The 72,089-nt window shown below is 39.0% G+C and overlaps 2 protein-coding genes across 3 annotated transcripts; both read right to left on the bottom strand.

Moving 5' to 3' along the window:
* Positions 1-22,675: 22,675 nt before the first annotated feature.
* On the bottom strand, positions 22,676-50,540 carry LOC115751280 (calcium-transporting ATPase 10, plasma membrane-type). 2 transcript variants are annotated; one of them, XM_030689111.2, is made up of 34 exons: positions 50,207-50,540; positions 49,183-49,299; positions 49,052-49,091; positions 46,307-46,413; positions 46,091-46,222; positions 45,860-45,949; positions 45,083-45,152; positions 43,121-43,191; positions 42,954-43,037; positions 42,796-42,873; positions 42,644-42,715; positions 41,746-41,829; positions 39,310-39,392; positions 39,073-39,181; positions 38,940-38,995; positions 37,083-37,125; positions 36,914-36,997; positions 35,474-35,611; positions 35,325-35,390; positions 35,102-35,200; positions 34,172-34,282; positions 28,699-28,869; positions 27,964-28,023; positions 26,894-27,058; positions 26,700-26,816; positions 26,267-26,365; positions 25,415-25,552; positions 25,213-25,313; positions 24,990-25,035; positions 24,778-24,912; positions 24,094-24,201; positions 23,922-24,013; positions 23,394-23,491; positions 22,676-23,308 (listed from the first exon to the last, which is right to left on the bottom strand). In XM_030689111.2, exons 1-33 carry the CDS (start codon positions 50,360-50,362, stop codon positions 23,395-23,397), a joined length of 3,219 nt encoding a protein of 1,072 aa, XP_030544971.1. In that variant the 5' UTR covers positions 50,363-50,540; the 3' UTR covers positions 22,676-23,308; position 23,394. The 2 variants fall into 2 exon arrangements, with proteins under 2 accessions (XP_030544971.1, XP_030544973.1); XM_030689113.2 differs by having other exon boundaries at positions 22,676-23,303.
* An 11,993-nt stretch (positions 50,541-62,533) lies between these two features.
* LOC115751279 (lisH domain-containing protein C1711.05) lies at positions 62,534-69,459 on the bottom strand. Its single transcript, XM_030689109.2, has 7 exons — positions 69,194-69,459; positions 68,012-68,076; positions 67,326-67,360; positions 66,277-67,136; positions 64,853-64,942; positions 64,653-64,714; positions 62,534-62,840 (listed from the first exon to the last, which is right to left on the bottom strand). Exons 1-7 carry the CDS (start codon positions 69,413-69,415, stop codon positions 62,735-62,737), a joined length of 1,440 nt encoding a protein of 479 aa, XP_030544969.1. The 5' UTR covers positions 69,416-69,459; the 3' UTR covers positions 62,534-62,734.
* Between the last annotated feature and the right edge of the window lie 2,630 nt (positions 69,460-72,089).

Here is a 72,089-nt window from a genome sequence, read left to right as displayed (position 1 = left end):
CATCGAGGCTTTGTAGGGTTAACGGTGGAAGTTCGTAGGGGTCTTAGGATCATAATGGTGGTCGTTGATAGCTAAGAGAGGCGGCGGAGGGCGTCGAAAATAGATCCCATTGTGAAACAGGGTACTAAGCCCGAAATAGGGGTATTGGGGACTCCGGGCTTCTTCAAAGCTTCTCGAATGGCGGCGGTGGGACTAAGGTGGCGAGACGACTTGGCAGCAACAGAGGGGGTTAGGACAAGGCTGAGGTACAGCAACTCACAAGCGGAGGCGGCACAATAGCTCGAATCGGCCGGCTTGAGAAGAATTGGCAAAAGACAGAGCGTCCGAGAGATAGAAAGAGAACTGGTAGCTTCCGAGGCTATTACGGCGACCAACGATGGCTGGTGACGACGGAGGGAGGTCGGAGAAGACGGCTGGAGGTCGAGGTGGTGTTGGTATGGCGGCAGCAACTTAGAAACAGCTGCAATAATGATCCTAGCCCATAGCAGAGCAAGGCTGCTCGGAGTTGTCTTGGCCAATTTTTCGGCGGCTCCGGTAGCACGACGGTGGTTCGGCGTTGACGGTGGAGTTCTATGGTGATGGTAGAATGGTGTGGTGGCTCGGTTGTGGGCATTTCTGCAAGAAAACGAAGAAGAAAGAAGAAGAAAAGAGGGGGAAGAGTCCGCAGAGAATGGGGCTTACGTGGGAGAGAGAGAGAGAGAGAGAGAGAGAGAGAGAGAGAGAAGAATTAGGCTGTCAACTTTGACTATTGAGAGCTTAGAGATGAGGTGGGACCCATGGCCATGATTATCCTTGTCATGTACTCATAAAAATTCTAGGGGCAAAATCGTCGACTCGGTCAGAATGAGGTTCGGGCATGAGAATTTTCAATTTCTAAAACAAAGTGACTAATCGATCGACAATTCAGGAAATTTCCAATTTCCGTCACTTAATTCCTAGGGGTCCAATTTTGAGCAACAATTGGAATTTATAGTCATTCCATAACTAAATTCTATTGTCCTATAGATGTCAAATTTTCGAGCGTCACAACTCTCCCCATCTTAGGAAATTTCGTCCCCAAAATTTATATTGTTATACCAACTCATATGAAGGGGTCATTGACGCCCTACAACATCCTTTCTGCTCATCATACCACACTTGCCTCAATTTGACCCTCATTTCTATTCAGTATACTAAGTCTACAATTTGACCATTAATATCCCAAATCGGGTTCAAGTGCACTTTCCAAGCTCCAACTTGTTCTTCTGCATCTACATCTCGTTTCAACCATTTGGGTTGTCCAACTCCAATGATTTTCACCTAAATTGTCACTATTTGTACTTGCTATCCATTTCAAGGATCCAATATCATACTATAACCACGGTCAATCCTAACATTAGCTATGCTCACGTGTCGTTCGACTACTTTCAAACCGCCATTGTACAGGACTTGTCAATGCTTCCCTTCTCGTTCTATAGATGCCGATTACGACCAATACTAATGGCAATTTGAGCATTCTACTTAAATGGGCAAGGTCAATTGGTAATTGGTTCCTTTCCCAATGCTCCAAGATTGAAGCTATCACTTAGCAACCCATGGGATATTCATGTAATCATTTACTTTAGGTACCCATTTAAACCGAGAGTTGGACCACTCATTCCGTCGAGACAGCTCAACTCACGAACAATTGACAAGTCGAGGGCCACCTTGATTATCTCGGTTTAGGATTGGAATCACCCGTTCCTAAATCTATGGTATAGTTGAGCACTATCGAGATCACCTGTCATGACCAATTCAAATTGATACAGAATTGGTTCGTCTCGACCTGTATTCTTCTAACAACGCGTCACTCGATCCAGGGTGATCAATCCTCGACTAGTGCACGGCTAGTATGGGGTTCTAGTACAATTCGTCCCTCACTGAATCCATGGCCAACTTGTTTATCACTCAACATTAGCTCGTAGCTCACGCCATAGATCAATCCCTAGTCGACTTCGGGGTGACCCTATGGGTGACTTACGCCTAAACAAGATTAACTCAAATTGATCCATGCCCGATTCAAGGTCGTCACACAGTCGAACCTTAATCAACAGTACAGATGACTAGCGCATTAATTAATGATCCATGTCGAATGCGACTTCTAATCTCTCGGTGGCCTCCCTCAACTCTTGGCTGTCACTCGTGAATGGTCCGAATCCATAGCAAAACTCTTGTAATCATCATCTCATTCAGCTCCATGTTCTCACCCGACTTTCGTTGTGTATTCTAATCATTTGTCTTTCCTAATTGCCACATCTCACAATCTCAACCTTTTATCGGGTTGGCACCGATCCTAACGACTTACAGAGCCAACTAGCGAGCCTCATTATATCGTCAACTCATAGCTTGCCATTACAAACCTTTCCCGTTCGTTTCTACAATTTCTCATTCCTCATATTTGTTTGAGGCTCCATTATTTAAGCCCGTCGGTAAAGCAATTTGCAACATCCGTAAAGCACAATAATATTTCCCGAACATCATCTTTAGCGACAATAGGAAGTCGCTAGCTGCGGATTCAGATTCTCACTATGTGAGCTCAAGAATCACATTTCTATCGAAAGAGTTCTATTATCTCGGTCTTTGCAGGTGCCGACTTGGAATAGAACAAGCTAATACAATCCATCGAAGTCAATACTAAGAGGTCCACAAATCAAGGGATTTATCTTTATAGTGTGATTATCGTGTACATAAATCGATAGTACTTGTAGAGTGTGCTTATGTGTGGTCGGCGACCCATTGATGAATACGATACCCCATCCATATTCCTACGATGAAGAACTTAGCCGGACCTCAAGGTGGTATGTTCTTTGGGACCATCTCTAAGTTGATACATGGCTAAACCATCATTGTATGCCAGATATAACTCCTTATCGACCATACCTTGCATATAACTCATGTTATAAAAGTTGACCTTCTCCTCAAAGGTCATTTTCTGCACACCCTCGGTATGAATGCCTATTTTATTAACCTTCTTAATGACGTCGCCAGCGATCACACTACGAGAGGAGAATTCCGAACCTTTTCAAATAATTGACATCCTCAATTGTCGGGTCATGCTTCAATAGCAATAGTTGATGGCCCTTTACCAATCCCATAGCATGTATCGATATTTTGAGATGCCTCTGCAACACTTGCTTTCTCAATCGAGGTCATCAACAAAATTAAATCCAATAACTTAAACTTATTAAGGTGCCGCACAAATTCAATTCATGCTCTACAAGTATCGGTGACCCCAATTCCATATCCACAATCCCTTCAAATGGGCTACTCATTGATTCCTACGACTCAAGTAGAGTCTTCGCCTTACGACGCTTGGGTTATAATAACCCAAAATTTCAATCATACTGTCTCACTATTCTCCATTCTTAAGAAAATCGTTCAACCAAAATGCTTCTACCCATTCAAATCTAAGTTTAAGACTTCCTGATTCTTGCTAACTTCTTGCGTAGCTTAGTCATTTCACTAGTCGGGAGCATTAACAACGTCAATAACTAAAATCGTCAAAGCATAACACCACTTCAAGCTTGCATAATCCACAGAGTACCAATCACCTTATTACGACCCATATTCATAAACCGAGTTTAACAAAAGTCTTTCTTATCTCGACAAGTTATGGCCAACCTATAGCCAGGATATTCTACCACAAAATGTCATCCTATTCTCATGCTTGAGAACGGTTCTGGAAATTTTATGATGTATTTCCTCCTAGCTATTCTTCCTGTGGCCTGTTCAATTGCCTCTGCGTGCGATCTCTCACCTGATGATCCAGCTGGCCACATCCAAGACAAGATCCCTCATGGAACGGACACAGAGCGGGTCTATGCTTTAGGCGACACAAATGACACCCTTCATTCTAACAGTACGTCGACTTATTGATCGACCCCTGTCCTATTAGGCGGGATGTAGGACCTGTCGCCGGGCGTCAATCTCTTTCTTTGCTGATTATTCTTTTCGGACGAGGTTACTAACCGCGATCCTAGTGTGATAGCCCCTTCCAATAGATCTCGCTCTACAATTTGAGCTATCTTATGTAGATCATCATAATTCTTGAGATTTAACGACGCTAGTTGGTTCTTGATCTCGGGTTTCAGTCCTTCTCGAAATCTTTTGGCCCTATCCACGGGATCTTTAGTCATTTTTGGAGCATACTTCGACAATTCAACGAACTTTGCCTCATACTAATCCACTATCATATGATTTTGTCGAAGCTGCAAGAATTCAATCATCTTCTACTTTCGTACGCAATCCAAGACATATTTACCATAAAAGGCTTTGACGAAGGCATCTTACATCGAGACCGTACCTTCAAGAAAAATATTTCCTCGCATGACCTCCCACCATGAGCTAGCAACACCTTGCGATTCTTGAGTGGCCAGTATTACTTTGTCTACTTCTGATCATTCAGGGAGGCAAATGTCTTTTTCGTTTCCCTAATTCATGTGATTGCAGCCTCTAGATCTCCAACTTCCATAAACTTCGGTGGTTCAAGCCTCAAAAACTGCTTCACCAACTCGGGCATTGACGGCCCACCGCTCCCATTCCCAACCGACGGGCCTTTACAAGAAGCAACGGTGGCAATAGCAACTTGATTTCTCCGTTGGTGTCCATCTATAATTTCAAAAGTTTCCAACGTCGGTGGGGTCCCATCCACTCTGGGATTCTCTTGAACCGGCCTCTCTCGAGGCACTATGTAATTACGATTGCTCATTATACGGGTGGTTTACGGAGCCATGTTCACCTCACGTAACACGTAATGAAAACTCATGCACACAACCCTAAATCTTAAGTAACAAACACATGCATAAAACTCACAATCCTACTAATTATCCCAAATCCCAATGCTCATTATCACTCCAGGCCAATGACTAGATGGATGAGGCAAACCTGGCTCTAATACCACCTTGGGCGGGAATGTCACGCCCCGATCTTCGAGCATGTGGCATCCTTGCCTACTCATCCCTCGAGTTAAAAGGATAGCGTCCCAAGCACACTACCAACCCTTGAGATTAACTAGGTATGCAGAAATGTATAATTCTCTCAGACAATAATATGGGAAAGGGATAAGCAAATAGGAAAACGCATCAATTCAAAAACATAATTTCATTTACGTACACTTCATAGACAACCGAGATGATATGCTAATCGGCCCTATACTTCGGGGTAGGGTAGGATCAACTTTGTGTCTACTCCAAATAAGGTATATACCACCCTCGCTTTAACCGCTCCATAAGGGCTACTAGTTCCATCAACTTGGACCTAAAAGGTTTGTCACCGACGGAGTGCGATATAAATCCCCGTGAGTCAATGCTTAAGCCCGGCTGGGGCATTAATTCGTCCATAGGGTCCTATCAATCAATGACATATCAAAATGTGAATATCCCAATCACATGCAGCTCACTTCTTGAAATCACACAAGATACGATACTTGACTTAATATGCCAAACAGACAATTAATGGTTGTCGTGTCGACTACATACACAGAACACCACACATGATCTAATTATTAACGACCATCCGGCCCAATTGCACACATCCGGTGTAACTTCACACTACGACCGATAGTGTTTATCGGCAAGACCCGACTTCGTCCCTTACTTTTGGCAACGGCATCCGATAGTCCGTGTGACTTTGATCGACATGGCACGGAACTACGATGAATCCCTATAAGGGCTTCGGTCCATCACAAGCTGCGAACGGCATCCGCTCAATCTGATAACACGGAAAGGCGTGTATCTGACAAGTCGTGGAATTTGGATAGACACAGCACGACATTGTCGGGAAAGATCCACTATATGACCACTCGAACACACTTGGCAATCCATCGCTTTATAATTCTATTTTTAACCATATTCTCACACGATATGCTCATGACTCGGCCCAAGGTCGTTTTCATGCCAATACATGCAATTGATACCATATGTGGTCATACAAATGCACAGGATTATCCACTCAACTCGACATTCATAGTATGGCGATTAACCCCCAAATCGAACATCCAATCAATCCATAGATAATCAATCCATTCAATCGGACAATCGATATAGACGATCGATTCAAACAAGGCTAAATATCTTAGTATAAGAATTCAACCCAATCTCGCTTATTTAGGCTCAATTTATACATCAATTCATTATTAACCAATTCGATTTGTCAATCGAATGTACGGTCATCGCTAACCTATTGCTCGCTCGCAATTAGGCGGTAATAATCATTCAATCAATCAATTAAATTCAATTAGCCACAGAATCCTAGCTAATCAAGCTAACCTAACCAATTAGGGCCATTGAACTTAAACCAAGTTTCTAACCTAAACTGGCCCTAATCGAACTACCTAAATACATAATAATCTAAATAAACTAATCTAAATGTAATTAATGACCTAACCAAGGATTAGAGGTCGACTCACAGTTAATTGGGCGAGGTTAGGCCAATGACGATCCTAGAAAAATCATCGGTACGAACTTTGGGTTCGAATGGACCGCGAAGCAAAATCCTCTAACTATAGCCCAAACTTTCGGTTTAATGAGTCCACGGACCCAATAGAAGGTCCAATTACATGGCCCAAAATAGGTTGGACCTTGGCCCAACTCACCGGCCCACAAAACAGGCCCAATTAGGCCTAAATAGAATCTGGCCGGACCTAAAAATAGGGGAAGTATTGGCTAGCCGGAGCTGTTGTGGCCCTTTCTCGCGGTCTACAGGCGTTGGCCGACTTCGGGACTGAAGGTAGAAGTGTGTGGCAATATCAGAAGAAAGTAGATGGCCGGGAGTGGCTCGTGGTGGCCGGAGCAGGCACCGGCAATCGCGAACAACTGCTGGAATTGCTAAAAACAGGGCATCGGGTGAAATAGGGGAGTCTAGACGGCTTGGGTCTAGAGCTTGTTCAGACTTCCACCGGCATCGTGGCTTTGTAGGGTTGACGGTGGAAGTTTGTGGGGGTCTTGGGATCACAGTGGTGGTCGTTGATAGCCGAGGGAAGCAGCGAAGGGCGTCGAAAACAAATCCCAATGTGAAACATGGCACCGAGCCCAGAACAAGGGTGTCGGGGACTCCGGGCTTCTTCAGGCTTCTTCGAACGGCGGCAGAGGGACTAAGGTAGTGGGACGACTTGGCAGCAATACGAGGGAGTTAGGACAAGGCCGAGGAACGGCGACTTAGTAGGCAGAGGCGGCATAACAGCTCAAATGGGTCGGCTTGAGCAAAACCAGTAGAAAACAGAGCGTCCGAGAGACAAAAAGAGACTTGGCGGCTTCCGAGGCTATTCCGGCGCTCGACGATGGCTGGTGATGGTAAATGGAGGTCAGAGACGATGGCTGGAGGTCGAGGTGGTGTTGGTATGGCGATAGCAACTCAAAAACAGCTGGAATAACGATCCCGGCCCAAAACGGGGTATGGATGCTCGGGGTTGTCTTGGCCGATTTTCCGGGGGATCTAACAGCGCGACGGTGGTTCGACGGTAATGGTGGAGTTCTATGGTGATGGTAGTATGGTGTGGTGGCTCGGTTGGGGGCGTTTCCGCAAGAAAAACGAAGAAGAAAGAAGAAGAAGAAAAGAGGGGCAAGAGTTGGCGAGTAAGGGGGGCTTACATGAGAGAGAGAGAGAGAGAGAGAGAGAGAGAGAGAGAGAGAGAGAGAGAGAGAGAGAAGAATTGGGCTGCCAACTTTGACTATTGAGAGCTTAGAGATGAGGTGGGACCCTTGGCCATGATTATCCTTGTCTTGTACTCATAAAAATTCTAGGGGTAAAATCGTAATTTCACATTTTGATCGAGGTTATTTTTGTCATTCGGTCACTAAGGGTAATTCAGACATTTAACAATTCAACGGAGGGTATTCTAGTCTAATCTCATGTCGACTCGGTTAGAACGAGGCTCGGGCGTAAGAATTTTCAATTTCTAAAACAAAGCAACAAATCAATCGACGATTCGGGAAATTTCCAATTTCCGTTGCTTAATTCCTAGGAGTCCAATTTTGAGCAACAACTGGAATTTACAGTCATTCCATAACTAGATTCTATTGTCCTATAGATATCAAATTTTCAAGGTGTCACAGACTTAGTATGGAAAACTATTCTATCAATTAACCACCAAGATAGGGAATTTAGTACGTGATCACCAAATTGGGAAGGACCTTATTTAGTTACCGAGGTGCTTAGTGGAAATGCATACAGGCTGATGGACATAAGTGGAAAAGAGTTATCTCATTCCATTAATGGAAGATTTTTAAAAAAGTATCATCCATCGGTATGGGAAACACAATGAGGTTGAATTCATGATAAGATCAAATTCATTACAAAAAGCGAAAGTACATGCCAATCTTGGCTACCAAAACTCTCAAGTTGTTGGATAGCTCAGAATTCTTTGCTACAAGACTAGAATGATAGCTAACCTAATCGGGAGATCGATAGAAGTGAGTACTACTTGCCAAAAATCAATTCTATCATCTTGAAAGACAGGAAGGTAAAGCGTGAAAGCATAGCAAAGAAAAGAAGAAAATGAGATTTGTTCTTCCTCAAAGGAAAAGAGATGAGACAAAAAAAAAGTGAAGAGATGAAGGAAATTCTTCCGGAATGGGAACCAACTCTCTGCGCAGAGTTTGGCAAACGTGATGGTTCGGTATGTGGGTAGAGAGGGATTGAACAACCTAACTTTCCGTGAGCTAGGATGGGAAGTAAAAAGCCACCCAAGCTTGCGGGATCCAGAGTGGGCCACCAAAGGTACCACCTCCACCTAAAGAGGTAACGAAAGCAGCATGGGATAAGCTTCGGTAAAGAAGAGCAAGAGTGAGTTTTTCAAGAGTCAACTTAACTCCTGAAATTAAAGCAAAGGCAATGTCAAGGAAGTCCTTAGACACGCGAATGACAGGGTGATAGAATAGAAACCTAGACAACTAATAGATCAGGAAAACAATATGCTCTTCACTAGTAACCTCACCTTCTACCTTAAAATATTTCTTCAAAAAGATATCGTAAGATAAGTCGGAATCAAAAAGCTCACGGAACCCAAGGCGGGTCCCAATACGAATCAAAGATGGGTCTATATCGAGGGGGCTAAGGCCGGTAATATAGTGAATCTCAAGTAAAGTTACCAACATTGGTGAAAAAGGAAAAAAGAAATAGTTGGTAGAAGAAGACCAAAACCAAGACAAAGTACAGAGTAGGTCCCGATTCAGGTGGTACTCAAATAACAAAGACTCAAGGCGTCATGAATCAGAAGATCGTCTCATAAAGCACCTTTGGAAGGCAAGAGACGAAGGTACCATTGGTGGAAGGAGAGGTCAAAATCAAAGAGGGCCTTACGACGCAAGACATTAACATGCCAGTGGTAGGCCTGAATAAATGGGTGATAAAGTGGAAGTACCTCGGCTTGCGACCGGGAAAAAAGACCGGAAAGGTTAGTAGGGACAGAATAATGATTGTAGACTACCGGGCCGAGAACGTAAGAGTCCTCGAGGGAGTTGAAAATGTCCAATTGGTGACAATCCTTGTTGAAATGCTTTGAGAAAATGAACTCGGAATAGCAAGCCAAGGCCTTGGAAGCGGAAAAGGTGGAAGCTTTGAGGCTATAGAGGTTGTATAGATATAGTACGGCCACAAAGAGTCGACAAGGCGAAAGGCCATTAGAGCGATGAAGAAAGTGAGACTCAAAAGTTAGTTTAGAGGCGAGAAGTCTGATTGCATAGGGACAGATGGATATATATATTGATGTGGAAAGGGTTGAAAAGGCAAGTGCTCTAAATGAGGAAGCAAAATGGCGGTTGAAGCAAAAAGTAAGTGACTTTTCCTCTTTGGTAACGTGTGAAAGCAGAGCAAAGAAAAGGAGAAAATGAAATTTGTTCTTCCTCAAAGGAAAAGAGTTGAGATAAAAAAAAGTGAAGAGATGGAGGAAATTCTTCTGGAATGGGAACCAACTCTCTGCACGGAGTTTGGCAAACGTGATGGTTCGGTATGTGGGTAGAGAGGGGTTGAACAACCCGGCTTTCCGTGAGCCAGGATGGGAAGTAAAAAGCCGCCCAAGCTTGCAGGATCCAGAGTGGGCCACCAAAGGCACCACCTCCACCTAAAGAGGTAACAGAAGCAACATGGAGAAGCTTCGGTAAAGAAGAGCAAGAGTGAGTTTTTCAAGAGTCAACTTAACTCCCGAAGTTAAAGCAAAGGCGATGTCAAGGAAGTCCTTAGACACGCGAATGATAAGGTGGTAGAATAGAAACCTAGACAACTAATAGACTAGGAAACCAATATGCTCTTCATTGGTAACCTCTCCTTCTTCCTTAAAATATTTCTTCAAAAAGGTACGGTAAGCTCGGTCGGAATCAGAAAGCTCATGGAACCCGAGGCGGGTCCCGATACGAATCAAAGATGGGTCTATGCTGAGAGGGCTAAGGCCAGTAATACAATGAATGTCGAGTAAAGTTACCGACATTGGTGAAAAAGGGAAAAAGAAAAAGTTGGTAGAAGAAGACCAAAAACAAGACAAAGTACAGAGTAGGTTCCAATTCAGGTGGTACTCAAATAACAAAGATGCAGGGCGTTGTGAATCAGAAGATCATCTCATAAAGCACCTTTGGAAGGCAAGAGACGAAGATACCATTAGTGGAAGGAGAGGTCAAAATCAAAGAGGGCCTTACGACGCAAGACATTAACTTGCCAGTGGTAGGCCTGAATAAATGGGTGATGAAGTGGAAGTACCTCGGCTTGCGACCGTGAAAAAAGACCGAAAAGGTTAGCGGGGACCGAATAATGATTGTAAACCACCGGGCCGAGAACGTAAGAGTCCTCGAAGGAGTTGAAAATGTCTAGTTTGTGACAATCCTTGTTGAAATCCTTTGAGAAAATGAACATGGAATAGCGAGCCAAGGCCTTGGAAGCGGAAAAGGTGGAAGCTTTGGAGGCTATGGAGGTTGTATAGATATGGTAAGGTCACAAAGAGTTGAGAAGGCGAAAGGACATGAGAGCGATGAAGAAGGTGAGACTCAAAAGTTAGTCCGGAGGCGAGAAGTCTAATTGCCTAAGGACAGATGGATATATTTATTGATGTGGAAAGGGTTGAAAAGGCAAGTGCTCTAAACGAGGAAGCAAAATGGCAGTTGAAGCAAAAAGTAAGTGACTTTTCCTCTTTGGTAACGCGTGAAAGCATAGCAAAGAAAAGGAGAAAATGAGATTTGTTCTTCCTCAAAAGAAAAGAGCTTAGACAAAAAAAAGTGAATAGATGAAGGAAATTCTTCTGGAATGGGAACCAACTCTCTGCACAGAGTTTGGCAAACGTGATGGTTCGGTATGTGGGTAGAGAGGGGTTGAGCAACCTGGCTTTCCGTGAGCCGGGATGGGAAGTAAAAAGCCGCCCAATTTTGCAGGATCCAGAGTGGGCCACCGAATGCACCACCTCCACCTAAAGAGGTAACGAAAGCAGCATGGGATAAGCTTCGGTAAAGAAGAGCAAGAGTGAGTTTTTCAAGAGGCAACTTAACTCCCGAAGTTAAAGCAAATACAATGTCAAGGAAGTCCTTAGACACGCGAATGACAGGGTGGTAGAATAGAAACCTAGACAACTAATAGACCAGGAAAGTAATATGCTCTTCATTGGTAACCTCACCTTCTTCCTTAAAATATTTCTTCAAAAAGATACCGTAAACTAAGTCGGAGTCAGAAAGCTCACGGAACCCGAGGCAGGTCCCGATACAAATCAAAGATGGGTCTATGCCGAGAGGGCTAAGGCCGATAATACAGTGAATGTCAAGTAAAGTTACCGACATTGGTGAAAAAGGGAAAAAGAAAAAGTTGGTAGAAGAAGACCAAAAACAAGACAAAGTACAGAGTAGGTCCCGATTCAGGTGGTACTCAAATAACAAAGACACAGGGCGTCGTGAATCAAAAGATCGTCTCATAAAGCACCTTTGGAAGGCAAGAGAAGAAGATACCATTGGTGGAAGGAGAGGTCAAAATCAAAGAGAGTCTTACGACACAAGACATTAACATGCCGGTAGTAGGCCTAAATAAATGGGTGATGAAGTGGAAGTACCTCGGCTTGCGACCGTGAAAAAAGACCGGAAAGGTTAGTAGGGACCGAATAATGATTGTAGACCACCGGGCCGAGAACGTAAGAGTCCTCGAAGAAGTTGAAAATGTCCAGTTGGTGACAATCCATGTTGAAATCCTTTGAGAAAATGAACTCAAAATAGCGAGCCAAGGCCTTGGAAGCGGAAAAGGTGGAAGCTTTGGAGGCTATAGAAGTTGTATAGATATGGTAAGGTCACAAAGAGTCGAGAAGGCAAAAGGGCATGAGAGCAATGAAGAAGGTGAGACTCAAAAGTTAGTCCGGAGGCGAGAAATCCGATTGCGTAGGGACATATGGATATATATATATTGATTTGGAAAGGGTTGAAAAGGCAAGCGCTCTAAACAAGGAAGCAAAATGGCGGTTGGAGCAAAAAGTAAGTGACTTTTCCTCTTTGGCATTTAAGGAATTAAAGCTTCTTTAATTCTTTTAAAAGGGGGCATTTTTTGACACCAAAATAATATCAAGTACAAATACTGAATGGGCGTTAATGTTACCATGTCCCAAGGTCGGTAAATCGGGAGCAATAAACCACTTCCCCCGAAGTTCGGTAAGTTGATCACGACATACCGAAAATGGCAAGAAGGTTAAAATTGATATTCGGGAAGTGGGAGATAAGGTCATCGAATCCCGAGATTTGGCGGGATTTGGGAATATACCGAAAATCGCATAAAGCCAGCAATAGGGGGATAGAAGCGTAAAGAGGACCATGAGTTAGCCAAGTTAGTCACGTCGGCGTGGAAGTTATAAGCAAAAAACAAAGGTAATGGACACAAGCAGATCGTGGAAAGTTATTTAGCGGGACAAAGGTAATGGACACAAGCGGATCGTAGGAAATTACTTGGAAGGATTCAAATTCAAAGCCATTGTCTCATTTGAAGATCAAATTTTGGCGGAAGACGTGGGCGAAAAGGAAGTTATTGAAGGCACTAAGATTCAAGATTTGAAAACATGAAGATAACCGACTGAGCGATTCTGACACAAGAAGATACAAAGATACGGGGACGAAAGAGAGGAAGACAAATCAACAACACATCCAAAAACACTCGATTTCCTCTGCAGTTTAAATTTTGTCGCACTTTCAATTCCAGCAACCAAGTTTATTTCCCAGTTATTTACTGCTTTCCTAGGAGTATTGTAACGCAACTCGGATATTTGTTGATCTCAAATCCATATTCGATCCATCTATATCAAATCCATTTCCTTACATTCGCCTTACAACTTGTTTTTCGCCAGAAACCTCCTCGATAGTTGAGCCATAGAACCCTCTTAATAAAAACCGAAGAACGAATTTCGGTGAAGATTTTCCTTGTTGAGAAATGAGCGAACAGTAATACATGCTCACTAAGTATGTAACAAATTCATTTAAGTCCATATACTCTGTCTCTAATAACTAATTTTTGTGGTTACTTCACATGGATCTATTCGGATCCACTCGAAGCTTAAGTCTTAGTGAGAAGAGATATCGATTGGTTATTATAAGTGACTATTCTAAATTTACTTGGATTCAATTTTCGGAACACAAACATGAAGCATTTCAAACTTTTGTTAAATTTGCGAAAAAAATTCCAAATGAAAATGGATACCATATTTTGTCTATTAAAATCAATCACAAGGGGAATTTGAGAACCAATTTTTTTTTTAATTATGAAAATGATTTTGAACATAATTTTTTCTCTCCTTACTCTTCACAACAAATTGGAGTTGTTAAAAGGAAAACTTATCTTTGTAGGACATGGAAGAACCATATTAATTGAAAGTGGTATTCCCTTGTATTTCTAGATACAGGCAATATCAGTTACTTGTTGGCTACTAGTTTGAAGCTTTAACAGACTCACGAATTGCTGATTGAAGTAGCACTGTATATCTAGTTATATCTAGTGTAAAGAACGTGTTTTTACGTGTCTACGCAATTTCGAAGACCCGTACATTCCTTTGACTATTATTCTAAGTCTGAAGGAATTTGATGGCTAACCACATCTGTGGAACTTCGAAAAGAATATTTGAAGAAGAATTGTATCGTCTTTCATTTGGAGAAATGGATTACTTCCAAGCACGGCCAACTCTCTTCGCGGAAACTACACCATTACCAAGAAGATATTATTATAAAGGCCACTTGATATCTGGTAGTTGTGTCAAGTATCTTCAAAGGCAAAATTAATCCTCTTAAAGATTATCTAGCTGCTAGTTTAGAGATTGAAGACTATATGAGAAGATCAACACATGCAGAACAAAGTACTTATTGCCGATGGTAATATGATTTGATGAGTATACTAGTGTTGTAATGGTGCTTCAGTTTTGATAGTGTGATCCATCAACTTCGGGAAAAAGCAACACCTGCTACCTTGTACCTAGTCAAGAGATTACCAGTTAATTCTAGCATGTTGGTGGTTAATAGTCTAGTACAATTAACGTAGGCTTATTCGCAAGCTAAGTAGCACCGATACCGATACGAATAAGTGACACGCAATACGGCATACCGATACATCATTTCTCAAAAATAGAGAATTTCGACACATTTAGACATGTTGTGTATTAAATATATATTTTAATATATGAGTCAACGAAAATTTATTTTTTTGGGCATTTTTGCAAAGACTAGATGTCAATAATTTTCGAAATATTTATGTAGGAAGCACAACAAAATGTAATAAGAAATATTATGCCCCTCCCTTCCTTTTCCCCCTCCCCCGCGACACACTCTCTCTCTCTCGCTCTCTCTCTCTCTCTCTCTCTTCAAAAAGGTCTTGTCTCTCCAAGTCTTGTGAACCAACCCCCTCCTCCTCTCTCACCACCCACTGGGACTCCACCGGCGGGCGACAATCGAGCTCGCGACTTTCAAGTTCGTCTGCCGTTTCGTTCTCTGGCCGGCTCCACGCGTCGTCACTCGTGTTGTTAGAAGCCTCCGCTCCGGCTTTTCTCATTTCTTAGGCTGATGAACCTTTGGCTCTGACCCAGATCTGTTTTGTCTCTCTTTGCGGGTTCGTCTCCCGTTTCACCGCCCTCCTCTCCACCACCATCACCTTGGATCTGGCCCAGTACTTCCCCGTCACCATCCTCGCCGTCCCCAATGCCTACCTTGCCTCCTCCAACCTCACGTGCCGCCTCTCTCCCACCTCCCTCACCGACGTCCTCCGCTATCATGTGCTCCTCCAGTTCCTCTCCTCCTATGAGCTCCATACTCGAGTGTCGCTGGCGTGTCTAGCTTGTTGACCGCGTGTCCGGACGTGTCCAAGCATGTCGAACGCGTGTCGCATGTCTGACGCGTCCAACACCGACACAGTGGCTTCCGAATAGTGTCGGTGCATCTTTATTGGTAAAAAAGGAATGGTATTTGCGGAGAACCCCCGAATAATTTTTCCGCTAGTATATCTGTAACAATTAAATAGGATAAAATATTGAAAGAAAGAGGTAAAGATGATTAGTAAATAATACCAGAATTTTAACGTGAAAAATACTCTAAGGTGAAGGGAAAAACCACGAGTCCGTAGTCCACTTGAAACTTCCACTATGATAAATAACGGAATACAATTTCACCTTGAAGTGGATCTCTTAGTGAGTACACTAATGTAGTGTCTTCAATTTGTGGACCTAAATCTCTCAAAAACCGGATAACTCACTCAAAGAAGAACACTTTTGGAAGAAGACAAACTATTTCTTTCGCTAGCTCCGATCTTCTTGTACCTCTCTTCTCATCTTTTTCTTCCGTCGAGAAGGACTCCTATTTGTAGGAGAAAATGCAATCCCAATTTGAATTGTACGATATGAGAAGATCACATTATCTTATCTCCCGATCTCTCTTGATTTTCTTTCCCCAACGATTAGAGAAAATCACGTTACTTTATGTCCCGATCTCTCTTGATTTTCTTTCATCTTTTTTTTTCTTTCACACACTCACGTCACCTACTACACATGTTCTACCACAGATATACATTACTGCCTTGGCCTCTCCAATTGGGAGGGACCTACTCAACAATCCTAGATCGCAAGTCAAATCACTAGAATCTCTACCTGCAATGTTTTCTATCCCTTTACTTAATTCGTTTTGTATTTGATATAAGCATAGTGCACTTGATATTGTCAATTTATTCCTGCATTTATCAAACACCTTTTGCACATATTAAATTAATTTGATCTTATTTCGCGATATTTGTTAAGTTTTTATAGGGCAACCTATTCACAACCTACTACGTTTTTAGGTTGTATTGTTAGCCCCCAACACAGTGTAACTACTATCATAATCTGAAACTTTTAGAGCATGAGGTGACTGTGGACGTAGATTTAACCTTAATGGGGGACGACCATGAATGTTGGGCAAAAAGCTTAAGCCCATTGTTGAATAAAATACTGTAGTAACATAGATATGTCTCAATAAGAGTTGTCATTTCAATTTTCAAAGTCAATTTTCTAGAGGAAAAGTGTCAAAAAAGTCTTAAATCTATTATATTAGTGCTAATTTAGTTCTAAACCTTTTAATGGTGCTAATTTAGTCTTCAACCTTTTAATCTAAAGCCAATTCAATCCTTCCGGCTAATTTTCGCTAGATATTACTAACATGGAAGCCGCCGATCTACGTGACATAATCATCGCCGACATGGACAGTGTTTACAAGTATTTCAATCATTTTTAATTTTTTTTATTATTTTATTATTTATTTCTTTTTTCCTTTCTTTTTTTCTTTCATTTTTTTCCCTCTTTTCTATTGGCCGTTGGCCATGGCCGGCGTTCAACCTTGCCCTAGCAAGGCCGATCATCTCTCGTGGCGGCGAGGCCGGCGCTTGTTGACCATCGAGAAAGTGGAGAAAAAAACAGAAGAAAGTGAAAAGAAAAACAGAAGCAAAACGAAAGGAAAAAAAAGAAATAGAAAATTAAAAATTAAAAAATATTAAAATATAAATAAACATTGTCCGCGTTAGTGACTGGCCGGCGTCCACATGAGCAATATAGGAAGGATTGAATTAGTTTTAGATCAAAAGGTTTAAGACTAAATTGACACCATAAAAAAGGTTTATGATAAATTGGCACTAATGCTATAGATTTAGGACTTTGCTAACACATTTCGCATGTTCTAGAGATATCAACAAGTGTGAAATATACACTCATTGCAAAATTTTACGAAAACATATATTTGTTGACAAGTGTCATCATGTCAATTCTAAAAGTCAATTTCAAGGAAAAAATTATTCAAAAAATCCTAAACCTATTGTATGACACCAATTCAATCTTAAAATTTTCAATTATACCAAATCAACCCTAAACCTATAGACAATTTGCTAAAAATCTTTCATTGTGCCAATTTAGTCCTAAACATTATGAAGATTTATCAATTTAATTCTAAATCTTTTAATGAAATTATCAATACAGTATTTTTGGCTAATGGCCCAAAATCACTAACGTGGTGGTACAGTCAATGTTAGCCATCCTACATGGCGTGGTTGGCGTTGACAAGGAATTTTTTGAATTTTTTAAAAATATTTTATTTTTCTTTTCTTTTTTTCTTCATAGGGCGGGCGAGGTCGCCGATCACCGGCAAAGGGTCGGCGACCCCCGTCGATCCTAGGGCGAGGACTACAATGCCCTTGCTAGATCTAACGAGGGCTCATGGGCCATAGTTATGGCATCCCAGGCCCTCGCGGTGACCAACGAGGGCCGGGTGAGGACTTTGTTGCCTTCGTCCTAAGGGCGATGGGGGTTGTCGGCTCTTGCCTGATGGTCGGTGGAGGTCATCGGCTCTCGGCTAGTGGTCACCTGCCTCGCCTACCCCATAAAGAAAAGAAAAAAGAAAAATTAAAAAAATTAAAAATTTTTCAAGTCGATGTCGGCCATGTCACATAGAACGATTGACCACGACTAGACCACTACATCATCTATCTCCAATCGAAATTAACTAGAATGACTATATTGGTAATTCATTAAAAGGGTTAGAACTAAGCTAACAAATTTTGAAAAAATTTAGGATTGATTTGGAAAATTGTCAAAAAGCTTAGGACTGATTGACAAATTTTCAAAAGGTTTAACAATGAATTGGAACATTTATTTTGATAAAAAAAAATAAAGAATTGGTATAATTGAACAATTTTAGGATTAAATTGGCCACCATACTATAGATTTAGGAATTTCACCACTATCCATTTTTTTGAGGTTTGTTATACTGGAACTTCCTAAGGTGCCTTTTCTTCTTGTTGCGCCATTGAAAGCAGATTCCTTGTGAGAACACTTGATACCAGGCCAATTTTTCAGCAAGCTTTCTCAAAGTTTCTGTTATCATGCAAGTAGTCTTTGATTGCTTTTCTGCGCCTCTTGTTGAAGAAATATCTTATAAAACATTTTGATGATTTCCAAACTATCCTTTGGTATTTTATTTACCTTTCGTGTGCCAATGTTTGACTTACATGACTAAGGATCGCGCAATAACCATAAGACAAAATCATGTGAAAACTGAAGCACTTTCGTGAAAACATTCGTAGAGGACCTCAAAAGATTTGGTCACCAAATATTTGCTATCGGAGCTTAAAAGATCGGGTCAAACAAGGAGTATAAAGTACATACATGTCAATGTTTGAGAAAGATTGGCTGAAGCTTTCCACGCTTGATGAAAAAGGCCAACAGGAGGATTTCTATCTCCTCGGGAACAATACATTGATGTGTCAGAGTAAGGCAAAAACTGTTAGCACGGAACAGTAGCTAAGCACCTATTTTAGGTAAGTCAAGTCTAATGTGAAAAAGTTGCTCCAGCGTGAGAACAAGACGTCCCATCGAACTCCAGCGGCTCTTTTGCTTCTCCTTGGATGCTCAAATGGCTATTTTGCTGAGGCTTATAAAAGGAGGAGGTCGTGAAGGGCAAGGAGTAACGAATCAAGGCACGAAAACCGATTGAATATCCAAGTGTTACTCTAGAAACTAGTTTTGAAAATCATATGTGTAAAAGATCTTATAATCTTCTGTTACCTTGTAATCATGCAAAGCAAGTGTACTTTCCCGAGTGGTAAAGCTATATGAAGATATTGTGTGAAAGATCAACTCACATACTATTTGTAGCTTGTGAAGCGGTTTACTAGTGCATCTAGCCTCTGTTGTGGCTGTTAGTTATGTAGAGTGAACGTAGGCTTGGTATATAAGCCGAACCACTATATATCTCGTGTGCCAATCTTTTTTATATCATATCTTTACTTGCACTTACCCAAATACTGTTCAGCGAAACATTTACTCACCCGATCTTTTCCAAGTGTTACTCTAGAAACTAGTTTTGAAAATCATATGTGTAAAAGATCTTGTAATCTTCTGTTACCTTGTAATCATGCAAAGCAAGTGTACATTCCCGAGTGGTAAAGCTGTATGAAGATATTGTGTGAAAGATCAACTCACATACTATTTGTAGCTTGTGAAGCGGTTTACTAGTGCATCTAGCCTCTGTTGTGGCTGTTAGTTATGTAGAGTGAACGTAGGCTTGGTATATAAGCCGAACCACTGTATATCTCGTGTGCCAATCTTTTTTATATCATATCTTTACTTGCACTTACCCAAATACTGTTCAGCGAAACATTTACTCACCCGATCTTTTCCAAGTGTTACTCTAGAAACTAGTTTTGAAAATCATATGTGTAAAAGATCTTGTAATCTTCTGTTACCTTGTAATCATGCAAAGCAAGTGTACATTCCTGAGTGGTAAAGCTGTATGAAGATATTGTGTGAAAGATCAACTCACATATTATTTGTAACTTGTGAAGAAGTTTACTAGTACATCTAGCCTCTGTTGTGGCTGTTAGTTATGTAGAGTGAACATAGGCTTGGTATATAAGCCGAACCACTGTATATCTCGTGTGCCAATCTTTTTTATATCATATCTTTACTTGCACTTACCCAAATACTGTTCAGCGAAATATTTACTCACCCAATCTTTTCCACATCACCTTTGGTTTTCCGTATAAATTGAAAAAGTTTCAAAACAGCTTATTCACCCCCCCCTTTAGGTCGCATTGTTAGCCCCAACACATCTAATACACTTTAATTCTTGCCATGGAAGGATCTTCGAACTACTGATATTTGTTTAGGAGCGTATGAAAGAGAGAGCAATTTGAGACTCCATTCAGCTCCTAGAGTGTAGAACAGCTTTAACATTTCCTTGAAATGTCTGTTGAGATCCCTACTTCCGTACGAACAGACATTTTCTTTCGAAGAACTCTCTCCTCTTGAGCTCTTTGACGTGTTCTCGTTTACCAATAAAATATAGGTGGAGGATTCAAATGATGTGGTTGAAGTCCTGCTGGACCAAGAAGATCATTTGGTCCTATTCAGGAATAGACTTCCACCTGTCTCGAAGACTTCCGGTAATTCTGGAGAAGAATTCTGAAAGGCGTTAAGGCATCGGTGTTAACTTGAAAATATGTCTGGCCAATACTGATATGGAAATCTTCCGATGTAAATCTCATTTTGGCAGTCGGAGAATTATGAGATTAACTCTGATTTCCCCTGGTTCTTCCATGTTCAGATGCATTCATCATCATCTGAGTCTCCCGCCATGATGAAATTTGCTGGAAGAGATTCCTTTGGGAAATGGAGATTGTTGACTCTGATGAGCAGTCAAAATGGTCTTCTGCCGATGGTTCAGTATTAGATTTGTGATCAGATTCTTGATCAGTGCCGGGCTCATCAGATGATTTTGCCTAATCCGGGGTGGCAATGATTGGCAGAGTATCGTGATGCTGATCCCTCAAAAATGACTGGATAGGGCTCAAGATCATTAATGAGGTAGGAGGTTTTGTTGGAGGATTTGGAAAGCCGAGAGCATATTGCTTTCCTTAATTTTCTCCTTTCGTTTCATTTCTCTTATTCTGTCTCAAAAGAGAGAAGATATCCGGGCACCTGCTAGACAAAGGGTCTTTTTCTTATAGGTTGGAGAAGATAGACATATATGTTTTAGGTTAAAAACTTGTTCCAGGTTGTCTCCAAAAAGGGAAAGAGTGTTGATTCAAAAGGAGTAGGTGGTATCGACGTGTATATGCTTGGAAGAGTTGAAACAGGGACTCAATAACATCAGGAGACAATACTTGAGAAATAAATGCCCGGGCCGGTGGAGATAAATCCTAGGCTTTTCTATACAAGGATTGCCCTTTTATCCACTTAAAATAGGGTTTATAGCAAGGAAGTTTAGGTTCAGAAGGAGGTGGTTGAACCTTTGGTGAAGCTTGCATGGGTTTGGCGGATGGCGGTGGCAGCTGAATAATGTTTGGGAGAAGAGTAAGACACAAGGTACCGATACCTTTCACGTTCATAATCACCAAGTGGCCTAATGGTTGGATCACCATCCTTCCATCCTCTGACGAACTCGTGTTCAGACGAGCAATTCTTGTTTTTCTGGATGGCCTATTGTCTTCCTCTTTGGGAGGAGACAGACAAGTTTTACACTGGCAGTCTGGATCCCAAAGCAGTGTCCGGTATGAGAATTTCTGAAGTAGACAATAAGATGTCCATCTAAGTTGAACAATGCTGTCTCTAATCGTTTTCCTTCTCATCACGCTCTGGCTGGTGTGGCTGCATCACGAGGATAGGAGGAAACATAGAGGGGGAGATAGGGGAGGTTTCCTATCTTTCCTGTGAACATTCAAACTTACTTGCATCTCGCTGTTTCGTTTTTCTTGGAGAATTTTGACTCGGAGGCTAGGTTCCGATGGAGTTTTTCCATAGTTAGTTACCCATGTGTCCGAGAGTAACTTAACTAGTTGGGACCTGGGCATCTGTCTTGGTGCATTAGTTTTTGTCAATTGAAATCAGCAGTTCGTGGTTTACGAGTTGTTGGTCAAATCGAGCAGACTCAACGTACTTCTTAATACCTCTTTAGGTGCGCGGTATACGAGTTTCTTGGAGTTGATCAGGGACACATAAGCAGGCTTAGCGAAAGAAGAATGAGGATTTAAAAGGGGAAGTTGAGTGTTGGAGATCTTATCATCTTCATTGAGGTAAGATACCTCATAATAATAACTAAATCTTAGAGAAAGTGGAACTTCAGAAGGGAATTGGAACATCTAATGAAATAGGTTCTTCAATACTCCCTTCTAAAAACTTCCAGCCATAGAGTGAATGACTCCTTCTTATCACTAATTATTACAAGCTCATAAATATATAAGCTTATTCTGATAAGATAAACCTGGCTCTGCTACCATGAGAGGCTGTGGTAAAGATTAACGTACTACGAGACTCATACATAGCCCTTCTTCTATTTCAACAGATTGCCTTTTGATCTCCAGACGCATAAGAGGCTCTTAGGCCTAATAAATTTTCCGATTCACCAGATCCACGATAGAATGACTAGTGAAGAGCATAATCACAGAACCAATTTATTTCAAATTCATGTCGCACGACATGAATGGATGGAAAATCGCCCAACAAAATATGCAATTACTATAAAAGACTACATATTTTTTTAGACAATGAAAAGTTCATGTTAAATAGTTAGGAGGGAAGCCTGTCATAGCAGTCCAGTTGTTCAAAACCATGAGCTTCCTGAGCAACCCCAAGGCCGAAATGAATCAACAATTTTTCCAGGGAGAGGCCCCTATGATTTGCAAATTTCGTCTGCAAACCAATAGAAAATCACAATCTCACACGTCATGAGAATAATACATCAAAACTATGTTTTTTCCACTACCAAACCACATTTAGAAGCATTCCAAGGTCATGTCATATCCTTCCACATCACGTTTAGCTAGAAAAAAGAGAGTAGGAAAACAAAGGAAAAAACAAGCCAGCCCCAAGTTTTAGAGGTAACCACACTCTCGAATAGAAAATCCTCAAGCACAATAAAAAAATTTCTCTTGCAGAGCATAAGGTGAACATTTCTCCTAGCTCGTGTTCCAATCTTTGTGCAAATCTATTCCCATTAAAATGAACACCATTATATGTAAATTAGATAATTTGAAAGATCCAAACATTACAATATTAAGCATTTGACCAAAAGGAGCCAAACTTTCTTAAAATACGAAATTCATTCTTTATATTGAACTATTGCCTTAACTTGGGCTTCCAAATTTGTGAAGTTCTGAACACCATTATGAGCAAAATAGATATTTGAAATCTCTAATCCTTACAATATTGACTATTTGACCAAAAAGGAACCAAACTTTCTCAGATTTGGAAGTTCGTCCTTTAAAGGTATGGAAAGAGAAATGATGTGAATGATGCTTGCTTGCTAATTCACAGTCCCGTGGTAGCTCTATATGTTCTCGCCATCCATGAGCTGACCTAAAGAGCAAACCGTTACAATCTTAGACAGGCTCAAAAGAAAAAGTAAACACAAGACTCCACAACAAATTCTAAACCATCATACCTCAGGAACCTCTACAACAGCATACTATCCTGGCAAAATAGTCGCTCAGAGGAGTAGTTGGAACAGGTATCAGTTTCCCAACAATGGCAAGAGGCCAACTGATTATAAACAAGAGAAGTAAACAACACATTAGCACAAGTACAAATGGGACATGACCAAAGATTACTTACTGTCTGACCTATGTTCATCAATTGAGCAAGGTTCAATGCTCTAAAAAACATGACAAAAAATCAAAAGGAAAAAGAGATTCCATCATCGAACAAACAAAGTCAGTCAGGACCAGCCGTGAGGATATTGACTCAGGAAATTCACAACACTTCAAGCTTGGTACTAAGCCGGCCAATAAAAGAAAGGCGAGAGAAAAATCTCTCACTATTCAGGAATCAAACACACAGATCAGTTCACCAAAAAGAACGACAAGAATTTTGGACAAAGCATGAGGTACACCCAGCCATGGACAGAATAGAAAGAAGAGGAAACCAATGAATTTTTTATCCATATAAGTTGTTGAAATCTATGTCAGTTAACCTGATGAGAGCAATAATGATCGATATGAGCCACTGCTTCCAATTAAGCTTTACTGTTGAAGTAAATGTTCCAAGAAACTCGACTATAATGACCTGAAGGAATACAGAGAAAAATTGGATCATGGATTATAGAGGAACACCAAACACATCTAATAAGACAAAGCATTACTGACCTGAAGAATAAGTGTTAGACCCACTATTCCCATGAAAAGGCGGTTTCTGGTGATTCCTTTGAACACATTTAATTCATCTGGTTTCCGAGCATTAAATTCGTTGAAAATCTGCAGTTCAAATGATATGCCATTTGTCAGATGTTCAAGGTAAAAAATTTATTACCCACTTTGCAAGCAAAGAGAGCAGATCACTAAGCCTTCCTGTCCAACATGTGGAGAAAGAATGTTAATATGGATCACAAGACAACCTCGTCCTAAAAAATTGAGAATGGAAAAAAATTTCTTGAGGAAGCAGAGCTATGCATCTCCCTCGTCCAATACTCACAACACTGTAATACAAAGGAGAACAAGGGCATCCACTGTTTCCTTTTTAATTTAACTTTTAAAATCATATATGATGAAATAATTCACTATAGATCAACAGATTAGTCGGACAATCCATTTTTATGATGAAGCAGCAGGGTATGCTATTTGCTGTCTAGTCTCAGCACTGGGATGCGCCAAATGAGACAGTAAACAAAAGCACAATAGTTCTGAATAAGAGTAGCATTTTTAAGGTAAGTTTATATAACTGACTACACTAGTCACGTCAGACAAAAAGTAAAAGACAAGTGTCAAAATGGAATAACCACTCGAGCACACATTTCATCCCGCTGTTATATTGACTCAAAGAATGTCACTTACTTGGCAAAGGACAAATGCATTGAAGATCAAAGTATTTTTCACTTTGTTTGCATGATCACTGCTATCATTCTTTAGATTAAGCATGCTCCTTCCTCGAAAATTAAAGACAAGCAGGACACAAACTTGATAAACAGCCTGCGATACAAAATTTACATTTGTAACTTTTGGCAAACAATAGATGAACTTAGCAGAGGAATTTACATTGATCTTACCTGTATCAGCAAGTTCCGCCACATAATATTGGTTATGAGAGGTTCTCTGGTCATAAAAGATACAAGCATATGCATCATACTTCTTACCATGAAATGTAAACACAGAAGTTCATAATGTAACACAAAAGTTTACTGTGGAACCTCCCTCCCTCCCCCTCGCGCTCACACATACATACACAAAGCTCAACCACAGATATATCTGGTACCACCAATAACTCCTTACCTCCGACCAACAGGTGGCCTATGCATCAGGTGATCTGTAGGGGGCTCTGTAGCCAAAGCCAGTGCTCCAAGAGTGTCCATGATGAGATTGACCCAGAGAAGCTGCCAAAGAGGAAGACGGCCAAGCATAGGAGTCATACGGAGACAAATAGGTGTAGGAATAAATTAAACAATCTCTGACAGATAAGAGAGGGGAATCAAACCTGCACTGCATTTAGCGGAACATTGCCGGAGGAAACAGCAGCAACGACATTTATCACAAGAGCTGCAACATTAACTGTAAGCTGGAACTGGATGAATTTCTGGATATTTGCATACACGGATCGTCCCCACCTGACAACCTGCATGGTGTACATAATACCTAAAGATTATTTCGGGGTTGTGCGGCTGGGCCAGAGTGGCCTCCTTTACCAATGCAACGTGGTCATCTCCCTTTGCTAGAAATCTGCTTCCAGAAGAAATCGTAGAATTTCTTGGGAATCCTAAAGAACTTCAAGTTCTTAGAACTTAAACATATAAGGAACTCCCTTTAAATTTCTTTTGCATCAACAGGGTTGTCGACAAGATAGAACTCAAAATTATGAACAAGAGAAAACTAATAGCATTGTAACAACTATATCATTATCTCCATCCTCCTTATAATCCATCATATGCAACCGCATGCTGCATTCCATAAATATAAATGCATACTGCAAAAAACAAAAACGAAAAAACAAAGCACTCAAAACAGAAAAGCAAAAGCAAAAGAAAAACACAGAAAATCATGACCAAAAAGGGGCATTCGTACATCACAGCTCATGCAGTTGAGCACATATCTAAGTCTCATATGTCATCTGCTAATTCAATTACAAGAGATTAAGATAGCTCCAAAATATCAGTATATTGTTGAACCTTGGTGGAAAAGGATAACATTCATTTCCGTATTTGACCGGAAATTTTTTAGAAACTACTTTTCCCTATGCAGTGAGAGGAATTGAGATTCAAAATTTCCAGGAACATCACTCTCTGTCGGTGAGATACAAGATAATAAGCCAATAATGATGGCAAGTACAAACCTTCACAACAGAGGCAAAATCGTCATCCAAGATAATGATATCGGAGCTCTCCTTAGCAACTTCTGTCCCTTGAATTCCCATTGCAAGGCCAATATCTGCCTAAACACCATAAAAAATTTATGTCTGAACAACAATATCAGAAAGAAAATGTATCAACCTATGAATATTACACCACGAACAGGAAATGTAAATTGTATACGTAATGTTTTAATGATAACGTTACCATAAGACATTGAGATCACAACAAGGTGTACAAACCAATTTGATAACATTTATTGCACCACAGTTACTCTGACTGTCCACCTGTCAACTAGAGGATTTAGGAGCCTATGGATAAGTGAGCAGGGTCATGCCCTTAAATCCATCGAGGTGGCCAATAGCACAAATGTGGCTGGAGCATCAAAACTTTCCCATAAAAAAATTAAAAACAAACCTCATGTAGAGCAGGAGCATCATTTGTGCCATCTCCAGTGACAGCCACTACATGTCCTCGTTTCTTCAGAGCTTGCACAAGCAGAAGCTTGTCATTAGGTGAGGATCGTCCCATCACCTACATATGCAAAGTAACTATCAAATTTCATTCTACACGAGGGGAAAACAAGAGAGACCTAATTAGTCAGAACATACGGATATCTTTTCTGCAGTTTCTTCCCTTTCAAAATCAGATAAGCCACGAAAGGCTTTTCCTTCAATGAGATTAGGCTCAGTAGCATCTGCATCAGAACCTAATATCCCACATTCCAAAGCAATTGCTTTAGCAGTCTGAAGATTGTCACCTGTAACCATGCGCACCTATGCATCGAAAAAAGGATACATTTTACCAAAAAAGGCAAATTAGATGACCTAATTTTCCAGGAATCTTCTAGACTTAGGAAGGAGGCTTTGTGGATATATGTGTATCTAATTGCATAATTTCTAGCATTAAGATGAACAAGAAGTGTTTAAAAGCTTAACAGGGTAAGATGGAGCGATCTAATTATAAGGGAAAAAAGAAAATAGTTCTTTATGAATAGCAATACTCCAACTGTTTCCCCTAATATAGGGGATAACACGAAGTATCCACATGAGTCACATGTTGAAAAATATTTTGAGACTGCAGGATAATGCCCAAACACAGTAGTGGCAATAAGCCACGCTTGCTTTTAGGAGGATTAGCGGGGCATCAACAATCACCTTCAAGGTTTGTCACCAATGAAAATGACAAAGCTTTATCAGATTAGTATGAGCAACCATTACATCCCACGTATCAGTCAAGCAGACCAAAATTGTCCACGTGATCAACTTGGCAACTCAGAGTATATGGACCTGGACAAACACTTAACTCTCTCATCGAAGAGTCCAAAAGGAATATTCTGCACCTCTTATCCATCTGACAATATAAGGACTTGGCTATCTGCGGCTATCAAGGTGGAAATACCAAGATAGTACGTTGGAAACAAATGTGAATGAGAAAATATTACACCACATTTGGAAAAAAAAAAGGGGGGGAGGGGAGGGAGAGGGGTTGGAGATTTTTCGTGAGCTATACTTTTACTTATGAGAGAAAATTCATGAGCTGTACTTTTAGTTATATAACAAATATGTGCATAACACCATATCTCAGTCTTCACAGAAGTCTAGATCAAAAGAAACCATGAATGATCCATGAAAAACTTCAACATGCACAAATCTAAGATTCTAAATGAGAAAAAACGTACTTTAACACCAGATTTTTGGCATAATCGTACAGCTTCCTTTACACCAGGTCGACATGGATCCTGCAATGCAGTGAAAAATAAACAAAAAACAGAAGTTATCGGTCTGTTGTCGAAACTCTCAAAAAGTAGGAACAAACCAAATCATTTAGATGGGAAGACTCCTTGTCATGAGCCTGCTTTATAAGAAGAATCACTACTTGAAAAGCAGTGCCATTGGGAACATTATTCTTATTGTAGTTCCCCATTTAGCATCAGTTGCTATGCCAAGTCATTATAATTCGTCATGAGTGCCCTTGGAACCAGGATCACCACCTATTTTATGAACTGAAGCTATAAGCATCTATATAACGATGTAATGCTGGAGTCTTTCAACATAGGCAATCAAAGCATGGTGAAAGCGTTCATATTCCACACAAAATTGAATCTAAGGTGAAAGGAATGCAAGGGAAAAGTAACATGATGATGATGACAACAACGGTGATGATGACAATGATAACTACTGATTCATTGCACTCTACAATTGCTATAAAAATCACTTCCCATGATTTATGTTTAGATCAGAGAACATTCTCATAATCGATAACCACTAATTTTGCATACTGTAATAGCTATCAAAATCATTTTCCATGATATTTTTCTAAAACAAAGAACATTCTCATAAAAGCATTTCATGCAAATGACTCGAAGAAAACATCTGAATGAGATAGTAAGGAAACTTAACTCAAGTATACATACCTTCAAGCCAACAATAGCCAACAAAATAAGTTCATCCTCGGGCAGTGCCCACTCAGTTAATTGTTCTTCGTCGGTTGGAATGTCTTTCAAGTCATAGGTCCTATATGCAATGGCAACACAGCGCAGACTACTAGCAGCCATATCTTCAATAGCCTTCTTAAAAAGCATCATCTACAACCAGGGGTTATGATCAGGAAGTGTTATATCATACAATGGACAATTATCAGAAAGACATACACTGACAATCATTAGCATCAGTGAGAAGCACAATTAAACTTGCACATGCACTGATCTTTATTTTCTCCGTAGTTGGTGGTATGACAAGATTTACATCTCCTGCTTATATCACAAAGCTAGGGCTTGCACCTCTATTCTGAAAATCATATGGGGGAATGAATTAGAGCGATACGAGTTTAAAAAAGAATTTGGTGAAGCTTAATTGAATGTCTTCCAATTAGCGGGTAGAAATTATCTAGTTAAGAGTACTATCATCGTTTTGGATATGCAATGGTACCCTACTTCTATGCGACTTAACATACTTCCATCAAAATAGTGAGGGGAAAAGGGAAAACGAATTCACCGAAACTAGTGCAGGACTCTCTAATAAATGATCATAAGCATAATCAGATTCGAGGTCAATCACATCTTTAAACTAGCTATTAAATTTCAATGAGAAAACAGCAGTGGAGATTCCAAAAGTGAAAATTTGAGAGAAGGAAACTTGATGCAGCATGATTAATAGGCTGTTTAAGTACCTTTGGAAGCAGTGTCAAGATAGGAGTTCATAGCAATAAAGAGACTAAACTTCTTCACTTAGTTAAATTAGGAATTTGGCAAGTTTCCTTTTCTTATTTTAAGTAGGTTTCTTTTTTAGAGGTTTCCTAGTTTGATTATGTTTCTTGATTGGAGATTTCCTAATTCAAATAGGAGAATAACGTTTTTAGAGAGTCGATACAGAGGGTTATTCTTTTTTTGTAATAGAGTCGATGAATTATTGAATTTAAGAGTATTTACTTTGGGATTGTGCAACACCATTCTTTCTTAGGTGTGATGATTAGGATGTGAAGCCTAGAGATTTATTCTTGTTGCGGGGCTCTTCATCCTGCAGCACTTTGGTATCAGAGTGAAAGTTCCTACACTTTCTCACTCAATGGTGATCAACATTGAGTTGAATTCCAAAGTTGGCAAGTTGGCATCCAAGTTGTATGCATGACGTAAAGATCATAACGCTGGTTCAAGCAACAAACCAGCAAGATTGATGAACTCGCTGAGCAAATAAAAGTTGTTTGCAAAACCTAGAGAAGCAGCCAATAGAAGAAGCAATTTGCAAGACCCCTCCTCAAAAGCCAAACGTGGATGCGACACGAAATCTTCAAGTGGCAGCAGCACCACACCAATTTGAGAAGGGAGGATCAAAGCCATATGATATCTCAATCAAAGCCATATGATATCACTGGAGATATTACCAAGAAAATTGAGATCAAACCTCCTGACGTTGAAGAAAAAGTAGATCCTATCGTGTTTTCTCATTGGATAAAATCTACACGAGTACTTTGACTGGTATGACCGGAGAGATGCTCCCAAGGTCCAATTTGCAAAGATAAAGCTTTGGTTGGCTTGGCTAAAATATGGTGGCAGGGCATTGAGGTTGACATAAGAACACTGGGGCAAACAACTGTCAGCACTTGGCAAGAGACAGAAGCAAAAGTGAAAGAAAAATATGTGCCATACAAGTATTTAGAACAGATGTGCGAAAGAGCCAAAATCTTTGAAATAAAATTGTTTGCTGGATGCTGAGTACATGCAAAAATTGGATGAATTGAAGATTCGCAGCCAAGTAGTTGAAGAAGGAAGTCAATCGATGTCTCCATTTAAGGCTGGTCTACGGCCTGATATTCAACGGGGGTGGCTTAGACAGTCTCTTACAGTGTGGAACATGCAATACTTGAATTATTCTACTCCAGAGGAATAAAATCCAAGTTGGGGATCTCGCCTAAAAGCCAGTTAACAGTGATTGTCAGGAGACAAAGTCAGCTCCCTGCTAACAGTTCCAAAATTTGCTTCTTCAAGCATGAACAGAAAATTAGCTCTCAATAATCAAAGAGGAGAGAGCAGCAAGACTTGTTTCAAGTGTGGAGAAGTTGGGCACATGAGCTTTCAATGTCCAAAGACAATAAGTTGCATCTTGCAAAGTTGAAGGAGGAAGATGAGCATGGAGGCAAGGAAGACGAAAACTCATTCAATTCCTGCACTTATGAGGCTGACGATTTGGAAGATCATGAAGTTGTGGATACTTCTTTTATCTCTATTGTTTGATGAAATCTTATAGCTCATAAAGAGGAGAAAGACGATTGGAAAGAGCTTCCATTTTTCACACATTTATTAAGTGCAGCAATCAAGCTAAAAAGCTGATCATACATGGAGGAAGTTGCATGAATGTGGTCTCAGCCTCCAGATAGAATGCCTCAAACTTCCAACTACACATCCGCAGCCTTGGTGGCTCGGATTGACAACACTATTATTCCTGTGATGCCACAATGTGCCTTCTTTCAAGTAAGTGCAGAGCTTATAGTGACTCTATACTTTGTGCTGTCATCCCTATGCAAGTTGCAGATATTCTTATTGGTTGGCCTTGGCCTTTATGGTCGAAACATGAATCATAATGGAAGGAAATATACATACAGTTTCTCTTTTAGAAACAAAGTTGTCATTTTGAGAACAATGAGTTCATTTGAGGTAAAAAAATCTACGAGAAAGGATCGTTCAAGCAGGCAGCTGTTGGTAAAAGGGTGTGCTGAATTCAGAGGAAAGCTTCCTGAAAATAAAAATGAACAGATAACTCGAAGAGATATCGGGCTTGCATGCGCAGCTGCAAGCAAACTCGATGAGGGAGAGATGATGCACCATGATTAATAGACTGTTTGAATACCTTCGGAAGTAGATCAGAGTTCATAGCTAGATAATAACTAGAGTTCTTTACTTGATTAAATTAGGAATTTGGCAAGTTTCCTCTTCTTATTTTAGTAGGATTTTATAAGTAATATATTTAGAGGTTTCCTATTTCGATTTATGTTTCTTGTTTTAAGATTCCCATTTCAACTAGGAGTACAACTTTAAGAAAGTACAGGGTTCTGATTCTTTCTTTTTATTAGAGTTGATATTGCTCTGGGATTGTGCGACCACAATTCTTATCTTAGATGAGATGCTTGAAACCCTAGGTGTGAAGCTACGGGAACTTTGGATGTGAAGCCTAAAGATTTATTCATTGTTGTAGGACTCGTCGTCCTTCATCAGAACTGCTCATACAGAAAATAGAGAACAGGAAAATTACAGTTAAAAAGTTATAGTCTGTGAAATACATGGCTTGATGCATATAACTGTAAACTAATGCCATCTGCATTTGTAATCTAGATAACTTGCTGAGTTAGCTTGTTTTATTGTGTTCTTTGTAAGTTAAGAGTTCTAAAATGATCCCAAGATATCTGTAAAGAAGATCAAGGCGTTTTTCCCTTAAAAGTCAGCAACTCCTCTTCTTGTGGTAGAATTATGCAATGCTAAATCAAGTCCTATGGTTAGTGCTGAAAAATCTTATGCTTCGGCATCTAAGCACTTCAAGTAGGTGTTGTAGCAACCAGTATGCCAGCAACACTGCGCTCAACCTGAGGCCATCCAGCTTGCCACTGACAAGACAAAAAGGGCCCAGCACAAACAATAATAATAGGCGCAACTTTCTTCATTTGTCGGGTTTTGCTTGACAACAAATTGTGTAATGCAAACCTTATGTAGAACACTAAATGTGGTCAGATCATACTGGATTTAACAAGAACAGGCGTAAGCCGGACCTTACATGATCAACAGGATATTAACAACATCAGAACTGAATTTTAGCTAAGGGAACACCCGACGAGCAAGAGCTGACACCCTATAATTTTCTGACAACCCTACTAGAATTACGTGAACTTGACATGATGAAATCTAACAAATAAAACGAGATTGCATAGACTCTAGCACCACAATGGTGTGTTAGACTCCCATGCTCACGGTGGTGTGTTTGACACCCATGCTCACAGTTACCTAGAAAGTAGAAACTTGACGGCAACTTCGCACGTTCAATAATGCCGTAGACAGGGAGTCTCATGTTAGATAAGGTTCACAGTAGCCATCATTGAGAATTCACATAACCAAAATTGGCAGGCTTTGCTGAAAATCCATTCTCGTAGAGGAAACATTGCAACTTATTTTTTGGAGGATGGGGGAATGGAGCAGGATTACGAAGATGATGGTTAGAAAGTAGCTAACCCTACATCAGACAATATGCTCAGACTAGTCACTCAAAGGATATAGGGACAAGACACGGACAGAGGAGAAGATCAATGAGCTCAAAGATATGACCATGATGGACGAGCTCAATTAACAGACAACCACAACACAGCTCAACTGAGACTGACGATCAGGACTGGCCAAACAGTAATTGAGATTGATGAAGCGGCGAACCACCGAAAAACAATAGAGCTGGCAACTACCCAAAACAAAGGAGAATGCAACAGCAGCGAACAGTGTGAGGCCAACCGAGACAGCAACAGGAAAAGCATTGACAGCAAGCAGTTAACAGAGACATGCCAGCGAGGCAGACAAGGGGACAAACTGAAGACCGGAGCTTGACTTGTGACGACTCTGACAGATGTCCCTAGCAGCAAAGATACCAGCTACAAAGTCTAATGAGACAACCCCACAGCAAAAGGTCGGTGGAGACTACCAACACGAAGGTGGCAAGGAATAGCAGTTGAACAGTGATGACCCTACAACAAGCAAAAAGGATCTTGAGGGAGGATGGCAAGAAATTGAGAATGAAACCATGGACCAGGAAACTCGAGGCTGAAGCTGCAAATGATGAAATTGAGCGATGATTAAAGGATGGCAGACGAGCACATTAATGACAGGGGTTGTCCCCCCAAGCTGAACTCAGCACGACTGATCAGGCTGCAGCAGGATTTATGATAAAGTAGCCAAAAGAATTTGAAGTGGTATTGATTACTGAAAAGAGAAACTAGGGTAATTGTTTCTTCCGTTGCGTTTGGCTAGCAAAGGATTTAGGGTCTGGTTGGATTCTTCTCACTGTTGCCTAGCTCTGATACCATGTACCTTTTTAAGAACCACAAAAAGAGGAGAGAGAATAAAGGATAAACACAACCTCTTTCCTAGATGGTGGCGGAAACATTACATAAGAGCTTCTATTTATAGAGCATTCAGAGACATCCCAAAATCCTAATTGCCTTGTTTAAAACTAACCTAACACTAATTCCTAACACACCAATTATACTCAACACCAAGATTGGATTATTAGCAATCAAAAGTAAAGATCCAATGCAACACACAAGTCAGCATCTGTGTCTAGTTAGAGTATGCAAACAGAAAACAGCTATTCAACAAATACTGAAAGACATCCATGGCGTAAAGGCTTAATGTCACATACCTTTATTTCATCCAATGCAGCCACCTGATCATTCAAATCCATGTATTGGGTACACGAGGACAAGACTATTTCAGCAGCTCCTTTCCAGTGTACATGAACCTTCGAGTCCGTCTGCATACAATATATTGGAAAACAACTCAATCGTACATTAAACTGCAACTATGTCATGATGCAACATTGTGAACCTGCAGAAAAGTATCCTCGGAAAAGGACAGGAGAAAAAGGCTTAAAGTGAAATATGTAGAGAGACTGCAATCATTATTCTAGATATAAGGCATGAGGCGGTCAAAGAGAACCCGAGTTCTGTTAGATCATAAGCAAAGCAAAATACGTACAAGAAAAGACAGAATTATCAATCAGAAGCATTAAAAAAGGACACGTAATGATTAGAAAAGGAGAAACTCCGATCTCAATAGCTAGTGTTGACCATAGTGAACAAAATCTTTCAGCACACGATATCATCAGCAACATGATTGAGGAGAGAACTATCCCTCTCTTCTGCAGATTATCCAAAGTGAGGATAAGCAGGAAGCCTCCTAGTATTACAAAGAAATATTGACGCGTGAGTCAAGCTATTGAGAGAAACTTGTCCTCCTCTAGTTGTCTGCCAATACTTGAATCTATTTTTTTGAATTCTAAAGGCTTACATAGCTTTTCCAGTACAGCTGGAGCTCACTACTACTTGACTTAAGCAGCTGTCATAGTGGGTTGTGCGACAGCCCCATCATGCCAGGAGAACAATATTCTCGGTCCGACTTGAATGACTGATTTTGTTTAAGAAACCATTAGTATTTGCTAATACCTTTCAACAAACTTTAATACTATTTCATGCAACTAAAGAAGTATAAATATTATCACCTTACGTATGTCAAGAAAAACAAATTAGCATGAACATCGCTGCTGCAGATAAAAGATGAATCAACATATTACCAGCTTTAATGCGACACCCCCTCGTTTCTTCTCAGAATTAAATGGAAAAACATGAATTATTGAAGACTCCAATTGGGTTGCTTCAAAGTTCATCCCAAGCTACCAAAAAGAAAAACATTTAAAATCAATTTCAACTTCAGAATTTAACCTAATGGTTAGTGTGAAATGTAGCTCACGGCAGGAGGAGTTGCAGATATAGCATATTTAAGTTGAGATTGAAAACCTTAAGTCCCCAACGGAGGATGGCCTTCTCTGTCGGTGAGCCGGAAACCTCAACATCTTCCCCACCCTACAGATGTCAGAAAACAGATGAGAACCATGCCTCCAATGTCAAATACTCTGCCTCTGATACCTTAAGATTGTTAGACATACCTCAGGGGCGAAAACACTGCCATTGGTATTCTGTGCAATACTTTGAGTGAGTAACGAAACCATTGTTGTGGGTAGCTGTGAACTGCTATTAGGAGAGTCCATTTTCTCCCCACCAACATAAGCTTCAACCACTGTCATCTGTCAAATAATGAAGGTCCATCATCAAACAAAACCTTCTTCTTGACAACACATCTAGAGCTTATAGATTAGTTGAGAAAGATTAAGCTTGCTTTAAAATATCAATCTTGAAAACAAAAAAAATTGGGAAAGGAAATGATCCAACTGCAATCAGATATTACAAAGCAAAAGGTCGTGTCTAGATAGACTTTTATTTTTCATTGTGTGCTTAATATAAATACATGAGGACCCTACTTTGACCTTTTATTAGCCCGAAACACCATAAAACTTCTGCAATATATTGACACATAGATTTTCACGTACAATTTTTTCATAATTTTTGCAATTCGGATAATATTTAAGTTTTGATGGCAAAGTAGAAAGTCACTTTTCTCTGTTTAAAAAGTATAAACTAATAGGCCTCTAGTTTTCAGAAGTTGCACCACAAAGGGGAGAAGGAATCATCGTTCGATGCTGACCAGACAATATCTCCAATTAAAATCATAGAATTATAACATTACCAATAAACTAAGTGATTGGCCACGCTCAATCATTACTCATGGAAGCAAAAACAAATATCGGCCACAGCATAATTCATGGGTCCAAGTTTGAAGATGTCGATTCTCAGTGCTAGTTGTCGACTCGCAAGACTAGTAGTCAATTTCATGGTTGCAGAGATTTACAAGTTACTGGTCGACTTCGAAACTGCTAATCGGCCACCTACTGACTGAGGCTGTTTTAGTCGATTTCCCTGGCTGTTTGTTAATATTCTAAAGTGGCTATTCAGCTTCCAAGCTGGTGGATGAATTTAGAGAGTCTAATATTAGATATATGCATTCGGTGTTAGTTAAATTCATTAAGTTCTTGGTTGAATACATTAAGTTCTAGTTTTTATAAGTCTTTATTCTAATGTCAGTCTTAATTATGTGAATACTTCAAGAGTCATTCCGGTTTCTAGGATTCCAAGAGTTGTTTTCAATTTAGTTTTTTAGAAAAATTTCTCTATGAATAGAGGAATAATCTTATTTGCAAAACAGACAAGACTTGCATTTATATACACGTGAGATCTTCCTCAAGAAAGCGAAGTTCTTATTTCGGTTCTTTATCCAAATTTCTTTGGTGGTGAACTAAGGAGTTATTTATCCATGGTTGGTGGGTTTCTTTTAGGCCTTGGTAGTAAACTTCTCCTATCCCGAAGTCCTTCATGCTTGGCTGGTAGTGTTCCTTTAGGCCTTGGTGGTGATCATTATCAATCAAAAACTCCTATTATCACTCAAAACACATCCCCATCACGCATCACCAAGAATATGAATAAGAATGCACCTGGTTCAAAGTCAAGGTACCAGTCTTGTCACTACATATGGTCGTGGCCGATCCCATAGTCTCACAAGCAGAAAGCCTTCGCACCTGCAAGTTTACTACTTCTAGACCTCATTCCATTTTTCGTAAATGATATTCCATAAGGCAGGTTTAATTTTTCAAGAATTTGTACCAATGCCTTGTCCGCCATCATTTTCCTCATTGAATAAGCAAGTCTGCAATGTGGGAGAAGAATATATGAAACAGATGGAGAGACAGTAAAATGCGCATCATGAATCTGAGTTATTGCACAAGGAGATCAAAATGTGCCATCACCATCACACAAGCAAGCTCAGATTGAGATTGTCAGTCAAATGCAGGCATGCTTGTTTGTCAACAGGACAAGTGGACTTAGCATAGGGATACAAATGAAGACAATTAAGCAGACTTTATTTCACTTTATTCCTGAAATTAGCCATAAGTATCTTAAAATAAATCAATCCATGGTTCCGCCATCCATTGACGCATTCATGTGTTCTTAGTTAATTGGCAGAATTTCTCTAAAAATTTCATCCCTTTCTATGATTACATGTATAGTATTGACATATAATTCAAGAAATTACAATTAAGTCCACCTCCCTACAAATATACTATACTGTCCAAAATTGAAATGTTCCTTGTAAATATTTACTGCTAAACATCGTGTGCAGTGAATTTAAATCAAAACACGGGATTCATTTTTGTGTTCAAATATGTCTATCTAAATTTGACTTCCTCATAGATGCTTTTAACAACAAGTCAAGGTTATGAAAGAAGGGTAGAGCTACATTGCTAAGTTCGCACAATCTCTCTAAGCATTGTTTTTAAGGGACTAAAACGTCCTAAAGAACACTTCAAGGAATTTCATTGTTGGAATTGCTATATTTGCACTTCTCTATTGAAGTGCAAGTATGTCTTCCCTACAAATCGAAAGGATAATCTCTGTTCCCTACAACCGTGCAGAAATACATATATATTGCCTCGCACATTTCGAGTGTAAACACACCTTGGGTTAAAAGGAGCATGAAAAGATCAAAAAAAGACAAACGAGAAAAAAAGGACACATATGGCGCACCTAGAACTTACAGAAGACTTCATAAAGTGTAGACTAATGCATATTCATAAAGCCAATTTAATGAGATATGGCTAAGCCAGTTGTTGTGAACCCTCTCCCCCTTTGTTTCTCTCTTCCACTTTCAACAAAATAAAAAGAACAAAGAAAAGTACCAACATCAAATATGGTCTGTTCTAGATCAATTCCTATTGACCTGGCAAATGTTCTGAGCAAGTTGAACATTCAGACAAAGCTAAGCAATTTTGGTCCTTCCTTTTAAGCCCGCACGTTATATAGTTCCAAAGAAGAGAGAGTTCAGCATCTAGTTATCTAGACTTGGACAAACTAGCTCCAAGGGCTAGAAAGAAACTGAATGGCTGAGGAGCTTTTCTTACAAGGAACGATATGGGTCCCTTTATTTGGACTTCTACCTTTTACTTCCAATTTTCCCTCAAATACTTTGAAAACAAAAATATAAATAAATAAGCTTCAGAAATTTAACGAAAGAATTATATATAATTCGACATGTCGAGATTCGTTCATTCTGAATGGTTATAGACTTTTCATATTAAATAAAAGTCAAACTATGAGAGCACATTATGCGGAAAAGAACAAAGTTGACAGTTCAAAGGAGTGTCACTCCAAACAGATTGAAAATGCCAAACTGAAAAAGGAAAAAAATGGAGACAAATTTGCTGCCACAACTTGGCCAATCCACAAGACGGCAACAGATAGAAGTCAAGCCAATTGCTCAAGGGACACGGCTGACACTGCACTATGGGGTCCGTGACAAGTCATGCAAACATAACCAATTCAGACCTTGTGCACCAATTCGAGTTATATAAAATACAAAGTGAAAAAATAAACAATCTAGCACTATAGTGCTCCTTAACTATATTGAGTACAATTTTTAGAGAAATGAAACCAGAAGAAACAAGTTTGGTTGAAAGTGCTTACGTCAATGTAACAGCTAAAGGAAGCCCTTCGGGCACTGCAACCACCACAATTGTGACCTGGCATTCCATTGTCAGTTATGACAAAGGAACAAGAAAGGAAAATTTGGTTGTACAAATGCAAAAGAGGCACCTACAGCAATCGTGAAAATTTTGATGGCTCCATCAACAGCTTTACTAACACTAGTCTTCCCTGCCTTAAACTGACGACTGCCATCCGAATTTTTTGTATGGCCAGTAAAGTATCTGCACATATACAGGTTGATAACCCAAATAAATTCCATCTCCGTGCGCACATATGCACTTGAGTATGCATGCTGTGTGTGTGAGAGAGAGAGAGAGAGAGAAAGGATCATCAACTAAATGGTACTTGCCTTGCCAAAAGTACAATCAAAACTGCTACAGCTACAGTCAGCCCAACAATCCCAATAAATGTAGCGACCCCATTTAAGCGTACCTATTCATGAATAGTCAACCTTATTCAGTGTGAGTAAATTAAAAAAGGACATTATTGAGCCAAAACACATACAAGCACATGCTCATAGACAAGCACAAAAATTATATCAGATGAATATGGAACCCAGTCACAATCACTCTCTTCTTCACTCTTTGACTGGATGGATCTCACACCTAAACCCTATCCTATCACAATGACAAAAGAGTGCTGCTCATTCACCTGTTTCCCCTGACTCCAGAATATGACAGACCAATCCGTGATGACAAACTAACCTCTTTCCATAAACTTCCTACCCTAGATGATGTCCTAATCAAGAAAGCAACCTTGGTTCCAGCACTTCCTCCAAAATATTTCCAGGGAAATTACAGGTAATACCTCCTTCTGGGCCAATGTAAATAAGATTTCATGGTGAAAGCTGTATCACGTTAAATCTATCAAACATTAGGTTGTCTTTTATTGGTAAAAATAAATTCTCTTTGAGACACCAAGGAAGTGTCAATCCAATTACAAGAAGAGCTAAAAGCCGAAAGAAAGCTCATTGATGAGATGAGGAATCCAGTCAATCAAAAGATGATATGTAGTTAGATTTGTTCCAACTACCGATAATGAGCTTCCTCAGTAAATGTAAGAGAGGGTAATTTATCTAATTAATTTAATTCAAAATTGAATATTATTTTTAGATAAAAATAAATAGAAATACAGTGTGTCATTGCAAATTTTTTTGTTTCACTATTTGTAGAGCTTTACCATTCACTCATGGCATCGCAGTTTATAATGGAACAAATTTGGAAAAGAGTCCAGGTAACATGCTAAAATCTAACTCCGTTGCCAAGTCCCACTTGAGAAAAGTGCCCTCACAAAATTCATTCCACGCTTTCATTTCCATTTCCACTTTTCCAGAGACTTATCCCATGAGGATAATGAGTTTTTCACAGTAAGCCAAGCACTGCCCACTTTCAAATAAAAGCTGCTTTCCACAAGCTTATACTTCACCAGGTACATAAAAATTTGCATAATTTCTGGTCAGACTTCCTAAATCCATCTTTCTGCATATCATCGTCAATAGCATGCCAGTTAACCAAACGAAACTAATTTCACAATCATCTTCCCATAGAAGGTCCATTACTCTCCCGCTTTTGCGCAACTGAAGATAGAAAAAGGATATAAAGAGAACTGAAGGAAGATTAGATGACAAACTCTCAATCAATGTTGATCCTCCCGTGGCCGGGGCAACAAACAAACAAATCTGATCTTCAGACATGTTCTTCCTTTATGGTATCACCAAAATGCCGTTCCAAACCAAAAGTTTTGCCCAGATAACCAAAGTAAGACCCATCAGTTCGTTGGCACTGAACCAATATTACAACCCAAACAAGGATCTCAAGAATCTTAGTTGATCACCTTCCATCACTAGCAAATTAGAGATAAAGGATTTGAACAAGGCTGATATCACTCAGTTCAACCTTGAACCAGCCAAATGTCTCATTTCTACTGCTTTCAGATCTTGTTAAGAACTTTCTCGACAATAACAAAGGAAAAGGTGAATCGGATATTACAAAAGCTACCACCAAAGTATTCCAGAACCTGATCCTGCTACACAGTACCCAAGCACTCATAGCAAATAATCCATTTTCTAAATCTGATAAGTGAATGATTCCAGGAATACTAGCCTTGACCCAGCTACACCGTACCCAAGCGCTCCTTAGCAATGGCATCCTCAATATATCCCCCACAGAAACATTTGGATAGAAAAAATAATCTTTCTTAATTGCAATAGGGGGAATGATCTTTGCATAACAGTATAGATTTCAAGCCAAAACCCTAGAGATAACAATATATGAATGATACCAATCCTCAGCACTTGTCACATTCGGAAACAATGCACTAACAGAAGCATTCAGTCTTTTCTCCAAAAAAAAAATAGAATTATTTGAAAACAGCTTCTCTAAGCAAAGCCTAGCACACTTTCATAACTCCGATTGTCAAAAGTCAAATACAAGAGCTTTGTCTCCATATTTCAAAGGCAACTTAACTTTCTTAGCTAATCTTTGTCTTCTTGAATGCAATCCATCATGTCAAGTTTTCACCTCCACATCTCCAATCCAACCTCTGCCTTATCATAGCAAATAAACTTCAATTTATCCCATAATCTCATTATTCACTAAAACAGACACCTTCTAATTTTCAGATACCAAGGCAATTCATTGAATTTTATCAATTTATCTTTCAAGACTTTAAATGCTTGCCAACACAAAACTTGGAGGAAAAACAGAGAAACTACTTCACCAATCAACATTTTCACATAAAGTAGGCAGAATTAAAAAAATAAGCTCAAGATAAATTAGAGAAGGACCTGCAACGGTGTCTCTTCACCAGTGTCTTCTGAAATACTGGCCATAAGCATCCCCCATTCGGTATTAATTCCAACGCTCGTTACCTAGAACAAAGAAGATATCATAGACAATCTGAACATTAAGTAAGGGAACAACACGTGCTTGTGTCCGTGCATGTGAGAAACAGCAATCACTTTCTCTAGTTCAGTAAAAACTTGACAATATGCAAATATTAGAAACAATCTTCACTACTAATGTGTGCAACTAAAGCTACTTTAAGAAATAAGCTGCCTGTGGAAAATAATGAATACTACCTGACCAAAGACACTACCATGTACAATTAAATATCACCCAGAAAGCATATGCAAGAAAATACAGCAGAAAGGACAGTCTAATAATTGACTTGGAGCTTAACTATATTTCCATACTCCCACTGGCGTTGCTTGCACTAAACAATTTACCAAATTCTATTGTTTTGAACTCTTGATATCATAAGTCATAAACCTTTTTATAAACATAAGAAAGGACATTCAGATGCAAAATTTATGGGAACATCTTAAAACACAATGCACAAATCGTCAGTCAATCAACAGCACTTAATTTCGTACCAATGTAAACAACATCAAATAAAGTGGAAGGGCATGACAATGTTTTTGCAGCCAACAGCACCCACTAAAATGGATATGTTTGTTGTACATCTCAAGAATTGGCAGTCAACAATGAGGGAGCATAATGGGGGACTATTACAATCACAGGGCAAGTGAAGGGAGCAACTGGACTGAACCCAATCCACTTTATAGAGGTGTATTTATTATGCACTTTAACTACTAACATGAGTCTCCAAAGATGTCACAGAAATGATTTATTACGTCAAAGAAGAACACAAAACAAAAGAAACTGCAAAAAAATTAATTTTACCAGCATGGTACCACTACCATCAGCAACTTTGCATCCAGACATTAGAAAAGGATGCCTCAAATCTTTATGAACCTGTAAAAAGATAAATAAATGACAAGTTACTAATCAAATTGCTTAATATAAAAATCAGAAAAACCAGCAGTAAGCCATACAATTTTGCTCTCTCCAGTCATGCTAGATTCATCGATTGCAAGAGAATGACCAGAAACCAAAACTCCATCAGCGGGTACCTAAGGATGATCAAGTGAAAATCAGGTTGAAATACTTCCAAACTCACAGTAGAAATCTCAAAGAAGATGAAGCAGCTTACCTGATCGCCAATATTAAGGGGTACAATGTCACCAACAACTATATCATATATTGAAACTTCAACTCTTCGACCACCTCTGACAACCTACAATTATGTTCCACTATATTGAAACCAAGAGAAAAAAAAGCATACATTCACAAACAGCAAACTAAGTGTAACTAGCATACCTCCATGTGAATGTTTCTCTTTTCTTCATTTAAGTTCTGAAATTGAAGGGACTGCCTATAGTCACTTATAGCTGCAAAGTATTCGCAAAAGTATTAAAGACCGTTTTAGATAAACTACTTTTTTATATCATTCAGGTATCACATACTTTCGTTAAAAAACTCCCAAGGGTATATTGGAGCAGAACTTAGTCTAAACATCATTTGTTCTGTCAGACCGTAAATATTAAACAATTCTTCCCTCTAACAACTACAAAAAGCACTCGCCTAAGCATTCAAGCGAGGTGGCGAAGCACAACTCAGTGCTTTGCGTGGTCTTAGGAAAAGTGCCATCGCCTAGCAGCCACCTAGATGTGCACTACAAGGTGCTGTGCTTCACTGCTGAGCAATGCCTCTGTAAAGTAGATCCTTTTAACTAAAGCTTTACACTTTCGAGATTTTCATCCTTGTTCTAATAAAAGTAAAGGAAATGGGGGATAATAGTTTCATAAAGAGGCTAATAAAATGTTTTAAAATAAGAGAAGTGGTTGAATACATTTGTCTTTGGGCAGAAAAAATTGAGAAGCTTTTATGTTACTCCTTTCTCTCTTGGTTAGTCTCTACTTCAGAGTATATGTACAGCATTGTTGCAGAATTTTTACCCTCCCTCCCTCTCTCTCTCCCTCTCTCTCCAAAAATTCTAATAACAATCAGATATACCAGAAAAGTTGAATATATATTTTAACCATCTGACATCATGTGAATTAATAGTTTCAAATGTATTAAACAATGCGACAACGTATATATTTTAAGTACCAAAAGTACAAAGAAAGCAGAATTTACCAATAACCAAAATTGTATCTTTAAAACGTCAAGGCCAAAATTAGCACCAAGCACCGCAGGCATTGCAAAGTCACAGCGCCTAGAGCGCCTCGAGTTTCAACAACATTGGTTGATAGCGGTCCACCAAAATCTCACTTGATATCAAAGCAAAACATCACGAGTTCAAATCTTATAGGTCCTTATTTGACCCCCAATTATATATTTTCACGCTTCAATCGTAGGCCAAAGTTCAACCCCAAGTGAGAGGGAGTGTTAGAACATTTTAAATTTTAAACATGCCTTTATCAAACAGCTTAAGGCTTTAGAATAGTTGACAATGATCCCACAAAACTCTACAAAATCATCATAGAATTAGAGACACATGAACAAGTCATAGACATGAAGTTAGAGAGATTTTAAGTTTTAATAGTTGTCAATTGTCCTACATAATTTCACAAATTCATGACAAGAATTAGACGCACATTGACAAGTCCTAGACATGAAGGTAGAGAAAGACTTTTTGAAATATGAAAAACATTGGCAAATCATCACTCTAAGCATCATGTACAAGACAGCTGGGGAAACAAGCAAATAAGAAGCAATTTTCTTGCTATTCCTTTAACAATGCATTAGTTAAATCAGCCTGGAGTAGATTTGGGTTCAAACTACTAGCTAGGTAAACCTAGATAGATCCGATCAAACACCTCAAATTCTCCTTTCACCAACTACAGATGTTCTCTCAATCAATCAATCAATCAATCTCTGCTGAAGTCCGCAAGTTGTCTTCCCACAATTAGACGGCTCTCTCCCTCTCTATCTCTATATAACCTGACTTTTTTTCGTCTGTGCAGTAGTTCATACGAAAAAAAAAAAATTTTTTTTTTTGGGTCAGATCGTAAGATAAATTCACAAGGCTATTAGCATTACTAAGGAAAACTAACACCAAAACAATATTGTCCCTGCTGATCCTAGTAACAAACCTAATGTACCATCTCGTATGACCATCATTCAAATGCCCATGAAAATCGAAATCGAGATAACTACTTTCCAAGATGAAAGAGTACAGAGCTGTCATGAAACATTATTAACAAGTTTTAGCAATTGTGAAGATCATAGGGAAAAATAGATGTATACACCAACTACAAACACCAGAAAAAATCATACCAGTAACAACAATCACGAGGAGAACTGCAAAAGCAATGCTCACACCGTCATACCATCCTTCTTTGATACCCTAGATAGAAATAGTAAGCACAAATAAATAATTCAACATCACAGATAACACAGATAATTGATTAGACTTCAGGGGCTTCTCCAAAAGATAGGGGAAAATAGAGCAAAAGAACAAATAGAGCAACAATCAATAGCATAAACTAACAAAACACTGTGGGGCCATCAGCGGAGACTGACTACTCATCTTGCGCAATGTCATTTACTTTTCAAATGGTGAACAAACACCAGCAATATGTGACAGAAATTTTGAGAATAAAATAACCCATGCTGACTTAGTCTCTGAGTAATGAAAAATTACAACAAAGCCAATAGTCCCACAATTGTTAAGAACTGTTGCGCCCAGTGAAATTATACTTGTGGTCATGATTGGTAAAGAATCAAAAGTCATGGTACATGACAAGGTCTTACTCTATTAATAGCAGGCTAGCAGCACAAACATTGAAACTACAACAAAACTTACAATCTATCTCGATTGACTTTTGCATTTTCCTATTTGCTTAATCCAAATCTTGCTCACTTTTGACTTTTCCTAAATCCGAAACACTTGAAACTTTCACAACATACCGACATTGACACATAGATTCATATATAATATTTTAAGTGTTGGTAGAAAAGCAGAAAAATACTTTTTGATTTTTCTAAAATGTAAAGATAAATATACCCTTAGTCAATTTGATTGTTTGAATTAATATGTTTTCTCCAGCCTACCTCTGTCTTTATACCCAGCACCAGAGAAGCCACTGCAGCAATGATTAGTATAATCAAGGTAAGATCTTGCCAAGCTTCCCAGAGGAACATCTGAGTAGACCCAAAAGTGGGGGACAAAACAATGAAGAAAACCATTAGCACATAATTTCCATCTTCAATGAGAAGCTTCAGCAACTTTGTGTGGATACATACTACATACAGATTACTAGACACGTATACAGAACTACTTACCCAAAAACTTCTTCCTTTTTTATGAGGATACGTGTTTGACCCAAATGCATTCCTTCGTGCATGTAAATCAGCATCATCACCACAAATACCTTTCTCTAAGTTTGTTTTTAATAAATTTGACAGCTGCTTAACCTGAAGCAAAAGTAGCAAACATTAAGAAGACGATATTTAATTCTTCACAAACCTAACGAAAATGACATATTTTAGGCTATTTACCCCCCCATATTCCTCAAATGCAGAATAATTATGATCTTTTGTCATCAAAACAAGTTGATCTTGACTGATTCCAAAATCACCACTTGGGATTGGGGATTTTGCAGTTCCTGCCATTAGCACCCATGAGTTCACAAGCATTCAACATAAGAGTAAGAGTGAAATAAGAAACTTCTAGCTGTCCAAACATGGAATGAAAGAAAATTGATCTCTTAGTTCTTTTGCAACAAAAAGAAAAAGACAAGACATATGACTCAATTCAGGTTTGCATTCATCTTCAAATATATGCTGACATCATTAAGACACCAATTGTGCCATAATGATAAGGGAGGCAAGCAGCGTGACCAAGGATATCATTTAAGAAAATGAGCTGAAGAAAAGAGAGAATTACTGTAAAGATTGACCCAGTGTATGTAGAAGGAAAACCAACGATGAGAAACCAACAACGTGTCTTTTATAAAGAAAAAGGTAGACTAAGAAGCTGTTTAACAGAAAGAACAATAAACCAGAGTGACTAGCAAGAGCAGGGGGTGAGCGCGGATAGGATGCCACTCAGGCATTCCCCTCTCCAACAAGTCCAATAACATTCCCCCCACACAAACACAGGTTTATGTCAACTTCAGGAACTAGTGGATGAAAACCTAAAAGCTCGCATCTATAAATAGCCCCAGCTCATTCTGACACCTTCTGTTTTCTAGTAGCATAAACTGAGAAAAGAAAAACTCAAATCCAAATGCTCATAACATGACAATTTCACCTTTTCTTTTGATAGGTAAAAGCACAATAACTATAGGGCAGCAAGGGAGTGCAAATCTGGAGCTCAAGACACCAAAAACAAAAAGCTCAATTATGGGGAGACACTTAACATTGATACAGTCAAAGTAAAAGAACCAAGGCAAGAAACGCTGACTGCGAACTAAAGTAATTCATTGTAAGGCTCTGAGCTTCTTTTTCCTGACTAAACAAAGCAATATAAAAGCTTCAAATTCCAGATAGGTTGATTTATTGAGGAGCTCAAACTTTTAAGGAGAAACATACCCAGACAATTAACACCTCCCATTACCGTGCTTTGGAACACAATCAGTGAGCAGAATGATAACTACTAGATACTCAAACAAAGACCCATTGTTCAATGAGAATCTCATTAAGTTGCTATGTGGTCAGCTGTTTACATCAACAGGCAAAAATCTACTACAGTTTAATTAATTGAGGCCTCGGCAATTACACCTACGCAATCCAAAGCTATACATTACACAAATTCAGTTAGTCAAGTTGAGAACAAAATGCCACATTGGATGAGGGATAAGACCTTGAGATACCAGGAGAGGAATGCTTTCTCATAAGTAGCTTCTCAAGATCATAATGAGAACAGAGATGTCAAGGTTAATTTGCCAGAGCATCTACAGGCTAGAGGAGTGATGTCCTCTGAAGAATATAAGCAAAGCAAACAATATCTCTCAGTTCATCCTCTAGATATGGAGATAGCCTTTCCATTAATGTGTTATATGGTCCTTTGAAGTTTCTCCTTCTAACCCCACACAAGAAGACTAAAATCTTCAGTTTATTAATTGAACAGCTAGCCTGCTTGAGCTCTCCTTCATCAGAATCTGCTTTTTCACCCAGAGCCAGTGATGTATCGGACAAAAATCCATTGGAAGTCGCAAAATCTTGACATAGACTTACTGGTGAAATTGAGTACCAATTACCATCATTCCAGATATTGCCTAACAAACCACGATTCACACCCACAACGTACATATGTCTAAATAGTTCTAAAAAGATGTACTGCAACCACAGCATACTTTAAAGATTTTAGTACACAATCGCATATATAATGATGTTCAATCTGACAAATAACTCGGTCAAATTAAACATCAATTAGCACCATCTAACAAAGATAAAGGCCATATAATTCCACAGATCCATGTCTAAGTGATGCCTATATCAATGTGGCTTCATTAAAGCAAGGAGCTTTAAAATAAAAATCTTTCAACCACACCCAACACAGGAATCTCAAGACTCACTAGGTTCATATCGATTCCTCACTAAACCAACAGAGGATCACTGCACGCAGAAATATCTCTCAAGCTCTCTGTACTTTCAAACTGCGCTAAATTTTGATAATGTTTATATCAACATCAAACAGTAAGACAAGGATTCTTGTCCTCATTAGCATAAGAGGCGTTCAGAAATTGTTGATCCCCCAGGAGTCTGCTATGTAAACACAAGTCCACTAGTTATACTTGGAGTACCTTCTAAGATTGCTATTGCTTCTTAGGAGGATCTCAGAATAGTCAACATTCGGCACAACAAACAAAGCATGATGAAATATGAGCAATTGTCTTCATTTAAACCATCTTATTCATTTCCATTCTCAAGCATGCTTGGAATAACCCAAAGGCAATGCTTAAGATCTAAAGAATTTGCTCTTCACAAATTAATCTTCGCAGCAGTTATCCATCAAAATTCTAACAAAAATATGGCAATCCTTGACCAAAAAAAATATAAGCTATAAACAAAATCTAATAACCACAAAATTTGCCATTGTTAGAACTTCATAACCATGAATCTTTCTTTTTCGCTTATACTTCAATCTACAACCAACACTAAGTAGGAAAATGTATCAATAATCAAACATGGGACAAGCACCAACAGTAGCAAGAAGATATCAATGAACTTCCATGAAACATCTATCATCAACTCCAACGTAATTGCTGTGACTCAAGGAGAAGTAAAGGTGCAAAGTACCATTAACATGTTCACCAGCAGCTTGAAAGAGATGCGCAGCCTAATTCCAAGGAAAAAAAAAACTCCAAATTATTACTTATATCGCAGGAACGGCACAAAACTATCAAAGTCATTCATGGAGAAATTTGTACTCGTAGGGCTTGAACATTGGCTCTAATTTTCCTCAGCGTTTGCTTTTTCTCTTCCTCTTTCTTCAAGTCTAGGGTGTATCGAAAGCGGCGAGAAGCATTCAGAACAAGTGCTGCTTGCTGCATTAGACATTCAACCAATTTGTATTTAACAATTGCTTGACGGCAAATTAGGAGTGTAGTACAAAAGAATAGCCCAAAAAAAAAGGCAGAACAGAAAAAAGAAAATCATATGCATCAATGAATCAGCCTCGGGAATAGAAATAAGCTTGTGAAGAAGAACCAGTTAAAACAAACAATCAATCAGGCGTCACATATCACATTTCATTACACAACATGACATGTGCATACTGCATATATGTGCTTTAACTAATACAACAGCATTAAGGAGCTTTGCCTTTCCCAATAAAGTGATCAATCACAAGTCAACGAGTGTAAGACAATAAATCTTGTGCATATCATAGACATTTGGTTGATTAGACAAGTCTTTTTCAAGCAAAAAGTAACTTACTGATTTTCCAGCCAAAACTTTAAAATATTATTCAGACTACAAAGCATCATCAAATACAGAAGTCTATATGATTCGCTGTGTCGACTTAGTATATTTTTCAAAGGTCGCAAGTGTTTTACACCAAATCAAAATCAAAATCAAAATCATCGCACAATTTGGAAAAAAGAAAAACATTAAAACTAGAAGGCACTGCAAACATACCCCTGCTCAAGGTATCAATTAAGTCACCACATACCCCTGCTGGTAGCTTTCTATCTACCACTACCTTTTTAAAAATCCACCAAAGTCTCTATAGCAGCTATCCAAAGAAGTACATAGGTTTCGCCATGTAAATGCTCCGTCATCACACAATTGGCTGAGTCCCAGTAGTCAAGTTGTAACGACTTAATGAAAACCTCAGTCCCAGAAACAGGAACAAGAGCAAAGCAACAGGCACATCAATTCTGTAACTCGACCTCCTAACACACGAATTCCCCATTCCCCGAATACGAGGGCAGAATGCAGAGAGTACCGTACCCGCCAGCGCTTGAGGCGATCAACCGGAGCGTTCTTCGTGCTGGTGATGTCGAACGGGTCCAAGGACGACCCGCCGCCGAAATCGCCGGAGGTTCCGCCTCCGGCCTCCACATCGCGTCGCCTCCGGTGAGGCGAACCCCGGGATGGGTAGGCCATTTGTATCTGTAGAATTTGTCGCAGGAGAGATGGCACCGTCAGACGCTCGCAGTGTCGTCGAGCACACGACCATAACAACAGCACAAGCACGTATCGCGGACTCGACTCGAGATGAAGAACTCGCGCAGGACTTCACTTCGCGCGACTGGACCGGGAAAGAAAAGACATTTGGGGGAAAAACGCTTCAACGCGAAGGCGACCTAAGGGGGTTCGTGGTGGGGTCCACTCTACTTGGCAACTTCCTCAGGGACAAAAGAGGAAAAAGAAAAACCAAAAAAAGGGTTGTTAATTTTGCGTAATTTATCGTCGTGTTCGCCTAATATGAATTTTAATCAGCTTTAGTGTTTCTTTTTTCGCGCGAAAAAAAAAATTAGCTTTATGTTTCAATTTTAGTTTATGTTATATATAATTCAACAGAGTAATTCACATGAATACTGAAATGCCACATTAATTTTGCTCATGTTGATGAATTTTTGTTGTGAATTTTCCCGTAGTTATTTATCGTTGAAGGAAAAATTGTATATATCTTTTACTTTCCAACTTATCATAAGCAGCGGGGTAATTTTCCGCCACCTTGTGAGATTCATGAACGTATCTATTGAAAACGTGATGATGGCGCATGATAAAATGATTAACTGAACATTCCGATACCGGATAAAATATGTTTCAACCGATCTTAATTCTCTTTATTCTTGAAGCAACAATGTTGAAGAGAGAAAAACAATTAAAAAGCAATCAGTGAATAAGACAAAGGAAACAGAAGGAAAAAAAACGAGGACGGAGATGCATTAAGACATAGAACTTCACTTACATATTTTGTTTAGGAGCGAAGGAAGAGAGAGAGAGAAAATAATCGGCGGGCGGGCGTAAAAAACTTTCAATTTTTTCCGAGAGTAAAATTAATTTAAAATACCATAAAAAAAAAAAACAAAAACAAAAACTGCTTTCCGAACTTTTATTTAAAAAAAAAAAAAAGAAGTGGGTTTTCAAGTGCTTTTAGAATTTTTGACCAAAAAAAAAGGTGCTTTTAAGATTCTCCCAAGGAAAAAACAAAAAAGGAAAGAAAAGTAGTGCTTTTAGGAGCGCCGAAAGTCAAATTGAAGCATTATCAGGAAATTTCTCGGACCCTGGCTCTTCGGAATGTGATGACGTCCTATTGATCCACGCACGATGTCATCCAAAACCAGCAGTGATTTTCGAAGATGCCCATCATACCCTAAGCACGATTCGGGTGTGCAGATAAAATTAGCCGAGCAAAAAATTCGAATGACGCGAATCACGGAAGAAGAAAACAATAAAAACAACCCAGTGAAGTCAAAGGCCCTCTCTCATGTGCATGCCGAATTGGAAATGAACGCGGGATTTGAAAAACGGCGGGTTCCGCTAGCAAAAAAAATTTGGTAAGTTATACATGCGATCATTTTTGCGAAAAATATTTTTCAAGCCATTTATTTTTTTTTTATGAAATAAACGCACCCTACATATACCTATTCCTTTATGAACATCAAGCATAAATTTCATTCGCAGCCTTCATAGGAAATTACGGAATTTAATTTATTAAAGATGATATGTAACTTTTTTCCTTGTTGTAAAACATTGAAATGTGGACTATGTTTTGGCATGTGGCAATCCAACTTAATTCGAGTGTCAAGCATAGGAACAAAGATAGGCAGACTAGCTTATCCTGGTTTAATGTACATTTCTTTGTTATTAAGGGCACGATATAGACACCCGACTACTTGAAAGTCCATGAAACACTCTATAAGCCCCATTGACCAACTTAACACTGGACTTATAGTCAATGCTATAGGCCCTCATTCATAGAAACTTGCACTTAGTTGGTGGATTGAATGGATGACCTCCCCACTACCGAGCTGAAAATCTTCCAATGCCTCGAACAATTACCCAAACCATATGGATTAGTTTTATGCCCATCATTGATTTGAGGGCGGGAATCTTATTTTTCAACTATTTTGAAAAGTTTTAAGCGTAGTTTTAGTTCTTTAACTCTTTTCAACAATCGCATCCTCTAAAATTCTCAATTTGCTCAATCAAATCACTCTATTAACTTCCACACCCACTTGTTGATGTGAGAATTCACATGTAGTGTTCACGAAGCCAAAATTTTTTTCCTGTAGGAAAGAGACCAAGAGAATCACTGCTCAACTACTATAAAGGATTCAACCATCTCTGTCCACACTCTCCCACCCTTCCTGCCCTGCCCTTCTCTATCTCTCTATAGTTTGATAATGTTAGTAATTGTAGCTTATGAAAGGACTTGATTGTATACATTGAAAAAATTGGGCACTTGTTAGAAAAACAAAAATGAGAAAGCAATTGCAGAATCACAAAAAAGAGCTAGATGATTAAAGTTTTAATTAGACCCTTTGGCCGCGTTTGGTTGTTCGGATTTCTAGTCAAGATAGGACTGGATATGATATGATAAGAAATTTAAGGATTTTGTCATGTCATATCCATTGTTTGGTGAATTACGAATTTAAAGTCGGATAAGGAAACCCACCAAATTGTATGGCACTCCGTCGGTTTATGTCAATCATTTATATGAAACAATCAATGGAGATGTATATTTTAAGCTAAATTGCGTGGTTACAATCTTTTCATGATTCATCCTAAGATAATAAAGGATGGAAACCAAGCAAAATAACCTTTTCTCATCAACCGTGAAAAGAGATTAGTGCATTGAAAGCCTTGCAACTTGTCGAGAAAGTACAATAGAGTTTTAAACTTTCAAACACTGCAATCAAATTATAAAACTTGTCAAATTGATGTAGTCAAACCATATGGTTAACTACATGCAATTTATCTAATAGAAAATGTTGACATGACTTTTCTCGTTACTTACTTAAAACATGTGGTGCTCATGTGGCGTCCATGAAGAACCATATCAGAAAAATTGAAAATTTAAATATAAAAAAGAAGAAGAAAAAAAAAAGGATTAGCGTTAAAAAAGTAAAAAGCTAACTTTTGAAAAATAAAGGTAAAATCATCAAGTTATTTTACTTACGCTAGCCAGGGCAGGCAACCCTCGATGTGGTGTCTACAAGGGTTGACAAGTAGATGAGGGCTGCCCGCAAGGGTGTGCAAACCTTGTCTGCATCACACAAAGGTGGCTCCACCATCCCTAACATCATGTGCCAAGGGCGGGTCGGTAAGCTCTCACCCCGCTCTAGGTGAGGGGTTCATAGGCCATTGCCAGTTGCTGAGTGAGGTTCGTCGGCCCTTCTAGTACCAAGGAGGGTTGCCGATACCATAGCGAGGATAGTTGACCCTCACCGATCGATGAAGCTAGGGACGGCATTGTTTTTGTCCTTTTTCATTATTATTTTTTTTTCACTTCTTTGGGTGATGGGTCACACTTGAGTTGGGAACGAGAAAATAGTAAAAGGATGTGTCAATTGCATTAATTTGACAAGTTTTATGATTTTATTGCATTATTTGAAAGTTTTAGACTTCTTTTGCACTGTAATGATAAATTTTAGAACTTTTAATGAACTTATCCCATTGAAAGGACGAAGATAAACCACAAAAAGTTTGTTGTAGGATTCACTTGGCATATTAAAATGATACAAGCATGATTGACCCATAAGTCAATGACACTGAGAGATTCTAACCGAAATCAGTGTAAGATCCATGGTGAAATCGTTGGAGTTTTAGATTAACCTTTTGCTTCTCAATATAAAAGAAAAAGATGAAGAAGAAGAAGAAGAAAAGAGTAAATGGAAGAAGATGTAAAGCCCATACACAGTTAAGAATATTTAGCCTAACCCTCTCATCTTCCTCATCCCAGTTTTAAAGCAAAAGTGACATTGAAGACGATACAAAAGACAATTGACAGCCATTAAAAGTTTCAAAATCTTTGAATATCATGACTTTGACTTGGAGGACGAAACAATGAATTACTTATTTGACCTTGCTTTACATCAACGTAGGATCAAGTTCTCTGTTGTTAGATTTTATGGGTAATTTACATCTCGTCTGCATTTTCTTTCATGGTTAAGTTCTTTTCGAGTCGAAATCTTATCCATGAGCTCAACTAGGACAAAAATTCGGAAAAATCAACGAGACAAAATCGCTTTTAAGGCTACATTAATTCACCTGATTTGAAGATCTCATAACACAGGATCTCCCCACGACATCACATGAAAGAACGATTTTAATAACCTTGCTTACCTTAATGCAAGATTAGTGCAATCGAATCCCTTCGCCGGAGCAGGAACACATACAAACGCCACGTGTCAGCAAAAGTAGGGAGATAGAAAAGGCAGGATAATGTCTCCCAGGAGAATGGGAGCAAATAAAAGGTGGGAAGGCTTCAAGATGAATGGGAAGAAGCGGAGCAAGGCACAAAGACTGGGTATGCACAGTTGAAGCCAAGATGATGCATCAGGAATCACATCAAACAAGTGAGCTCTTTGGAGGAGTTTCCTGCACGTAAGACAGAGTGGGAGTAGATGCAAGGATGACATTAAATACTCAGTCCTCTGGACCAAGTTCTGGGCTATTTTCTATGAGCTATTCCTGTCTTTACACAGGTTTTTTTTAAGGACCATTACGGCAGGAAACTTCCTGGAAATATACATCTTGACCCCACGAAACACGTTACAAGACTAATGAAAGATCTGACATGGAAAGATGCAAATCCGAGTCAATGTTTTTCTGTTTTTTACACTATTTTGGTCTTTGGGGTAGGCGAGTCTCCTGCGATGAACGTGGATGGCAGGAGAACAATACGGACTCCTCGGAAGCGCCAAGAAGAGCTAAGACATCGAGGGAGAGGATGCATGCATATTGTTTTTCTTCGAGGTTGATGGATCACCAGCTTTTGAACTTTGGCTCAGTGATTCAATTTCATCTCCGAACTTTTTGATATTGAATTTGATTCTTGAAGTTTCTGAAATTCGCTGGACGTCGGTCATCACCAGCGCCATGGTTGCCGAAGTAGTCTTGTCGTGCCTAGCCACCATCCCTACTAGTGTCCAGGAGCTCAGCCTCCCTCTCTCTCTCTCTCTCTCTCAGCCTCCCACTCTCTCTCTCTCTCTCTCTCTCTCTCTCTCTCTCTCTCTCTCCATGAACGACAATGGTGCATTTAGTTCAGCTTTCTCAAAATCCTTTGGGGCCCCAAACCCCTTGGAGAAATGTGGAGCGTTTGTCAACCATTCTCAAGAAATTTTGGGATGAAAGCTGACATTGGGAAGGTTGAAAGCTCAATGCTAGTCTCCATTGTTGACACCTAAATTTTAGTCATTCGTTATAGCAGAAAATAAGAAATAACCTTAGTTCTCACCAAAAATAATTTTTTTCATGCATTGCATATTTAATTTCTATCAGTCATGCATTCAGGCTAGAGGTGAAGCATTTGATTTCAATTCGACAGACGGTTGGACCAGACTTAGTCCGAGATTTTTTTACTAAGGCAACAGGAGGATGCTGAATTTTACATGAGCTAATTGGACCTATTTTCAAGTTCAATGTGGTCTATTCAAGCTTAATTTTATAATTAAGGCTTTCAATTAAACATCCATTATTCAAAAAAAGCCTTAATTGAGCCAGAAAATTTTGAGATGAGCCCCTGTCTTAATCAGAAATCTTAGCCAAGGACTTGCCGGTGAGCATAACCGAAATTCAGGGTTTGGACTTAGTTTCAATTTTAAATCAGTCCATTTTTGGTTATTTAATTAAGCAAAGGCTTTAATTAATTTCTCAATTAATTAATTAAGGTCCGAGCTCGGCCCGATATGTCGTCACAAGCCCACAAGAGCTTCACATTTTCGGCCACATCACATTCCACCCTCATTTGGCCGAATTTCATATAGTCCTACGGGGATTAAGATTCTTTGAATTTAAAATTAAATCCAGAATTTTATTAAGTTAGAGGATCTTATCCTAGTGAGTGTTCTAAGGGATTGAAACTCTAATTTGAGGCTCATATTAAATCCCATCATAGCTAGGACTCCTAATCCGACGGTTCATGACAATTACTACTCCTACTAGGATTAGTTGATGGAAGTCTATATATGTAGGCTTTGGCTCACGCCATTCTCATTCATGCACTATCGAAATTTCGATAATCTAAGGGAGTCTAAGAGCAGAAAAATCAGAGCTTCGAGAGTCATAAAGGGGTTTGATTGTCTCCTCCACCGGTCGAGACAATCCTCCCCGATTCAAGCTCAATCAAACTCTTGGCCGAGTCCCTTTTGGCGACCACTTGTGCGCCAACCCTCCAAGTAATCTCAACCCCACCGAGAACCACCACAGCAGCCCCGGCACCCTACGGCACCATCCAGATCAGCCCGCCTACGCCCAACCTCATCGTTTCTCAATCGGTCCGTTGTTCGTTCAAGTTGTCCCACCGATGTAGCTACCGTCCAGCCAATTTTCAATGCTTTTTTTAAGTCAATCGGCCCTTGTTTTATCATTATTTAAAGGTTTAACCTTGTATCTACTTGTATTAGATCAATCGAAAGTGGTCTCTAGCAAATCGAGCTCGAAAGGGTGCAATTTTGGGGCGAAAATCCCAGATTGGGCATGATGGAAATTTAGCTTGATAAAGGTAAAATTTCTTAAGTTTTTGATTGCAATTCGTGCTTGTTACCTTGGTAACTCACATATGTGTTTCATTATCTTGATGAATACATGTTGGTTTGCAATTAAAAGTGAAGAGTTAAACCTTTTTTTTTGCTAATCCTTGCTAGAGCCTAAACTTGATGGTTGTTGCATAAAATCCAAATCCTTTTCTAGTAAATTCGGTTTAGTCATGGAATTTCTTGAATAAATCTTGAGAATTGATGTAATTTGATTAGAAAAACTCTTTTCTCAAAGTTAAAAATTGTTTGGCACTTATTCTTTGACCTAAATTGAATTTTCGGTAAATTAAGAGAGGAATTTCGACTCACTCACCCCGCTTTGGCCGAATTTAACATGCTAATAGATTAAACTTGCTTTGAATTTTATCCTTGATTGGTTGAGTAGCATTATCCTATGATTTTTCTAAGTTGTGGATGAGGTTTGTTAAATTGAACTTTATCTAATCTTTGAGAATATTTGAATTGGATAATGTTAGATTTGTTGTGGATAATCCTTTCCTTTGAATGTTTATCTCTAACATGTGGATTAGCTGAAATGCTTATCCATTGGTTGAATTGCATTATCTTATGATTTTCTGATAATCTTTTCAAGTTGTGGATAAAGGTTGTGCTAAAATGGATAATATCTAATTTTTGAAAGTTGCAAAATTAGATAATGTCAAATTTGTTATGGATAATATTTGGTGTTAGATAGTTTTTTCATGCTTATCTAGTGGTTGAATTATCTTATCTCTTGTGGTTTTCTGAGATTACTTGATTTATGAATAAGATTTGAATTCGACTAGATAATATCCAATTTTTTTAGAATTATCTGAAAACACTTTGCAAATCCTTAAAAGATAATTTTGTCGAATTAAAATCAAACTTTGGATGATGAAAGGGGGACCCCACTTTTGTATTTCGGCCACCCCTCCTAATTTTCAAAAATTCAATTGGCTCACTCTTGCTTTTATCTGGTCATGTTAGTTTGATTGCTTTTTTAATTATATAGTTTGCAAATTTATAAACAAATATGCCCATAATATATTCTCTCTTGTGCCTAGACCCTTCGAAAAGTTAATTATATTTCCCTAGCCATGATCTTATGAAATGGAACTTATAATTTGTATAGAATTGAATATGCCCTTTGTATGAAAGGATGATGTTATTTTATATCTTTATCCGCATACTAGCTTGAATCCACAAGTATGTAGCGGATAAATTCTACTCTAGCCATAATCTTTGGGAATAAGTGAATTAATCGGAAAATTCGGCATTAAAGATATATTATGGGCATTTTTGTTTTTTTTTGTTCATATTTGCTTTAATTTTGTTCATGTAAATAAAGTTCATTTTTCTATGGTTAATCATGTTGGAACCTTTTTTTATGTCATAAATAATATCTAATATAAGTTAAGACTTTGAGAAATCATTTTCTTAAGTTAAATTGGATGTTATCATATTTTATGGCATGTTTTCAGAGCAAGTGTCATTACATCGAAAAAATACAAAAAACCTCATGTTTTCGAGAGTCATATGATCCATTCCATTTTCATTCAATTCACATCAATCAATTAAAAGGAATTTTTCATGAAATTTGATACCAAAAGGGCATTAATTTTTTCAAATTAATATAACCAAGTCTCCGAACTCATTATCTTTGGTGCGTAAGAATAAAATAGTCCTCCTGTATTTTATATAGGTTTATAATCGATCTACCTTAAACAATTAGTGGCGGCTCCAAATCAAATAAATTTTGTATGAAATTGAGCTTAAGTTGCGATTTGATAGGACTTGAGAAAATTCAAATTAGATTAATTAATTTAATTAACATGATAATTCATTAACCCAAGGTTCCTGAACTTTAAGTTGCGACACCTACAAACATTGAACTTTTAGCATTTGGCCAAATACTGATCTAAGTTTTTTTTTTTCAAAACTACCCTCACCAATTCTTTCAAATTCTAGTTTTGCCCCTCATCTTCTTTGCTACATTATTTTTTTTTTTAAAAAAAAAGTGAAATCAAACCCTATATTAAGGCCGGCGGTGAGCTAGATTTGGCATTGGCGACGGTTGGTCGAGGCTGCCGGGGGTCGCACGGCCCAAGTAACCATCCCCGAGGGTAGGGTGACCGCAAGCGATGGCTACCTAGGTTGCGCGACCTCGGGCCTCGATGTAAGGATTGCGCAGCCCGGGCACTGTCCTTTGGGGGTTACGCGACCCAAGGTGACCCTCTTTGGGAGTCGCCGACCCCTAGTAACAAGTGCCTGGGCCGCGCGATCCCCGCGTCGAGGCCCAAGGTGGAGCGACCCAAGTAGAGCCGCGCTAAAATAAAAAAGAAATATTTTAAGAAATTCCCTTTGCAAATGTTTTTTGCTAAACACTAATTAGCCAAAGTTGCTTTTCGAAGAATTTTTTTCCAAACATCATTTGCATTTTCCCAAACTCCCTTAAGCTAATGGTATTTGCTTTTCTCCAAAGTCCATTTTCAATACCGAAGCAAACGCACCCATCTAGGTTGCCACTAGTTGTTGAGATGTGTGACCACATATTTGAAGCGCGAACAAATTCCAAAGGGTTGATATATTAATAAATTGAACAAACAATATTCAAAAATCATATTGGATTACGAGGAAAAGTTTGAAAAGAGTGTTGTCAATCCCTTTCCTTTTGATGTAACGGTATTATTTATACAATCCGTTTCCTTTTGATGTGATGGTATTATTTATACGACTGATTTTACCAACAATGTGATAAATCAAATCCGTCACAGTGCATAACATATATCACGACCTGTACTTTCTATGGGATGTAGAGTTTTTTGTATGTGACTAATCTGATATGATAAAATGACTTTAGAATAGAGCCGCGCTATTTTTACTCCAATTTTGACTTTGATACTCTCTATCATAGTATCTTCACCATATTACTCCTATTGTCCCTCTTTTATTTGATTAGTTCCTTTTTATTTCCTTGCCGGTCCCCGTTCTTCCTCCTCCTTCTTTGCACTTGAACTTTCTCCTTTCGTCTCGTGGTGACTGCCCATTTGACCACGTACCTTCCCTTATTACTCTGTTTCCGATCTTCATCCATCATTTTTCTTTCCTTGTTGTCCCTCTAAAGAAGAGCGACATGCATTCAAATATGGAAAATGACCTTTCTCTATGAAAAGTCGTCCATGTCGATCATCTACCTTTCCCTACGATGAAGCAACTACCGCAGAGACCACTTCAAAGGCGACTGCTCTCTCCTCTCGCAAACACCACACTTGGTGGAAAACACTTCCACTAAAACAAACGCAAACCTTACATGGCATGCGAATTCTCAATATGAACGGAGTCTTGCACTGGGGCACTGCGTAGCAAACACAAGATAAGGAACCATTTTAAGTTGGATTGTGAATTAGCTTTTTGACGCTTGACTGAGCATAGCAACTACAAAAAGTAACCTTGAATTTGATAAAAGCCTGAAGAGTTGGGGAAATTACTACTTCATTTACCTGGATCCAATTCGAATATCAGAAAGATTGCCCGAACCCCCTTTATTTGTAGGAGTACATCTTGAATCTGTCATTACCCTTTTAAAGGTTCTTTAGGACATTTTATATTGGCCTCGATTCAACGAGAGCGTGCTAAAAGCTAAACCAGCAATTTGGATGATGTTATGATGCTATGGATCCGTTGCGTGCCCTTATAAGAAAAAGGGCTAAGAGCGCTCGAGGTGCATACACGAAGCTTTTGGGCGGAGCTCCAACAAGGGAACAGCTTTTCATGACTTCTCCTAATGTTTGTGTCGAATAGTTTCAGAGGCGAATTATGCAGAGCTACCTCACCAAGATACTCTGATTACAATTCAATTGTGCAGCCGCATCAAGAAAGGTCTAGCTACTTCTAAGCCATATTACAATTGCCCACTAAATACAAGAGGAGGGAAAAATGCCTAAACTTATTATACGGCTGCAAATTTAGTTCTAAACAATTTAATTATATCAATTCAGTCTTAAATCTTTTAAGGATTTGTCAATTTAGTTATTTTGGCTCACTATGATATGAAATCGATCACGTGGATACTAGCCAACCTAGGTGACATGACCGACATTGACGTGGATGATTTTTTTATTTCTTAATTTTTTAAAAATTTCTAACTTATTCCTTTTTTTTTATTTTTCAATTTTTTCCTTTTCTTTTTGCTAGTAGTCGGTTGGCCACTAGGGCGAGGGCCACCCTCACTAGATCTGGCGAGGCCAACCCTCGCCAGCTGTCGATTGTGATTGGTGATCAGTCTTGTGAAAAGAAAAAGACAAAATGAAGAAAAAGGAAATTTCAAAACAAGTTAAAAAAAATTTCAAAAACCATTCCCGTTAGAGAGAGCCATGCCACGTAAGCCAAACAACGTCTACATGAATGCCCAAAAAATTAAATCGGCACAATTGAAAATTTAAGATTGAATTGACCGCCGTACAGTAAGGTTTTGATTTTTGGGACAACCGAAAAGAGGAAGTTGTCAAGAAAATGTCGATAGAATAATGCAACTTTGACGAACGAGCTAAAGATAAGAGCTCCAGGAAGAAATGGGGTTAGTGGGGCAGCAAAAATCAATGCCCGCCCTCGAATGCTTTGCAGGGTCCGCAGGAGACCATGCGGGTCCCTCCTTGCCTTGAGGAAAACTTCAGCAACTTTGCTTCTCAAGGAAGGAACGACCAAGACTTTTTAATAGCCTTCCCTACCCCAAGAAGAGCCTCCTCAGCTTCACCTAAGGGTGAGTATGATTTCAGAGTAGAACCGATAATCTGAAATCAGAACCTGTACGATCCGATCTGGTTCCAGGTTTAGGTTTCAAAAATTGAGGAACCTGTTTGTACGGGTAGGTTCTAGGTTATACTACCTAGAACCCGAAACCCAGACCCTAGATCCTAAAATAAATTTTTATATTTTTCTTGATATATGTTTTTGTACGATCTTACAATGTTTTATGGCATCCGATGATGAGTTTATAATCTGGAACTAAACAAATTTTTAGATTTTAAGTTCCAAAAAATGATAAACGTGTTCCAATTGATTGGTTTCGGGTTCTAAATGTAATCTGTACGAAACCTAAAGCTACTCACCTTTACTTTCTCTTAGATATTGTAACGTTAACTTTTATTTTGCTTAACTAAAAATGAAAAAAAGGAAAATAAAAAAAAATTGATAGATTCTCGGGTATCCTGAAACCGACCCTAGAACTTGCAATAGGATAGGTTCCAGGTTCCAAGATATGACAGAAAGGTTCCAAGTTCCAAAAAATGAAAAACCTGTTCCGACGGGTAAATTCTATAAGGAACCCGGAACCGCTCACCCCTAGCTTTAGCCCAAAGGACGTTGCATTCGACCGACTTGACAGTGTCCATGGCTTGATCTAGGCCGGTGTACGTTCAGACCTCAGCCGACCTCATGCATTTCATTATTCTTCAAGGATGTATTTCACGACATAAGAATTAAACAGACCTAAAGAAAGCGTTTCCATAAGAGAACAAACAAAAAAGACGAAGAAGCAGGCTGTGGTGAATTCTATTGCATGTATACACGTCCAATACTCCAACCATCTGATGAAGCATTTGTGCGAAAAAATAACCAGTACAGTAGTCTACTAAGGCCAAAACTAGAACACAACAAAAAATGATTTTCCTGCAGAAGCTTCCTGTCCACAGAGAAACTCCTCAGTTTGCTGATCCTCATAAATTTAATTTCCTCCTGAGGGATCTTAGAAACAATTAGGCCTCTATAATTTAAACCGAAGACTCTTTGTTTACTCGTCATCGGAATAATTAAACTTCACTGAGTGTGAGTGCAGATCGATTTGTCCTCCTCTGTAAGTTCCACGCTTCTTCTTTGTCTTCTCATGCCGAAAATCCCTGCCACACAGAGGGAGAATCTCAGACGAAGGAATTGCTAAAGTCTATAGTGAGATGCTATAATTGTTAAGCTCACTTGCCAAGATATAATACATGTACCAAGCACAAGTGTTCTTTCTCTTGCTATGAAACAGGAAAATTGTAGAAACCCAATTATTCAGCTTTAACGGTTCTTATACAGTTGGTTAAGGTATGTTTAGACTCAGGGAAAATTACCATAAAAGTCCTAAACCTATTGCAATTATGTTAATTCAATTCTCAATCTTTTTTTGTACAATTCAATCTTTTCGGCCAACTTTGACCGGCAGGCGCTGATTTGGACGTTGAACGGCGCTGATATGGATATCAATACTGACGTGGATAATTTTTAATGATATTTTTATTTTTTTCAATTTTTTTTCTTTTCTTCATTTTTCTTTTTATTTTCTTTTCCTCCTCCATTTGGCCAACCGCCAAGCCGGCGAGGGTGAGGTCGGCCTCACCACCGTCGTTGGACGAGCTCACCACCTGTGGCAAGCTATGTTGCACGGACACGATAAGCGACGCGACACGACGCGACAGACATGCCAACACGTGAATTTTCAAAAAATAGAAAATTTCGACATGTTCGGACACGTTGTATATTATATAATATATTCTTATATATACATAATAAATTATTATTTTTATGATTTTAATAATAATGATATCACTGTAAAGATCAGAAATAAAAATTCTGACCTCCCTGCTCAACCTTTTTTCCTCCACACAAAACTTTTTCTTTTCCCTCTTCTTATCTTGACTCAGTCAACTCTTACCTCTTCCAAAATCTGCTCTCTTGTGCATGTGTGGGCAGAAATGGCGTATGTAGGTGAGTGACAGGTGGGCGGTGAGTGGACGTGTGAGAAAGAGTGGATGAGTGGATGTGTGAGAAAGAGTGGATGTGCTTTTTTTCCTTTCCCCCATTCTCTCTCCTCTTTTCTCCTTTTCTATCTCATCCCGATAATTCCCACTCCCACTAATCTCTCTCTCCCCCTCATGACTCAACATCATCGGCAACAGCAACATGCGATCTCCGCCTTTGCTGTACCACCACTGCCCTCACAACGGTGAGGCCATGCCATCTCACCACCACCGGTTGCACCAGTCCACAATGTCCGTGCAGAAGCTACGCCAGTTCAACTTGCTGATCCCAGTGTTGCGGCTCGCCGCCTTCTACTTCATCCCATTAATACCTACTCTCACTTTCTTTTTACCTCTCGTGTCTCTATAATCTCTCTCTAACTCACCTTACCACGAACAAGCGAGTCCCTCCTGTGTCTGTAACTGAGTGTCGAAGCTCAGACACGCATTGACTGCGTGTCTAGCGTGTGCCGGACACTGACATGTGAAATTTTCCCTAAGAGGCATGTCTGTGTAACATAGGTGGTAGGTCGGCGATCCAGTGACCGGCCATATGGCGGAAAAGAAAACAAAAAGAAAAAGGAAAAAAATAAAAAAATTGAAAATAATTATTAAAAATTGTCTACGTCACCGCTGGTGTCCACATCAATGCCGCTCAACGTTGACTGGACAAAATTGGTCGGAAGGACTGAATTGGCATAATTGCAATAGGTTTAAGACATTTTTGGTAATTTTCCCTTTAGATTCATCTATGATTGTGCTCTAAAATGAAGCAGCACCATTCAACTTGACAAAAGAATTCATAATTACAAGACAAGAATTTCTAAATACATACACAGCAAAAAATCACTAGATAGGTATTCTTCCAGAGGTTTAATTTAAGTTGAGAAGGTAGCAAACTAGCACCACTATAGTCAACTTGTGACATACCTTCCTCTAACTTGCCCAAGAACTTCTTGTGCTTTTGCACCATAGCCAGATTCCGCACCATCCTGGGGAAGTATACATATGATTGAGAAACTGGCACGCATTACAAGTTTTTTTTTTTTTGGTCGAAACGCATTAAGAGATTGAGCAGTAGAGGATATTGACCAAAAAAAAAAGGTTCACATAACGAAACCTAAAATCACCTTAGCCCAATAGGAATTATCCTTAAGTCTATCATCAGCATACACCACTTCATCAACTTTTATCCTTTGAAACGCCTTTGCTGCTGTAGGCTGAAATACATACCAATTCAGCAAATTTCATTAACAGAGAAGGATTAAGGAAGTCTTAAAGTCATGAAATTACATTCACACAAGTTCAAAATGTATCCACTCAAGAACCAAACGAAAAATAGCCTCTTGAACTTCCAAAAATATTATCCTGGGAGTAAAAAACATTAGCCCGCATAATTGAAAAAGGACAATTAACAAGTAGAGATCCAAAGATATAAACACTGACCTAGGGTTGCAGTCGTGTTTCCCTAGCCAACCAAATTCTAATATATTTGGAGAATCAAAATATTTTTAGGACCCAAATACCTCAAAGACCCAAACAACAAACCTTGCCCACTAAGTGGGATTAGCTGTATGAATCTATCATGCTATAGTGGAAACAAAGAAGAAGAGAATGTTCAAGATTTCACACTTCTATAAATTGGAAAGGTAGTTTCCATATTGGTCAGCAGTAGACCTTGGTGTTCATGAAAAATCCAAATCTGAATTTCATTTAAGCTTAGACTATTTGAGTCGGAAGGCTGCACAGAGCAACATGGAGACAATATCAAACATATAATGTGCTTCTGCCCAAGGTATTACAAAGAGTGACAATAACTTTGAGCAACAGTTAGCTCTGTCCCAAAAGTCACTCGTTGGCCATACACTACAAATTACTAACATGATTAAGTAAAATACTCACTTGTACTTTGATAGAGAATTTCATCGGTGATCAGTTACGATAGAAAATAATACTTGAGTTAACCTTTTTCCCAGCATTGGAAAATATGTTAATAGAGATATCATTTGATCACAGCTCCATCTTGATATGTAACAGAATTTAGTTAAACTAGACTCCAATCAAGGACAAAGGTTCAAGCTGGAAGCATTTTAGCAAAAGACAATTTAAATTCTTATTAAATCGTCTGCCTGCGCTGCAACCAACCTCCCAATAGATGCTTCAACAGGAATAATCTATTTAAGATACATAAAACAATTCGCACAGACAAAGAGAGATCATGCGAGACATGTTTTACGCCTACACATACTTTTATGCATGGGTCAACACTAAGAAAAATGCACACATAGGGAGAGCACAGGGAACATTGGTTACGCTCCTTAATCCATGATTGGTTAAGGTATACTAAAACACATCTTCAAAAACAAATACACAAAAAAGGAAGAAGAGGGGCTCTATCCTGGATATACTTCTAATGAGGGCAGTGATGCCACAAATATGCTTTCGAGAAGAGCAATTCTAGCATGAGTAAATGACACGGATATCACTATCAAATTTGAAATAACCTTAAGACAGTAATCAGGAAGCAATGCTGATATTAGATCTCAAATCATACCTCTGCAGAGCCATTATGTTGCTTTTTCATGTTTTTCCTCTTAGCAGATTCTTCCCCATCTTCCTCTTTGACATTGTCTGAACCATCAAAGTGCTTAATAGGAGTCTCCTCAGCACGATTGCATTGACCATTTTGTCCATTACTTCTTGTGTCGTCAACTCCTTTACTGATTCCTGATGCTTTCAATTTTGCAAGTTGCCTGTCAGCCTTGTCATCCTTAACATCACCACCCTTTCTCCGTTTGGGTTCATCAAGTGTATCGTGATCAACAGGCTTACATCCATTTTCTTCAGACTCAAGCCTTTTTCTTTTCTTGGAAACTTTTTTCACCTTGATTCCCTCATCTGAAGTCTTAGTAAAGCATACAGCATTCTCTGCTTTTGTTTCATCATCATCTTGTCTTTCCTTTGCAGTGTGCTGCTCATCATCATCTGATTTATGCTTAGATTTCTCTTTCCTATTTTTAGACTTCTTCACCTCTTTGGAGGAATTTCCCTCAAAAGAGGCTAAGTCTCGAGGAACAGGAGATTCAGAAACCTGTTCTCTTCCCTTACTCTTTTTATTCTTGCCCTTCACAGTAATTTCATCTGACTGCAATCCACAAATCACATCACCAGCAGACTCTTCTAGCTCTTTCAAGCTCGTCATTTTACTATCTTTACCAGGAAAATCAGAATTCTTTTTGCTTTTCTTCTTTTCTTTGGCTTTCACTTTTTCATTTACTGCATCATTCTTCATCTCCTCAGTGTGATGATTTGCAGTATCAACATTGCTCTCACCACTTCTCTTCTTCTTTTTCCTATCAAGAACTTCCAGCAAGGAACCCCCCAAGTCTCCTTCACCAATCATGTGTGTGCCACCTGAGTATGTATATTTCTCCATGTAAAAACAGAGCTCATAACAAAGAAGCATCCCTACAGAAGAAACTGCGCAAGACACGGAGAGAGAGAGAGAGAGAGAGAGAGAGAGAGAGAGAGAGAGAGAGATGTATTCAAGAGCCCAACTGGCACAAAATTACACAGACACCTTGTGGCTCAAAGTTAGCATACCTTTCTCCAGGCCATTCTTCGTCGCAGCATGACCGCTGCACAGAACATCGAAGAAAGTGAGAATGAAAGAGAACCCTGACAGGGAATTAAAAAAACACCACAATGTGAAGGGAAAATACGAGACAGGGCATTTTTCCTTAAAGAATCAAAGAGATGGAACTCCATTACATCCGCACAAATAGGCAATAGGTGTGGAGAAGGTAAGGAAGGAACCCATCAAGTTTTGGTAAGGCTGGAATAAACCTAGGCTGATTCTTATTCTCACTATGAAGCTACGAGCTCTATGACCCGATGATGAAGCAAAAGAAATACTTATAAAGAGACCTCTTCATAGCTTGAAGCATTTGTCTCGCAGTGTTCATGACATACAGGATGAAAACCTACGAAATTCATACAAGCTCCAATGCAATTTTTGCCAAAACTTGCGACTATGAAGTAGCAATAGGATTTGACCCCCAAAAAAAACAGAAGTCGCAATAGGCAACTCTAACAAAGCATCAACCCAATGTTCTCACAGAAGAACTTATATCTTCTTTGAAAGGAATGCATCTAGCACATGTGGCACAAAAACATGTGCCACCCAAATTATTTCCCAGCTAGAGAAAAATATATTTTCGACAATCATCAATGAGAACAAACTTCTGAATATGACATTATTATCATGCAACAAAAGAAGATTCCCCTACGCTGTTTTCAAGTAGTTGAGACATATTTCTTCCAAATCCAATGTCGAACCCTTAAAACTAACTTCCTGCACCCAAAAGAAAAAGAAAGAGGTCAGCAAGGAACCTTAGAGCCCTTTAGAGCCTAAAGCATCATTACCACGGTAGCAATAGACCAAGATGCAGCATCAAGAAAATTAAAAATGAAAAGTAACCTTGGAGATAGCAAATGTCATTGGACACGGGGAATTTTTTCTTCCTGAACTTTTTATTTCCTAAATAAGTAATTCGAACAGGCAATTCAGAATCGTAACAAAGATCAATTACGGCAAGCTTAACAAACATAAAGTGAAAGAAACAGAGCAATGCACATGATGAAGCGCCTTCCAGATGACTAGGAAGAGCAGAGAGCAACATTTTCTTTGTAAGCTGCTAGCTTGGGAAGCTTCTGAACATTGACAACTTATAGAGAAGGAATGCACATCAGTCAGCGAGTCCTTCTTTGCGAAGATATGCTGAGCGTTCTTGTTCCTCTTACGCTTTATACAGAGTAAGACAGAAATTGAATTCTGACTATGAACAGTCACAATTTAGAAAGTTGGCAGCTGACAAAATCTTCAGATACATTTGTTTCTCTAAGACGAAACATCAAGATCCTCTTGGCAAAATTTTATAGCTGATCCCTTCCGAGGACCAAGAGTCCGACCTTTGATACAAATCTCCTCTACAGCTCATCGTTTAGCTCTCGCAAAAAGGGAATTGGAATTTTGAAATGTATCAAAACTCCAACTTGCCCTAAAGAAATGGCAACCAAATAACCTATGATGAACGCTCTTTAGAATGCATGCCGCCCCATCAAAGTAGAGCTAGCGATACACAATGCCGACAATTTCTTGCTCCCATCATTATATGATCCTTTCAACTACATAATCGAACTTCTTTCCATTAACCGGACTTCGTTCCTATGCCAATGAGCTCTCTGCCTAAATTAGCCAAAACCGGATGAGTTCACCCGTAGTGCCAACCACCTCACACCCACCATAAAATCAATGTGCCCGCTAGCAAACAAAACAACCCCAAGAAATTTCCAAATCACGAAACTAGCAACTGAAACAGGACTCGGAACAGCTCGCGAGTGGCGCAGCAAAACTGAGAATGCGAAAGAAACGCGCTCATTTGGAATAGACGACCGTGCGCAACGCGTACCTCGAGCTGGGCTTCGGAGCGGAACTTCTTGAGAGTCTTGGAGAATCCATTGCTCTGCAGATACTGAGCTATAGAGAGTAGAAGGAGGGTCTTGGTCTCCATGGGGGATGCTGTCGGCGTTCGCTTCGTCTCTTTCTTCGCTAGAGAAACTTGGCGAGGCGTGAGGGCCAAGAGTTTAGGGCTTATGGCGATGGAGGCAGCGAGGGTTTTGGTCTCGGGCATGTGGGGGAGAAGATGACATTAGCCTCCGTAGCCGCATGGAGAACTCTTCTCGAGGTAGCGAGGGTTTTCAATTACGAAAACATATTTCCAATTTCACCCTTGCAGTTATCCCAAATTCTATCTACGCCGGGGACTTGTCACAAATTGTATACTCGCCCAAAAACCATATGGCTCGGTCTTCTAAAATATCCCCAACTTTAGATTTAATTCCAAATCTGCCCCACGTCCGAAAATCGCCGTCGGCTTCTTCAAAATTTTCAATATCAGAAGGTTATTGTTGTAATTTACGAAGGTATGGATTTTGATGAAGAAGCAAGTTCGACAATAAATCTCTAACTAGTCATGATATTGATAATTTCAAAATAATAGTTCGAGAGTTTGCAATTTTTTTTAAGACAAAAAAGTTTGGCAGTTAATTGGAATTGAATCGAAGATTGGAATTTATTTAGGGAATTAAACCAAAGAATATGTAGAAGAGATTCTCAATCTTTTGCCTAGCTGAACAAATAATCCCATATATACCAGTGAAAATCCATTAGCCCATCGCGTTTCATTATGATACACAGAAAGACAAAAGAAAGGAGAAGTCTATAACATGAACGGCAAGTTGTGCACGGTTTTCTTTAGGTCAAAACTCTGGTTCGACACCTTGTTCTTCTTCTAAGGAAAACCATGCTTGAAACTGCATTTCTTGACAAGCTAAATGTGAAATCATATGAACTTATCTAAGGCAACTTCGACACGACCACAACGTAAAAATTGGGATGTCTTTAAGAAAATGCACATGCGAGTTATATTGCTGCAAATTTAATGCAACAACCGAAGTCCATTGCTTTTTAGAGATTAGATATACAAAAAAAAAAAAGAGAGGAAAAGACATGAATAATATAAAAGGGTTAATACCATTAAAAACTGCAAACATATACACTCGCACTATATTTATCCCAAACTAATTTTTGTACAACAAAAAAGTCCAAATTAATACACCCATAATTTGTGTATCACAAATAAGACCCGCTTAAGCATCCATATATAGAATAGGCAAACACAACTTTGTGACGCAAAACATGGAGAAACCATGTAAGTGATTACGAAATGTTAATTTACAAAAATACCATGCGAGGAAAGACAGCAGCATTAGGCCCTAAATGTTACCTACGAAATGCAATGGAGTCCCTATTCTTTCGATTGCACGATCAAGTCCTAATATTTCAACTGGTTAAACGAAGCCCTAAGATTTTATTGAAAAAGACAATTAAGTCCTAAAATATGTATTCAATGCAATCTACGGATGCCGTGAATGGAGCTTTTTTACGGCACAAGGGCATTTTGGCCTTTTAGGTATGTTTCGTTAAGATAACTTGACTGCACTTTTTTTTTAACGAGGTTGATAACTTCATTGAATTAGTTGAAAAGATTAAGACTAGATTGTTTGACTTCCAAGATTTAGGAAAGTATAAAAAAAGTTCCAACTTTATTGCATTGGTACCAATTCAGTCATAAACATTTTAATTGAACCAATTTAGTCCCGAATTTTTTCACGTTTTGCCAACTGAGTCATTCGGCCAATTTCAGTCGAAAATTGCCAACATAGATATTTTTTATAATTTGTAATAATTTATTGAGTATTTTTTTTTCCTTTCATGGCCTCTGCCGGTGGCCGGCACAAGCCATGGGCGACGAGAGCTGGCATCCCTTGAGTGAGGGTCGGCCTCGCTGCCACAAAGAGGAGTTACTTCCCAAATCAAGAATACAATTTGTCAAGTTAAAAGAAAAAAAATGTATTGGACAAGAGGTAAAATTGAGACATGGGGACATTTAAGCCATTCAAAACCCAGTAAAGGGTTTTAATAATATACGCAAGTGCACACTATATTCATAAAAGAAAAACACCGTTACAATCATTAAACTATACTCATTGCCACCTACCACCGAAAAACTTGAAGTATGCACACAGTGACAATGACACCCCAATTAAATTTTTTGCGTCGTTGGGCCCGCAATCTCTATTTTCCTATTGTCAATACCCTAAACTCGCACAGTGTTTTTGAACCAGGATACGTCGCTGACAAGTCGATTCAAAAATACTATGCGAAGCATGGGTTGACAATGCAAGAGTCGAAGATCCGATGATTCACCCTAGGCACAAGACGCTACTATATGATCCTATTCAACGGCAGCCATCCGAAGATAATGTGGAGTCTACCTTCCTCACCATCACCTCCAAAGTCGAGAGAAATATTTTTTCTTTCTTTCATCCTAGGGAATTTCCCTAAATTTTATTTTTAGAGCTCAGACGAAGCATTTTGAGGACTTTACTCAAGTCCTAACACCCCAAATTTGTGGTGTGATAAAAAATGTCAAGTTATTGATATCGCTATGGGCATAGTTTAAGGACTTTGTTGACACAAAAAAAGTTTTGTATATCGATCTCATGTTGGAAGTTTTTAACTTTTTTTTTGTTGTATAATATTAATAATAGGAAGCTACTAATCTGACAATACTGTTAGTTATTTCTGATCACACGATCTCTTAATCATTGAATACTTTATGCAAAATACGTGGTGATGGTATTTGTATCTACGGTTGAAATTGTACTGTTCGGGGAAGCATTTTCCTTAATAATATTTAGAGTTAACACTATGGAAAACCCCAAATTGGTATATCTATGATA

This window comes from Rhodamnia argentea, chromosome 4, assembly GCF_020921035.1.
Source record: "Rhodamnia argentea isolate NSW1041297 chromosome 4, ASM2092103v1, whole genome shotgun sequence".
NCBI classification, from domain to species: Eukaryota; Viridiplantae; Streptophyta; class Magnoliopsida; order Myrtales; family Myrtaceae; genus Rhodamnia; species Rhodamnia argentea.
This window is presented reverse-complemented; position numbering and strand designations above follow the sequence as displayed.

What these genes read in the sequence shown, in the direction of transcription:
- LOC115751280 (XM_030689111.2), bottom strand. Translation starts at nt 50,362, where the DNA reads ATGGCCTACCCATCCCGGGGTTCGCCTCACCGGAGGCGACGCGATGTG. An exon ending in CATTTGAGGAATATGGGGGG is followed by an intron (nt 46,223 to 46,306) that starts GTAAATAGCCTA and finishes CTTTTGCTTCAG; the next exon opens with GTTAAGCAGCTGTCAAATTT. An exon ending in ATTTTGCCTCTGTTGTGAAG is followed by an intron (nt 25,553 to 26,266) that starts GTTTGTACTTGC and finishes TACACCATGCAG; the next exon opens with GTTGTCAGGTGGGGACGATC.
- LOC115751279 (XM_030689109.2), bottom strand. Translation starts at nt 69,415, where the DNA reads ATGCCCGAGACCAAAACCCTCGCTGCCTCCATCGCCATAAGCCCTAAA. An exon ending in ATAATTCCTATTGGGCTAAG is followed by an intron (nt 64,715 to 64,852) that starts GTGATTTTAGGT and finishes ATACTTCCCCAG; the next exon opens with GATGGTGCGGAATCTGGCTA. An exon ending in CTTGGGCAAGTTAGAGGAAG is followed by an intron (nt 62,841 to 64,652) that starts GTATGTCACAAG and finishes TCTGTGTGGCAG; the next exon opens with GGATTTTCGGCATGAGAAGA.